At 47.8% G+C, this 71,333-nt stretch overlaps 1 protein-coding gene and 1 long non-coding RNA gene across 2 annotated transcripts; both read left to right on the top strand.

Moving 5' to 3' along the window:
* Positions 1-19,895: 19,895 nt before the first annotated feature.
* LOC116871880 lies at positions 19,896-26,444 on the top strand. The gene is made up of 3 exons (XR_004383545.1): positions 19,896-19,938; positions 21,783-21,790; positions 26,377-26,444. It is a non-coding gene; the product is annotated as an uncharacterized LOC116871880 (long non-coding RNA).
* Positions 26,445-29,554: 3,110 nt separating this feature from the next.
* Positions 29,555-70,720, top strand: ANKDD1A (ankyrin repeat and death domain containing 1A). Its single transcript, XM_032864712.1, is given in 16 exon segments — positions 29,555-29,583; positions 32,936-33,039; positions 35,084-35,182; positions 38,722-38,820; positions 44,186-44,290; positions 44,972-45,070; positions 47,875-47,973; positions 48,360-48,431; positions 50,489-50,587; positions 61,459-61,557; positions 62,616-62,669; positions 62,671-62,715; positions 63,750-63,845; positions 66,760-66,964; positions 69,467-69,598; positions 70,503-70,720. Coding segments are annotated over 15 exon segments (1,413 nt in total). The 5' UTR covers positions 29,555-29,583; positions 32,936-32,991; the 3' UTR covers positions 70,565-70,720.
* Positions 70,721-71,333: the final 613 nt, after the last annotated feature.

Raw genomic sequence — 71,333 nt, 5'->3', positions numbered from 1 at the left:
TTCAGTGATGTGGTAACAAACCACAGCCATATAGGGAGGACCTGTGATGGTGTCACTGATAGAGTTACAGATATTTTCAAATCACCGTTACAGCTTTTTCAGATATTTCAAAATATGGTTTACGTTCATCACTATTTCAAAATTACAATAGTTATTAGACCTATTGCTAGATCTTGATATTTCATGCCTCAAATAGGAAGCACCATTACTACATCAAAAAAAATTGAGGGGGGGGCGCTTGGGTGGCTCAGTCATTAGGTAGGTGTCTGCCTTTGGCTTGGGTCCTGATCCCAGGGTGCCAGGATCAAGCCCCATGTTAGGTTCCAAGACTGATCTCCCTTTTCCACTCCCCCTGCTTGTGTTCCCAGTCTCTCTCTCTCTCTCTCTGTCAAACAAATAAATAATATATTTATTTAATAAAAGAAAAAAATTATTTTTGTTAAACATATTTTAATTTCATTGGTTTCCTTTATAAGCCTATGTTATTTTATTGTGTACATTTAACATTATTCTGAAATGGGGTCTATAGGCTTCACCAGATGACAAAGCAGGCTATGGCATATACACAAAGGTGAAGAGCCCCTGACCTAGAGGAGACACCCCCATTTAAAAACTAGATCCTGGGGTGCCTGGGTGGCTCAGTCGATTAAGTGTCTGCCTTCGGCTGGGGTCATGATCCTGGTGTCCTGGGACTGAGTCCCTCATCAGGCTCCCTGCTCAGCACAGAGTCTGCTTCTCCCTCTCCCTCTTCCCCTCCCCCTTGCTTATGCTCTCTCACGCTCTCTCAAATAAGTTAAATAAATAAAATATTTTTTAAAATTTAAAAAAGTGGATCCTGATTCTTAAAAGACTATTTTCCAGTTACATTGGAAACCTGAATGCCAGTCTGGTTACTTGACTTAAGTGAAATTCAACTCCCCACCGTCACTGGACAGTGAGCAATCCACAGTTCTCCAGCTGAATGCTTCTAACTGTCCATTAGCAGAAATATCTTCTCCCGCAAACAGACACTCACACTGTTCAACTCAACTGAAACAGCCCTGAATCTTCGTTCTTCCTCTCCAGGGACACTCAACATAATTAGACAATGTCCTGAGAGGAATGGTTAAGGACCTGGAGGTCTTTTGGCTAGAGGACAGGCTGCTGGCAGGAGAGGTATAGGGGAGAGGATGCACAGCGGCTCTTGCTTTCACAAAGGGTGGCCCTTACATTTCTACAGGCGGCTCTGGAAGTCTAGCAAGGGCATGAGGCTTGCAATCAGGATGGCCCAAATGCCCAGATAGTCTGCCCTCTCCTTAAAACCCACATATTCCCTTCATCACCCTCCCTCTCTGGGCCCTGGTTCCTCTTGCTGGCTCCTCCCCTTCCTACCACAATGTGCTCTGGGAGACAGGTCCTGAGAGAGATGTGTGTGCATAGAATGGCAGACCCAACAGAGGGGAGGGTCACGATGTTGTTCAGGGGATTGTAGCCTATGGTCACCCTTCCCTGGGTCTTGGTTTCCTCAGCTATAAAATGGGCATCATATCTGACCTTGCTGGCATGAACTACATGAGGTGGTGAGTGAGAAATCATTTAATGTGCTAAGGTAGAGGACAGCAGTAAAGAAAGCTTCAAGGGTGGCTTTTCCCAGGGGGTGGGCTTTGGATTTCAATTGGAGATCAAGTCTAAGTTGAAGACCTGACTTCTTTTCCAGTGGGGAGCCCTCCCTTCATGGGGATGGGGGAAAGAACACCCGTTCAGAATCAGATTGAATCCTGGCTCTTCCTTGCCCTTTGTCTGGCATTGGGCAAGTCAGCTCCCTTCCCTGAGACTCAGCTTATATAATAACAGGATCTACTCTTATCATTCTTGTGAAGACTCAATAAAATCCTGTGTGAAGAACACTTGGCCCAGAGCTTTGCGGGGAAAACACCCTAGAAATGTTTACTGACGAATATGATCACTCAGTATTCCAATTCTGAGTGGGTGAACAGGCCACGAGCAATGAAGGCAGGCTGGGCAGATCCAAGAGCCAGGAATGGCAAGGGGCTGAAGGAAAATGGAGCTCCTCCCCAACCCCCACAACAGGGCTTCCTCCTGACCAGGAAGATGCTGTCCTGCTGCCCCGGGGGTTCTTCTGTGTTAGCTTTGGAGTGAGTTTCCTCGACCTCCTTGATGACATGCCCCTGTGGGACTGACCCCAGACTTCAGGGTCAGCCAGGCAGGCCCTCTCTGGGTTCAGCATCCTCCCTTAGTCCCCTGGGTCCCGGAGGCCAGCCAGCTGCCCGGCCTGATGTTCAGCCGTATGGAACTGGCTCCCTTGGCCAGGCCCAGGAGGGAACGCCCAGGGATGGAGTTGCCCCTTAGGGAGGCCCAGAGTTTCCCTCTTGCCTGGATGGCTCCTCAGACAGTGAGCAAGGCTGAAACTGATACAGACAGAGGAGAGTAGGAACCGGGACCCAAAATGAGGACCTAAAACTGGGGGAGGAAGGGACACCCACACATAGCAGGCCATGGGGAGAGCTTCAGCCTCTCCTCCATGCTGACTCCAGGTGCCCAGTGGCTCCATTTCATACTTCTTCCTGCCTTCCTCCCCAGAAGCTTGGACCATCCCCTCCCTCACCCACATCTCCCTAGGACTGGCCCCTGCACACACACCTGAGCCCAGGCCTGCAGGGCCCCAAGGACTGGACAGGGTCACCACACTCAGGGGTCCCTCAGGTGTTTGCCACCAGGGTGGTCAGGCAGAAACCCATATTCACTGCCTCTGACCAGGGGCTTTCGAGCACCGTATTTAAAGCTCCATCCATTCACACATCATTTTCCAGATTTTTGTTACCTGAACTACCATTTTCCATTTAATATTTTGCTTTAAATCTTTAATTCCTTTCAAAATTTAGTGCAGAGAAAGAACAAAGCTGCAGATTCACATTCCCTGATTTTAAACTCTATTACAAAGCTATAATAATTAAAACAGTATGGTATTGGGATGAAAACAGACACACAGATCAATGGAACAGAATAGAGAGCCCAGAAATAAACCTATATATGTATGGCAAAGCTGTCAAGGATATACAATGGGGAAAGGACAGTCTCTTCAGTAAATGGTGTTAGGAAAACTGGACAACAGAAACAAAAGAATGAAACTAGACCACTATCTTAACATATATACAAAAATTAACTCAAAATAGATTAGAGACGTGGAACCATAAAATTCTTATAAGAAAACATAGGCCACAAGGCCTTTGACACAGGTCTTAGTGTAGGTTTTTGAATCTGACAGCAAAAGTAACAAAAGGAAAAAATAAAGAAGTGGGACTATATCAAACTAAAAAGCTTCTGCACAGCAAAGGAAACCATCAACAAAATAAAAAGGCAATGTACCGATAGGATGAAATATTTGCCCCAGTCATTTATCTGATAAGGCATTAATGTCTAAAATACATGAAAAAAAATAAAATAAAAGGGGGCGCCTGGGTGGCTCAGTTGGTTAAACATCTACCTTTGGCTCAGGTCATGATCCCAGAGTCCTGGGATGGAGCATTGAGCTTTGGGCTCACTGCTCAGCTGGGAGCCTGCTTCTCCCTCTTCCCCACCCCTGCTCATGCTCTCTCTTACTCTCTCTCTCAAATAAAAAAATAAAAAATAAAATAAAGAACTTGTACAAAGTAGCAACACCCCCAAACAATTTGATGGAAAAATGGGCAGAAAATCTGAATATATATTTTTCCAAAGAAGACATTCAGATGGCCAACAGGTTCAAGAAGAAGCACAACATCACTAACCACCAGAGAAATGCAAATCAGAACCACAAGGAAATACCACCTCACACTTGTTAGAATGGCTAGTGTCAAAAAGGCAAGAAGTAAGTGTTGATGAGATGTGGAGAAAAGGGAACCTTTGTGTACTATTGGTGGGCATGTAAATTGGTGCAGCCACTATGGAAAATAGTAGGGCAGTTCCTCAAAAAATAGAAAACAGGGGAGCCTGGGTGGCTCAGTGGTTAAGCGTCTGCCTTCGGCTCAAGTTAGGATCCCAGGGTCCTGGGATGGAGCCCCGCATCAGGCTCCCTGCTCAGTGAGGGTCTGCTTCTCCCTCAGCCACTCCCCCTCCTTGTATTCCCTCTTTTGCTCTCTCTCTCTCTCAAATAAATAAAATCTTAAAAAATAATTGAAAACAGAATTATCATACGATCCAGCAGTTCTACTTCTGGGTATTAATCTGAAGAAAACGAAAACACTAATTTGAAAAGATATCTGCACTCCCATGTTCACTGCAGAATTATTTACAATAGCCAAGATGAAAACAATGTAAATGTCCATTGATGGGTGAATGGATAAAGAAATTGTAGGTATATAGTAGAATATTATTCAGCCACAAAAAGGACTGAAATCGCCAAAGATCTATTCATCTTGCTGCCACCTAAGACACACTTCTCTGTAAGTCTTCTTAATAAACTACTGCTTGCCAAGCTGCAAAAAGAAAAAGGAATGAAATCTTGCCATTTGCAACAACACAGATGGACCTCAAGGGCATTATGCTAAGTAAGTCAGACAGAGAAAGCTGAAACCATATGACCTCTCTTACATGTGGAATCTAAAAAACAAAAACAAAAATTTAAAAACACCCTAAGCGCATAGAAACAGAGAAGAGATTGGTGATTCCTAGTGGGGAAGGGAGGAGAAATGGGTAAAGGGCATCAAAAGATAAGCAAAAACAATTTTTTCTGCCTATTTCCAAGCAATAGTATTTATGAAATCTTGAGTTTGGTGAGCTGATGTTAATCAACGGTTTATGGTATCAGTAAGGATTCATTCAGTTCAACGGTTAATTAAGTTTGGGGGCAATCGAAAGTTACACTTAGATTTTCAACTGTGCCAGGGTTCTGCATTCCTGCATTGTTCAGTGATCAACTGTGCTTTCTAACTATATGACCTTGGGAAAGTCACTTAACTTCTCTGAGCTTCAGTTTCCTGATCTATAAAATAAGGATCCTCTCCCCTACAGCTGTCACGGGCATAGGTGGGAGCACTGAACATGGGGCCTGGCCAAGTTAATTTTCTTCCTCCTCTGCAGTCTTGCCTGCCTTCCCTGCAAAGATAACTTGAGCAGGAAACCTGGCCTCCTCGGCCATCACCCTCAACATAAGGAGCTGCTGCATTCAAGGGTAGCCTATTCTGAAGGCATGTCTGGGAGGACCTGTTACTTTGGCACCTGTTCAGGTCTACCAATTCTAGGTTGATAAGTGCCTCCTGGCCTCTACTCCAGGTCCCTAGGCTGCAGTGTAAGCTCCTGTTCTTGTGCTCTGAGAATGAATTAGGGAGCCTTCTCCATGGAGTGACAGCCTGATGGTATATGGAAAGGCCTGTGGGAAGTTGGGTTCAATCCTGGCACTGCCACCATCTCACTTGTGTGCCTTGAGCAAGTCACTGACCTTCTCCATTTATAGTTTTCTCATCTGTAATACGAGGAGACCAGCTTTGACTGTGAAACCAGACTCTTCCCCATGTATTCTCACCCATCGTAGATGGGGTCGGTAGAAAGGGCAGGGACTCCTGCCTTTTCAGATTGAGGAACTAATTTGTTTCTCTTCTGGTTGAGGATGTGGGAACTGGGAGGGAGGAGGTTAGGGTAGGGATGGGGGCGGAGAGGAAGTTACTGACGAGGGTGGGAGCCTGGCTGCTGATAAGCCCTTCCCACTGGAAACTTCCTTCCTGTCCCCTCCCTGATACAACCTCAAGGAAGAGGCTAGGTGTTTCCAAGGATGGCCGGGGAAGGGTGAGATCAACAGCGTGAGGCATATGCTCCGTGGGACATCTGGGTTGTGAGTGCTGTCTCCCTCTAAAGAGTGTGCTCTGGGTGCTAATGTGGATCTCCAAAAATTAGGGAGTAGCAGAGTTCAGAGATCACCTTGTCTACCCCCCCATCCTTTTACAGAAAGGAAAACGGGGCCCAGAGAAGTACAGTGACTTGTTTAGGGTCATGCCATGACTTGGCCGCAGAATGGGACAAGAACCTAGGAGTCCTGCCCTCTACTCCCATCCTCCCGCCTTACCTTCCCACCTCTCTTCCCCTAAGTCTGTTGACACTTCTGGGGAGATGTGGGGCTTCTATAAAAATGCTCTAATTGGGGGCACCTGGGTGGATCAGTGGGTTAAGCCTCTGCTTTTGGCTCAGGTCATGATCTCAGGGTCCTGGGATGGAGCCCCATATCCGGCTCCCTGCTCAGCGGGGAGTCTGCTTCTCCCTCTCCCTCTGCCTACTTGTGATCTCTCTCTCTCTCTGTCAAATAAATAAAGTCTTTTTAAAAAATGCTCTAATTGATTCTTAACAGGAAGTGTGGGCTTTTTTGCTCTGAATTGACAACCACAGCAGCTATACACATACACACAGACAAGCCCATGTGTCCCCACAGACACACACTCATACAACCCCAAGTTTTTACACAGTTGTACTTGTCAGCCGCTAGTCACACAGATGGGGCACAACTACGCACTTCTCCCTGGGTGCCACGAGATGACCAATTGGAGGCTCCCACTTTGTCCCCCTCTGACCTGTTTCACGCTTCCATAGTGGAAAGTGGACTTGAAAGTGGGGGAGCTGAGACACAGCGAAAAGAGGGCTTCGGTGGTAGTAAAGGGCCCCATGCCCCAGACAATCTGGGCCTGGAGGGGCTGCTCATAGTTCACAGAAGAGACTGATATGGAAACCACTAATTTGTCATGGGGCCCAATGGAGCTGAAGAAATGGGGCATTGAAGAGGTGAACGGACTTGCCCATAATGGCCCAGCATGTAAATGGCAAAGCCTAGATTGGAACCTGGGTCTGTCTGACCAAGAGCCCAAGTTCTTGGTTCCACAGGCACAGCTTTCTTCACATCAAAGTCCCCGATCTAGGCAGCAGCAACCTGTGTACCTATACATACCACAGAACTTCTCCTTGACAATATAAAGGAATCAGTACTAGCACTAGGAGTCAAGGTGGGGTTGAGGGAAGCTTCATGGATGAGCTGGCACTTGAAGTTGCCTTAAGAACAAACGAAATTTTATTAGAAGAGTAGAGGGGTTGGGGAAGGGCATTCCTAATGGAGGGAACAGCACAAGCAAAAAACAGTGCAAGAAAGTGGAAGGGGCAGGGCGGGGCACAGTGGCAATGGAGTGGGATGACCGGATAAAGAGGTGTGGGGTCAGGGCTCTGGGATGGGGCTGGAGGATTTATGTGCATAGTCAGGGTTTAAGGGGCTTGAGTGCTAGGTGTTGCATTGGTGGGTGAGGATATCCTGGCAGGTGCTTAAGGAAAGGTGTAGCTTTATTAGTCATGTGTCCCAGAGGCTCACCCTGACTCCAGGATGAAGGATGGTAGTGCATGGATGCAAGGACACAAAGCTGAAGCAGGGGGACCAAAGGGAAGCTGTTACAGGGGTTCAGGCAGAGGTCAACGGTCTAAAACCTAGCCTGGGTCAGTGAGTTGGTGAGGATGATGGGTGGGAGAAAAGATACAGCTCTCCAGGGACTCAGGTAGGGAGGATTATGCAGCCACAAGGTGGACGCTTCTGAGTCCATCCAGTGCCCACTTCTACCCCAGCCCAGATCACTGGACTCGGGCTGGAAGGCCTTTGAGTAAGTCTCACCCCTGCTCCAGACTCCCTGCCATTTCTAGGTTCTACCCCACCCACTTGCTCCTGGGGGAAAGCAGCAAGAATCCCCACGACAGGCAGTGCAGGATTTTCTCCTTTCTCCACTATTCCCCATGTTCAATCTCTCCACACAGCTGGATGGACAGCACGACCTGCTACCACTGGGTACAGGCACTGGCTCCACGAGCAGTGAATGAGGGATTCTGTCCCCATGAATGGCAGTTGGTGCCTCTGGAAACAAGATGGGGCTCCTGTCGTCCTTAACTGACTGCCAGGATGGATCCATACAGTTACTGCCTGAACATGGAGTCTGGGGTGGTTGTGCTAATTGGCCAAGGTTGGTCACTTGCCCAGCCTCAAGCTGCACGGGAGGCTGGGACAGGGAGCATCTGGCATGCTTAGTCTCAGTCGTGGAAGCTGGGCTCTTCCTCGCGAGTGAAGAATACCCCAACACTGGAAGGGATTTCAGATGCTGGGAGACCAACACAAATGACAAACGTCCAATATGCTACCTTATAGGGATGCTAGTAAGAATTAAATTCTATATTACAGGGTGCCTGGGTGGCTTAGTGGGTTAAAGCCTCTGCCTTCGGTTCAGGTCATGATCCCAGGGTCCTGGATCGAGCCCCACATCGGGCTCTCTGCTCAGCGGGGAACCTGCTTCCTCCTCTCTCCCTCTGCCTGCTTCTCTGCCTACTTGTGATCTCTGTCTGCCAAATAAATAAATAAAATCTTAAAAAAAATAAATTCTATATTACATGGAAAAGTGCTTTGTAAAGCATCTGGTATAAAGAACATGGCCAGTAAATGTTAACTTTCATTCCATTAAACTATAGAACTCCATGGTGGCAGGAAGTAGACTTTTTGCTCCTTGCTATATCACTAGGGTCTGGTGTGGTGCCTGGCACACAGCAGGAGCTTGACAAACATTTGTTGCAAGAATGTCTTGCTCCTCAAATCTGTGCTCTGTCCAACCTTTCTCTCCTCCCCTTTCTCTTTTTGCCTTGCTTGTGACCACGGCATTTTCCTAGGAGACATTTGCTGGGGCAGACAGAATACTGTAGGAGGAGTCAGGTGCCCAACCTCAGCTCCACAACCAGCTCACTGTGTGATCTTGGGCAAGTCACCTCCCCTCCCTTGGTCTGGGTTTCTGCATCAGCAAAATGGGTACAAAAACCTCTGCTGCTCTGCCCCATATCTCTGGTGTAAAGGACAAATGAGAACATGTGAGGAGCTGATTGCAAAGCAGCAAAAAGCCTTCTGCACCCAAGCAGGGGAGGAAGCAGCTGCTGAAGCCATCCATGAAGTGTTAGGACTCCACCCCAGAGGATCTGTTTTTGAAGAGGGGCTGAGGGAGAATGCACTGGGGAAACGGCCTTCCTCTTCCCTGAGTGGAAAGGCCTGGTGTTCATGCAATATCTGTGAACTGAAGCTATTTTTAGGTAGCATAACTGCGATTATGACAGGGCCTCTTCCTGAAGGGGAAGGGTGGGAAGTAGACCTGAGTCATCGGTGGGGCGGGCAGGCTGCACAGGCCAACCTAAGGGTACCCATGGAAGTAAGACCTATCACTACCACCCCCCAAATTACTCCTGGCCTCTTCCTTCCTCAGATAGTGGCTCCAAAGAGGGCAGCGGGGCGTGCCACCCGCTCCAGGAAGGACTAGGTCAATCATTGGGTTTGGAGCCTGTCAATCATTGTTGGTTTCCAATGAGAGGTGGGCTGTCAGCATCCCTGGGCGGGAACCTGAGGACCCATTGAAAAGGGACGAAATAAATGGATGGAAAGGATGCCTGACCCACCCTTCCTGCTCCCTGCAGGGTTGGCGGGCTGGAATTAAAGGGCCAGCTAGGGTTTACTGGGCATGGACTGCATGCCCACACTATGGTTAGGGGCTTCATGTGTCCCTTTTTACTTAAGTCCTCCAATACTGTCCCCCTTGGGAATAGGGGATTTGCCTCCATTTCATAGATGAGGGCACTGAGGCTGGGTAGGGACGTGACTGACTCAGCCCCACAGCACTCCTGACGGAGTGCCGAGCTGATGGAGCCAACAGGAAGGGTGATTATTTTCTTTACTGGAAAGACAGGGAAAGGCTTCCCAGAGAAGGCGACATTTGAGCTGGTCTCTAAGCAATGAGTAGGATTTAGCACTCTTGTGAGGCAGGGAGAGGGGAGAAAGCATGCATGTGACACGGAAGGGACAGAACGTGGGCAAAGGCTTGGGGGTGTGACAATGCATGGCTTGTTTGGGGGTGTCAGGTAGCTCAAGGTTGCTGGTGAGCAGCAGGAGTGGTAGGGCAGAAGGTGGGGCCGTAGGCCAGCCTACGGGATTTGGGCTTTTTGGGGGTTCCTGCAGAGCTGTGCAGTCCCGAAGCATACAGCCGGAAGTGCGGTCATGCAAAGGGGGAGGGGTGGGGTAGCCAGCCCACAGCAGAGGAAAGACAGGGGGTGGCCTATCGGACCCAAAGGAAACCAGGTAGGTTTCCTGCCCTGGAGCATGAGTTCAGGCAGTGGCTGGGCCTGGTGGTTCCACTGTCCTCTTCAGGCCTAGCCTCATTCAGGGAGGCCAGCTCCCTGAGCCCTGCAAGGCCCTCTCCTCTTCCCTCTGAGCACCTTCTCTGGGCCAGTGCCACTGCACACAGTACTCCCTTTATTCCTCACAGTACTTGCAAGGTGACTATTATCACACCCATTTCACTGGGGGAGGAAACCGAGGTTTGGAGAGGTTCCGGGACACAGCCTCTCTGGGTGACTTCAGGGGGCTCCCACCATCATTCCACAATGGAAGAATACTCCAGGTCCCAGTTGCAGTCAGGGGGACAACCACCTCCTTCCCCCAGGGTAAAGGAGACCCTGAGGCTGAATTCAGCTGTAACTTATCTGCTTCCCAGGTACAAACTCAAGATGTTAAATCTGCACCCCCTAGAGATGCACAGTAAGCAGCCCTGGGAATGGAGCAATTTCTCTGGTGATTCTCTTCTCTTCTCTAACCCCTCTCCCCCTTTACTGATCCTTTCTTTCAGAGCAGGGGACCAGAGGGCCGCGTTTTACCGGGGAGGAAAAGGAAGGAAGGGCAGAGACAGAGGAGGAAGAGAGAGTGTGTGAAGGGCAGCAGAGGGAAAGGGCAGGACTTGTTTCTTGGCTCTCAGAAACTGAAACCAAAAGTCCTGGCATGAGTCCATGTGAAAGGCAGGTCTGTAGCAAAACGCTAAGGTTGCAGAGCTGTGCTAAGGGAGCAAAGCCACCATATCTGGGCAGCAGCCTTGATCAGAGATATTCTAGCCAAAACCTTGTGTTGCCTCTACGAGGCCTTGCTCCTCCATCCGGACAAGCAGTATACAAGGCAAGGGTGTTTTCTCTGAGGATTCACACAGCTGCTCTAGACCTTACAGTACCCAGCACGAGGGCAAGGATCATTGCTGGAGCAAGCAGTGGGTGCTGCTCAAGCCAGTGAGTCACTGAATGTCCCGGGAGTGGATGACCCTTAGCTTTGGCTGGTGTTAGTGTCTCTGAGGACATACACACACGCATGAAGCTGGGGCAGGTGGCATCTGTGTACCTGGCCCTATTTCCCCAAGTCAAGCTTAGGACATATGGAGTACCATGGATTTTTGTGACCCACCTGGTTGTGAGAAATCAATTCAGTGCTACCATATTGGATTCTTTGGGACGTTCGATGCTTTATCCAACAATGGGACAGAATGTCCCAGAATTAAAACTTAGACTGTCTTTAAAAATTCAGATTGTGTGGTCACTATTTCTTGTGACCTGTATGATTCAACAAGCCAGTCGTGTCCCTGAATCTCAGGTGTTACCCCTCCCTGGAGGTTTCCTGAATCTTCTACGTAGGGAAGGATGAGGCTCCCAGAGCACTGTGGCTCCCAGCTCCAGACTGGGCAGCCCCTGTGAGCTGAGACTATTTAACTCATCTTTGTACCTCCCATGAAGACAGTGCCTCCCCCCCCCCCCCCCGGGGGATTCTTAGAGTATAAGCTCCTGGCTTCTCTATGTGTTTCCTTATGGGCTGACACCTACTCTGTGCTGGCCTCACAGTGGAAGGGAAGAAGAGGACAACAGCAGGGGTGGGAGTAGATGGATGGCTCAGGGCACAGGGGAAACTGACTCCACCATTTCCTAGCCTGTAGTCCTGGAGAAGTTCCATTTCTCTCTGAACCTCCGTTTCTTCACCTGGAGATGGGGATGATTTAAATAGCTCTCTTAGGGGCACCTGGATGGCTCAGTGGGTTAAGCCTCTGCCTTCAGTTCAGGTCATGGTCTCGGGGTTCTGGGATCAAGCCCCACATCGGGCTCTGGCAGAGACCCTGCTTCCCACTCTCTCTCTGCCTGCCTCTCTGCCTACTTGTGCACTCTGTCTCTCTCTGTCAAATAAATAAATAAGTAGCTCTTTTACTGAGTATGTACTGTGGGTCAGGCACTGTGTTAAATGTATTGCATTGAGTAACTTCTTCAGAAAGTACTCATGAGGATCTCCAATGTGGGAGGGACACCAGGAGGTCAGCTGAGGGAATGGAGACTTGGAGTGTTAGGTGACTGCCCAAGGTCAGATGCAGACAAGTGGGGGAGAGTATACCTCAGAACCCACTCTTATAACTGACCATCAGTGCTAGATGGACCCCCGCGGACTTGGGTGGATGGGCCCGAGAAGATCTCAGCATGGAGCCGGCTCAGGGGAAGTCTAGATGGTGGTGCTATTATCAGTGGAGGCCAGGCCTGGCTGGCCCAGAAGGCACTCAGCTGGTATCCAGTGGCTGGGGCAGTGACAACCTCGCCAAGTGACCCCACAGGATGTTGTGGGAGGAGGCCCTCCAAACCGGAATTCTGAAAGACCATGTCCAGCAAGAGGGGCCAAGGCTGACAAAGTCCCTGAGGAAGGGTTGGGCCACCCCTGGGCAGGCTCTTCACTTGAGGCCCAGATGGCCCCACAGAGGCCTGGAACTTGAGAGGAAGCCAGCCAAGAGAATGACGGAAGAAGAAGGAGGTCATGTTTGAGTCTGGCTGACTCACAGGGCCCAGGCTGAGGAGTGTGGATCTGGGGGTACCCCAGAAAGCTGGTCACTAGAGGAGCAATAGTCAACTCAATGGGGCTGCCTCTGGGGATCTGGCTTTGCCCCTGTTCCCAGTGCCCCAGGCCCAGAATCTACTCCTATCCTAGGGTCAAGGACCAGCAGAGAGATGGTCCCAAGTAGAGGGGGCTGAAATCTGCTCAAGAACCCCTCCTGGAAGTGGCTGGCAGACCAATCGGCACGCCGGAGAAGAGATGGGTCTACGGCCCCCAGAGGGACAGCACGTGAAGGCCAGGCTGGATGGGTGCAGGGCCGCCACATGAAATCTAGCAGACCAGACAAGTCCAATAGGCCAGAGACCCTGAAGCACCCTTGCCTCCTTGTTCTTGCACCCCCACATCTAACCTGCTAGCAAATCCTGTGGGCTCATGTCTTCCCTCCTGCCATCTCAGCCACCTGGGATACTGCAATAGCCCCTTCACTGGCCTCCCTGTTTCCATTTCTGAGCCCCCACAGCTGGCTCTCCACACAGCAGCAGAGCAATAGTGTTGAAGAACAGCCTCTTCTCAGTTGGGGCCTCCAGTGGCCTTACCTCCCAAAACCCACATCTTTGATACCAGGTGCTAATCCTCTCTCCTCCCCTCTGCTCCAGCCACTCTGGCCTCTTGCTTTTCTTCAAAATGCTCAGATATACCAGGGCACCTGGGTGGCTCAGGCGGTTGAGTGTCCAACTCTTGATTTTAGCTCAGGTCACGATCTTAGGGTCATGAGATGGAGCCCCATGCTGGGGAGTCTGCTTAAAGATTCTCCCTCTGCTCATTCTCTCTCTAATAAATAAATAAATCTCAAAAAAAAAAAAAAAAAGTTCAGATGTAACTTTCCCTCTCCGGGCCTTTGCACTGGTAATCCCCTCTGCAGAGAGCACTCCCCTTAGGTATCTACACAGCAAACCACCTTCCTGCCTTCCTGCCCACGCAGGTGCCACTGTGTTTCTCAGGGTTCCAGCAGAACTCCGCACTCCAGGGGCGCCTGGGTGGCTCAGTGGGTTAAAGCCTCTGCCTTGGGCTCAGGTCATGATCCCAGGGTCCTGGGATCGAGCCCCACATCGGGCTCTGTGCTCAGAAGGGAGCCTGCTTTCTCCTCTCTCTCTCTGCCTGCCTCTCTGCCTACTTGTGATCTCTGTCAAATAAATAAATAAAATCTTTAAAAAAAAAAAAAAGAACACTGCATTCCAGTTAGGATTATTCGAGGATTATTCGAGGACTGTTTGGAAAGGTGTGAGTGAGATGTAAGGACATCTCAAGGGAGAGTGCAATGCCCAGGTGCCGGGGGCATGGGGCAACTTTACTACTCCCAGGCTTGAGGGGGACGGAAGGAAGGGGCTGCTGGAAACAGGAATGAAAGTGCTGTGGGAGAGGGCCCCCAAACAGGAGCTGTGACCCTTCAGGGAAGGACCCAGGGGAACAAGCACCTTGCGCTCCTTCCTGGCCTTCCTGCACGGGGTCCCCATTGGTGAGCCAAGCTGGAGGGCAAATGCATGCTCCCCAGAAACAATGACTGCCTTCTCCACTGCTCCCACCCCCAGCCCCCAAGTCCTTTTACCTCGCCCTCTAGTCTTCTGGAGCACTTATCTCCTGACATTTCACATTTTTACCACAGTGATTTTATGTCTATCAGCTCCAGAAGGACAGGAATTTTGCTCTACTGCATCCCAAGGACACAGATGGGCACATAGCAGGCACTTAACAAATGATCCCAGAATACGAGTGCCACTCAGTCTCCCCAGGTGCCTGCGGGCAAGCCTCTGGGCCCCTGCCTGGGTGAGGAGGAGCTGGATGCTGCAGTCTGAGGCCCCGGGGTGGCCAGAAGCCAGTGGAGGTTGGGAAGGGTTGGGAAGGCAAGCCTGAAGGCCTGTGCCCAGAGCTGCCACGCATACCTGCGGTTCCCAGAGCAGATCCCTTCCTCTCCCCACGGCTGTGATGTTGAGACCAGTAGGATGGTCCCTGGCCAAAGCCTTACTACTTGGTTTCTTAAACAAGGTGCTGCTCTGTGAAATCTCCTACTTCCTGAACCAGCTCTCTGAGGGAACATCTGGCCCCTCTCCTGGGCCTCCAAGGAATGTTTCCTTTAGGGAGGCTGGAACTCACCCTGCATGGAGGTCTGGGGTTGTACCTTTGCGCTGTCTTCTAGGCATCCCTTGGCCAAGCCTTGGGTTCCCAGGGACAGGCCTGGGCAGGGCCTACCTGACCCCAGGGTGCCCCTTGCTGGGCTCTTGGGCTCCCTTCCCTACAGGTGCCCAGGGTACTGGGGCCTCCCTGAGATGGCACTGCCACCCCTCAATAAGCCCCAGTGTCCTACAGAATAGAAGACCCAGGGGTGCCTGTGTGGCTCAGTGGTTAAGCCTCTGCCTTCTGCTCGGGTCGTGATCTCAGGGTCCTGGAATTGAGCCCCCACATCATCGGGCTCTCTGCTCAGCAGCGAGCCTGCTTCCCCCTCTCTCTCTGGCTGCCTCTCTGCCTACTTGTGATCTCAGTCTGTCAAGTAAATAAATAAAATCTTGAAAAAAAAAAAAAAAGAATAGAAGACCCAAAACAAAGTGATGACCAGCTCTGCCCTCCAATTGTAAAGCTGTGCATTTTCTCTAAGGGGTTTATCAACTGAAAGCTATTTCAATCCAAATACCAACACAATTGGGGAGAGAGCTTCAGAAAATGATATTAATCTTCCTCTGGAAAAATAAACATTTGAAACTAGCACGAAAATTCTGAAAAAGGGAGGAACATACCACACAAAACCCAGAAGTCTTAAAGTAAAACACTGATTATTTAAACACGTTAAAAAAAAAATTTAAAAACCCAAATGGAGAAAAGTTAAAAGACCAAACACTGGGAACACTATTTGTAAGAGAATGTCAGACAAAGAGCTAACACACTTAATATACACATTTTAGAAGTCGACATGAAAAAGAGGTAACCAAATTTAAAAATGGGCAATTCATAAGGAAAGAAAAATTCCAGATGAACAGTAAATACATGAAAAGATGCTCACCTTCACTCATAATGAAAGAAACAGATAACAAAGTAGCAATGAAATGCCATTTTCAACTGCCAGATTGGCACCAATGAAAGGTTTTACAACGTATAGTGTTGGTGAGGGTATGGGGAGACAGCCCCAAACATTGCAGGAATGTAAACTGACCAACATTTTGGAGGGCAATTTGGAAATAGCTACTGTGGTGGAATAAAGGTGATCACAAATTCTCTGACAGTTCTCCCATAGAGAAAGGAGGTCGGTGATCCTTTCCTTTGAATTTGGGCTGGTGTTTACGTTCTCTGGCCAATAAAATCTAGCAAACGTGACACTGTTATAGTTCCAAGCATATCCCTTAACTTGCCCAGCAGGTTCCACATCCTGCCTCTTACCTGAACTGAAATGATCAGCTGTGAGAAGCCCAAAGCATGCAGGGGAGTCCTGGAGGGTATGGCATCACTTGCAGAGAGAGGTCAAGAAGTGGTGAGGCCTTGTCCTGTGAGTGAGGAAGCCGGCTTGGCAGAGAAGCAAAAATAAACCGTCCAGCTAAGCCCTTCCAGAATTCCTCACCTGAAAAATTGTGAATAAGATAAAGCGGTGGCTTTAGGCATTGTATTTAGGGGTGGTTTGTCCTATAGCAATAGGTATCTAGAACAGCTATCCAAATTTATTTTTATTTTTTATTTTTTAAAGATTTTATTATTTATTTGACAGACAGAGATCACAAATAGGCAGAGAGGCAGGCAGAGAGAGAGAGGAGGAAGCAGGCTCCCCGCCAAGGAGAGAACCCGATGTGGGTCTCGATCCCAGGACCCCGGGATCATGACCTGAGCTGAAGGCAGAGGCTTTAACCCTCTGAGCCACCCAGGCACCCAGCTATCCAAATTTAAATTTACACTTTGACCCAGCGATTTGACTTCCATGAATCTAACCTACCAAAATGTTTGCACAATGTACAAAAACACCTGACCAAAGAAGTTCATTGCAGCAATGTTTGTGGTAGGTAGTACAATGCTGGAAACAAACCATCTGTCCCTCACCAGGGGAAAGGCTAGTATATCTAGTTAATGATATATACTGTACCTACTGAAAACCTGAACCAAGAAAAAGTGCTCTCTGTAGTGCTATGAGCCTAGAGTGACACACAGAATGGTTAAGAGCATGGATTCTGACTCTGTAAACACTGGTTCTGCCATATGTGATCTGTGCGACTTAGGGAAAACTGTTTAACAACTCTATTCTATAATTTTCTTATCTGTAAACTGAAGATGATAATCATAGCACCTCTTTTAGAGGGACGTGGTGGGAAATAAACGTGTTAAATGCTAAGCCTTGTGTTGCTCTGTGCAATATGTACTTTGAAGATGCAAAGAGCCCGAATTTAAATTGGGTTGGAGCAGACTTTTAATATTCTTAAGGGGTTGCAAAGCAAAGGATCTGCCAGATTGCCATCCTGAGATGGGCAAGGGAGATTTGACAAAGACTGAAAAGCAGCAGTGGGAAAATGTTTTCAGAGAAATGGACTCACACTATACTCCCTGTTCTGTTTCTTGCTATCTCTTAGGCATTCTTCCTACCTCAGCACTTATAGACCCATTCATTTCTTTTTTTAACAACTGCTCAGTATTGCCTTGTATGGCCGCACCTCAATATATTTTCATCCTCTAGTTTTTTTCGGATTTACTGAAAAAAAAAAAAAACAACCAAAACTGACCTACATCACTGTATAAGTTTAGGGCATACAGCCTTAAACTTTGATTTACATATATTGTAAAATGATCACTAACCCCTACTGGTGGACTCTGGAGTGTTTCTTCTTTCCTACAGTTACAAACAACACTACACCAAATGTCCTTACACATTTATCTTTGCCCTAGCACTGCTAAGATTTCTGTAGAAGATGTAGAGTCTTCAAAATTGAGTTTTGAATGGAGTTTTGTGGATTCTTCAAAATGGAGAGTAACGTATATATACACCTAAAAAAATTCTGAGGGCTCTGATCAAATTGTTTCAATATCTGGTCCCATTCCCCATCCCCACTGCATTTGTTTTCACAACTCTGTCTCTTTGTGCTTATTATTTTTTTTTAGATGAACTTTAGTATAATTTTGCAAAGTATTATGTGGCCTTGTTTTCAAATTAATACAGCAATGAATCAAGTTCCATTGTCTGCCTTGAAAAATTCAGTCTGGTAGGGATGGGGGTGCAAAGAGGCATCCTGTGGGTGGGGGCAGTAGCTGCAAAATAAAGCAGTCACCCCATCAAGGCTATAGGGCTGGCACTGAAGGCTGGACCATGGGTTCTAGGAGCCCCCAGGAGAGAGCAGCACTGGGGTCTGAAACAATCAGGGAGGCCACCGAAGAAGAGGTTTCGCGCCCAGCCTTTGCATTGGCTCCAGAGCATTTTTTAGAACGCTGACTCATTGAATGCTCACGGTAGCCCTTAGCATTAGGTGGTATTATCTCCACCTTCCAGATGAGGAAACTGAGGCCTGGAGAATGAAAGTCTTGCCCAGCTCCAGCCTTTGAGCTCTTGGCTTCCCTTTTCCTCTCTGTTGATTATGCTTTCCCTATCCCTGCCTCAGGACACTGCCCGTGGCGGAGTGGCCTTCTTAAAAGAGGTTGGAACGCAGACCCCAAGGGTCTCGGTGGCACCGTGGCCCAGGCCACGCGCTGCCTCACCTGCGGGCCCACAACTCCCGGGCATCCCCGCCCTCCTTCAGGCAAACACCTCTGGGACATCCGTGCTGCAGTATTCAAATGCACATTACCCTGACCGGCACCCATCGTCCGTCAATCGCCAAACTCTGAACAGCGTTGTTGTATCTTGGGCGCTCAGGCTGACGAAGGCCTGGGGCTCTCCGGGAGGTCCTTAGTGAAGAGGGAAGTCAGGGGAGTGGGAATTAAACTGGCAGCTCACCGCCGATACGGGGTCCTGACATCCCAGCAACTCTGCCGCCTTTCACCCCGCCCCCCAGGGGCCAAGTCCTTGACTGGCGGCCAACCACCCGCGCTGCGATTCTGGGGAAAACCTCACAAAACAGTAGCAGGAAGCCGGCGTAAGAACCAGCTCCGAGAGACTCGGAGGCTGCGGGCGGTCCCGCTTCTCCGCGAGGCTCCTCCGTGGCAGGCGGACCCAGCCAAGCTCAAGTCAGACTGGTGTCTGTAATTCCCCGCAGCTGGCTCTCACGCTCCTCCCGCCTCGGTCATGCTCGTGCGGGAGGTGGGGGCCGACTAAGGTGCGCACACCTGGGACAATTACGGTATTTACCGCCGGCAGCTCTTGGCCGGCTCTGGCTCCCCCGTGTGTCGACCGCAGGAACTCCAGTTGGGCCGAATGGAGAAGTTGCGCAGCTGGAGAAGCGGCTTGAGGGGCCGCCGCTTCCTTTCGCTCTCGTCTGGCTCCTCCAACCCCGAGTGCCTGCTTGCTCTGGTTTCTAAGGTTTCCCCCAAAGCGCTTTTCTTCCCGGCGAGCGAGCGCGCACACCTGCAGCCGGGGTGCCCTAGGGACTCACACGGCAGCGCCACGTGGACCACCCAGTTAGCCTTTTCAGAGAGGCATGCCGGGGTTCCACTCGCCTGTTTTCAGTGTGTCCTTGGGAGAGTCATTAACCTCTGCACTTCGCTTGCCTCCTCGGTAAAGTTGAGCTTAAATTTACTAGTTCTTGACTCACCCGGTTGTCCAGACGATTCAGTGGGATAGGTGGCAGGTAATAATTACCACCATAATGAGTCACTCGCTGTGTGCCAGGGACTGCTTTAGGCATTTTGAAAAGACGCTATAAAAAAGTATCACCCATAGATGAAGAAATTGAGATTTAGTGATTTGCCCAGAGTCACATGGCTGGAGAGTAGCAGAACGGCGACCAGACTCAGGAACATGAGTACACAAGGGATGGGAAGTGTGGGTGGGGTCCAAGGTTTGTATGTTTAGGGGGGTGCCCAGATGCCTGAAAAATAAAACAACCAGCCTTCATTAATCAATGCTTTTTTCCTCTAATGAATTATTCATCCCATTTTAGTATCATGCTTGCATGGGCAGGGAACTAAAAGACCATCCAGGCTGACTTCCTTGTGAAGATGGGGAGAGACTTCTCCGGGGTCACATGGCTGGGCAGAGCAAAACAGAGCTGGACCTCAGTCCTAGCCCTATGTTGGGGCTGCTTCCCCCTTTCCTTCTCCTGTGGGTAAGCAACACTCTAACTACCCACTCCGCACTGGCACTTCTCCAGGGGCTGCCCACTGGCCACTCCTGACCTTACTTGGTCAGAACCTTCTGCCATTTCCCTCCTTCTCCCTTCTCCAGGCATTCCAGGCCTCTCTCCCCTAAAGGACTAATGCTCTAAGCAGAGAGACCTGTGCAGCCTCTGGCTTCCAAGTGCTGACACATGACCAGTAAATATTTTGCCATTGTCTATGTGTATGTATCTTTTTTCCTTTTGTTAGAATGGGGCTAGCTGGGGAACCTGGGTGGCTCAGTTGATTAAGCAAGCATCTGCCTTGGGCTCAGGTCATGATCCCAGGGTCCAGGGATCAAGCCCTGCATCAGGCTCCCTGCTCTGCCGGGAGTCCGCTTCTTTCCCTCTGCCGTTCCCTCTGCTTGTGCTCTCTCACGCTTACTCTCTCTCACATAAATAAATAAATAAATAAATAAATAAATAAAATTTAAAAACGGGGGGGCTAGCTATGGTAGCTACACTTGTGGTGAGCATAGTTTTATAAATTGTATAAACTCGTCAGATTGAAATTAATGTAACATTGTGTGTCAGCTATCCTCAACTATACTCAACTATACAAAGAAAGAAAGAGAGAGAAAGGGGCTTATATATAAATATAACGAGTGATTCCCAGTGTCAACTTTGGGCATATGAATCATGGATGTATTTTTCCTTGTTTGTATTTTAAATTTTCTTTGGTAATGAACAAACATTACTTCATGAGTAAGACAAGAAATAAAAGTTGTTTCAAAATCCTTTCAAGAAAAAGGCCAACAATAATAAAGAAAATGAGCTAGAAACAAGAATAGATTGTTCTCAGGAAAAAAAATGAAAATGGTTTTTTAAAAATAGGCAAGATCGCTGACTTTGCTCGTAATGACAGAAATGCAAATTAAAATTACATACATGGGCTGCCTGCTCAGCAGGGAGTCTGTTTCTCCCTGTCCCTCTGTCCCTCCCCCGGTCATGCTCTCTCTCTCTGTCAAATAAATAAAATCTTTTATTTTAAGAGATAAAATAAAAGATTTATTTATTTGACAGACAGCACAAGTAGGCAGAGAGGCAGGCAGGGGGTGGGGGGAAGCAGGCTCCCCGCCAAGCAGAGAGCCTGATGCAGGACTCGATCCCAGGATCCTGGGATCACGACCTGAGCAAAAGGCAGTGGCTTAACCCACTGAGCCACTCAGGCACCCAAATAAAATCTTTTTAAAAAGTTATACCGAGGAGCACCTGGGTGGCTCAGTGGGTTAAGCCTCTGCCTTTGGCTTGGGTTGTGATTCCAGAGTCTTGGGATCAAGCCCCGCATTGGGCTCTCTGCTCAGCAGGGAGCCTGCTTCCCTTCCTCTCTCCCTCTGCCTGCCTCTCTGCCTACTTGTGATCTCTGTCAAATAAGTAAATAAAATCTTTAAAAAAAATAAAAATAAAAAGTTATACCGAGTTACCATTTTTTACCTATCAGATTGGCAAAAACCCGAGTTTGACAGGATGTCCTGTTGGGAGAGTTGTGAGGAAACAGGCACTCTCATATGTTGCTGATGGAGTGCAAAATAGTACAGATTCTTTGGAGGGCATTTGGCAATTGCTAGCAAAATCACATTTGCATTTACCCTTTAACACAGCAACCCCGCTTCTAAGAATAGATCCCATAGATGCAGTGGTTAAAAAAAAAGAAAGCCAAATGATACATGCACGAGGCTATTCATTGTAACTCTACTGTAATAGCCAAAGATTGGAAATAGGGCAGGTGGCCATCAGAAGGTACTGGTTGGCTAAGCCACACAATGGAGGACTCTGAGGCGGCAAAAGGAACAAGGAAGATCACAACAGACCATTGCAGAGAGATCACCTGGGTGGGTTTTTCGGTGGGTAAAGGATGTGGGTGTCCACAGTAGGCAAATCTGTAGAGATAGAGGGTAGAGTAGTGGTTGCCTGGGGCTCTGGTGGTGACAGAGGTGGGGACAGTGAGAGCTAAAAGGTATGGGGTTTCTTTTTTTGGTGATGAAAATGTTCTAAAATTCAATGGTGATGAGAATACAACCCTGAACAATACTAAAACCCACTGAATTGTATACTTAACTGCGTGGATTGTATGGTGTGTTATATCTCAAACTTGTCCAAAAAAAGGCAAAGTGAGACAACTGTGTATAATATGCTATTGTAGGAAAGGGAAAGTATATATCTATGTCATGTCACATATACATATATATGATTTATTTTATTTTTTTTAAAGATTTTATTTATTTATTTGACAGAGAAAGATCACAAGTAGACAGAGAGGCAGGCAGAGAAAGAGAGGGAAACAGCCTCCCTGCTGAGCAGAGAGCCCGATGCGGGACTCGATCCCAGGACCCTGAGATCATGACCTGAGCCGAAGGCAGAGGCTTAACCCACTGAGCCACCCAGGCACCCCATATATATGATTTAAATTAAACAATATAAGGGTAAGCAACAACAACAGAAAAGGTTATTGTGTTGGTCAGGATTCAATTAGAGAGCAGAATCACTCTGAGATTACAGGATGGGGGCTTTATCATAGCAATGGGCTTTGCACGATTGTGGAAGGAGCTGGTGAAGACAGTGACTGCAAGGGGAGTTGGGGAATCAGAGGAGTCAGTAGCCCGTCTGTCTGAGAAACCCAGTATGTCTAGCTGCCCAAATGGATCCACAGCGGAAGCTGCAGGGGCCTCTGTTGGAAGCTGTGTCCTCTACATAGAGGATGCCCCTGGGTCTGCCTCTGAGCATCAGTGGTAGCCAGGGGCTGCTTTGGTCAGTAGGATCATCAGAGGGGAAGAAAAGCTAGATGTGAATGAAGGAGAGCAAGAACCAGCTGGAAACTGCTGGGCTATGACAACTGATCGTGACAACCTTCAGAGACTTGACTTTGAGACTATAAATATTTTACATAATCATTAAACAAAATTAACATTTAAAAAAGCAAAAGTGAAACAAACTTATGATTTTTTTTCCCCCAAACCTATGCTATGTTGAGTTGAGGGCATAACCACACAGATAGGAACTATCCCAAGTGACCTCAAAACAGTAATGTGATTATAAGCCCCTAGTGGGATATATCCAAATGACAAGAAAATCCTTTTTATTTTTAAGTAGGCTTCACGCCTATCATGGAGCCCAACATGAGGCTTGAACTCAAGACCCTGAGATCAAGACCTGACCTGGGATCAAGAGTCAGACCGACTGAGCCACCCAGGCACGCTCCCTCTGCCCCCTTTTCAAGTAAACCCTTCACTCAACATGGGGCTGAAACTCACAACCCTGAGATCATGAGCTGCACGCTCTATGGACTGAGCCAGCGAGGGGCCCCAACAAGACAAACTTTTAAAAATACTTCAACAGTGTTCAGGAATCATATTGTTGGTTTTTATGTTGGAATTGTTATTCTGAAACTTTTGTGAGTATATTGTGGTTAAAGTGAATGACGAATTATGTTGCCATCACTGAGAAGTGGGACTTCCAACATAGGAGAAAGAAAACACAGATGTAATTTTGATAACGTTAGGTAAAAACCCTGTTGTCTTGAATTTGAGCTTATATTCATTCAGTCATGAGTATGAACTAGTGATGCATTTTATCAGGAAACAAACAAATGAGACATTTCCTAGCTCTATCCACTGGAAGTTCCTAGAAATAAGACCAACCCAGTAGCAATGATCATGCCTAGTGCCCAGACTGTGGCCTCTCAATATCTTTCCCACTAAAAGGACCCAAGACTTCTTGGGTCTAGAAATGGCTGATTCTATGTCTGGGGCTGGGAATGGGCTGGATCAATCTGGAGTATCTTGTCACACCAGAAGCAGGGAAGCTGTTAAAGACTACTGTGGTTGAGACAAAAAGGTTTAGGCTCCGGTTTGGCCAAAGAGGACATAATTTGAGCATCAATAAGGAAAATAACTTCAGAGGATTAAACACAGTGAATATGGGCAAATATGAATTTACTTCAATATAATGCAGGGGAGAGAAGGATGTTAACTAGGACAGTTAACAGCTGAACCTGGATGATAGGTATACGGGGTTCATCATATTATTTGCTCTACTTTTATGTATATTTGAAATTTCTATAGTATTCTTCTTTTTTTTTTTTTACAAAATTCCTGTCTCTTAGATAAGGCAAATATGGCAAAATTATATGTGATGCTATTCTTTCAACTTTTCTGTAGATTTTTTTTTTAAAGATTTTATTTATTTATTTGACAGAGATCACAGGTAGGCAGTGAGGCAGGCAGAGAGAGAGGAGGAAGCAGGTTCCCTGCTGAGCAGAGAGCCCGATGTGGGGCTCGATCCCAGGACCCTGGGATCATGACCTGAGCCGAAGGCAGAGGCTTTAACCCACTGAGCCACCCAGGCGCCCCAACTTTTCTGTAGATTTGAAATTTTTCTAAGTAAAATATTAAGAGAAAAAAAAAATCTGTCTTGATACTTTTGCCTCAGCAAGAAGCCTCAAATCTCAGACCCAGGGTCCAACGCCTTGGAAAATAATGCAAGTCTTTTTTTTTTTTTTTTTTTTAAAGTAAAAGGGATTCAGGAAAGTTCAGATTGTTAAAAAAAAAAACACAACAACAAAAAAACGGGGCGCCTGGGTGGCTCTGCGGGTTAAGCCTCTGCCTTCGGCTCAGGTCATGATCCCAGGGTCCTGGGATTGAGACGGGCATCGGGCTCTCTGCTCAGCAAGGAGCCTGCTTCCCTTCCTCTCTCTGCCTGTCTCTCTCCCTACTTGTGATCTCTGTCTGTCAAATAAATAAATAAATAAATAAATCTTTAAAAAACAAAAAACAAAAAACATAGGCCCAAGATGGTGTCACTTATGCTCAGCCAAGTAACCAAACAGCAGCTGAATACCTAACCTAAGTGCAGTTTCAACCTCCCCCAGAAACATAGTCTCTGTTAAGTCAGTCAGGGATTTTCTGGTCAGCAACAATGAGGTAATCTGTCACGTGAGCCCTCTCCTTGCCTCCAACAACCCTTTCTTTTTTTTTTTTTTTTTTAAGATTTTATTTATTTATTTATTTGACAGAGAGATCACAAGCAGGCAGAGAGGCAGGCAGAGAGAGGAGGAAGCAGGCTCCCCGCTGAGCAGAGAGCCCAATGCGGGGCTCGATCCCAGGACTCGGAGATCATGACCTGAAGGCAGCGGCTTAACCCACTGAGCCACCCAGGCGCCCCCCAACAACCCTTTCTTTTACGAGTAACTTCCTTGTCCCACCCTCCTTCCTGTAAAAATGACAGACAAAGCACATGTCTCCCTTCATTGATGGAAGCCCTGAACATGTAGGTTTGAAGTTCCAAGTGGTCCTTGCAAGGAGTCCAGATACCGTTAGATTTTCCTCCTAGCTCTGACCTTGCTGGTTTTGGGGACTGCTCCATTTGGTGCTCTGGGACCATAACATTTCTCTCAGTTCCAAAAAGCTACTCAAAATGGAGCCCAAGGTCTGAGTTGTGAGGCAGCTCCCTGAGGCAAAAGAATCAAGACAAAGACATGATTTTCTCTCTCTCTCTTCTTTTTCTTTTTTTAAACAATTTTATGTATCTATTAGAGAGAGAGAGAGAGATCACGAGCAGGGGGGAAGGGAAGAGGGAGAAGCAGACTCCCCGCCCAGCATGGAGTCCAATGTGGGATTCCATCCCAAGACCCTGGGATCATGACCTGAGGCCGAAAGCAGAAGAGGCTTAACCTCCTGAGCCACCCAGATGCCCCGATTTTTTTTTCTCTTAATTTTTACTTAGAAAAATTTCAAATCTACAGAAAAGTTGAAAGAATAGTACCATATATTAATATTTTACCATAGCTGCCTTATCTAAGAGATAAGAATTTTGTAAAAAAAAATTACTGTAGGGGCGCCTGGGTGGCTCAGTGGGTTAAGCCTCTGCCTTCAGCTCAGGTCATGATCCCAGGGTCCTGGGCTCGAGCCCCGAATCAGGCTCTCTACTCGGCAGGGAGCCTGCTTCCTCCTCTCTCTCTCTCTCTGCCTGCCTCTCTGCCTACTTGTGATCTCTGCCAAATAAAATAAATAATTTTTTTTAATTACTGTAGAAAATTTCAAATATACATAAATGTAGAGCAAATAATATGATGAACTCCATGCTAGTCTGGTGTTCCGTTTGAGTATGAAATGATGAGCAATGAACTCTGAATAGGAATAGGGAGACCCAGTGTTACTTGTGTGTCCCAGAGTTACAGATTGTGACTGCTCAGGAGGCAAAGGCTGCTCAGAACTAACACTGGAAGATGCACACTTAAGCCAGTCCAAAAATGACAAAGAACTAATTGTGGAAAAGGAAATGGCAAGTGCAAAGATCCTGAGGCAGGTCAGGGAAAATTTCATTCTGCTGAAAGGAATTTAGCATGTTTAATTTTATTGTTTTTTCCTCCCCTAGGGAAAGAGGGCTTCAGCTACCTTCATTTGACTCAATCTGTTCTTGATTGATTGATTTGTTGATTAGGTTCTTCTTATCTCTTAACTCAGGCAAAAGACCCTGCGGGCAAAGCATCCTGTGACAGGAACCAAAACTACCACCCCCTCAAGCAATAAGGACTGCCCCTATGCCTGCAAGACTCCATGACCCCACAACAGTGACTGACCTGACCTTTACCGCCCACCTGCATGTACCCACTGACTTTTGCCCCACATTTTCCTTATTTAAACTTACAAGTATTCTCAGCACTTAGAGATGGTCTGTGGGATGCTGGCCTGTGGTCTTCTGGGTGTTGGCCTCACGGAAATTAATTCCTTTCTGGTTTCATCCTCAGTCATTTCTCTGCCTCTGGATTTTGTCAGTGGCCAGGGGATGAATCTGGTCTGCTTGGGACCCCTGGAGTCAGGTGCCCTCCGACCCTTGGGCCCCAGCTACATGAGGACTGAAAAAAAAAAAAAAGACATTTGAAATGATGTGCATCATTACTAAGCTAAATAGAGATCATAAATGAGTGTAATTGACATTATTTTTCCACAGTCAAACCAAGTTTTCTATCACTTTGATATTTCTTCATTGTTTCTAGTAGATGTTAAGGTCAATCACGTCCCTCTGTCACACACACTCATACAGGTCCTGTAACCACCTCACATGCCCTACGCCAAGCCCCAGCACTAGGCTCTCAGGCTCTCTCTCCATCTCTGTCGACTGTGATGGTCTCTGATTTACCTCTTCTGTCCCCCAACCCCACAGTCCCTAATGCTAAAGGGATGGAAGCAGCATGTGTGTGTGGAACTGTCTTCTTTGAGAATGACCTGGGGAACATCAGAGTGAGCCAGCGAGTGAGTAAGGGTGTGTGTGTCGGGGGCGGGGTGAGATTGAGGGCTGGAGAAGCAGGGTGAAAGTGGGCTCTGCATACCATCAGGGACAGGAAAAAGGCAGAGCCAGGGTTTGGTTCCCCCAGCTACCTCCCTCCAAATATCCCCCCAAGATAGAGTGGTATGAACACCTAAGGCTCTGGGGCCTTGTCCAAAGCAGCCCATCAGATTTTGCATCTTACTCCCTTGTTCATTGAACCATGGTAGTTTTAATAAAAATGCAACTTTTCTACCCTTTCCCAGTCATCATGTGAAATTTAAATCCCGACTATGGCTTCCTGTGCCCTTCATTCTCACTGTGTATCCCAAGATATGAGTATCCTAGTTGAGATGCAAAAAGCAGCAGCCACTTCATTCTGCCAGCCCAGAGCTATGGCTATCGCTGACGGCAAGTGGGCAGGTGTGCCAACCACCCGCTCCCTGGCACCTCTGCATCCATCCGGGAGGCCAGGGCTTAGAGAGAGAAACTGCCTGATGCCTGTGGCTTTGACTCCATCAGAGTCCTTTCCGCCTGCCGGATGCTCAAGTTCTGGCTCTTGAATCAGATCACCTTGAATGAGAAGCCTGGCTCTGCCCCTTACCCATGTGAGTAGGGAGAATTATTTACTCTCTTGTGCTTCAGTTCAGTCTCCATAATATGGTGATGCCCATTTCACATAGGGTGGTTTGAGGCACAAAATGAGATAATTCACACAAAGTGCTTAGCTTGAAGCTCACTAAGTGTTGGCTATTATCATTGTGTTATTTTTTTCAAAGGCCATCCCAAATACTTCCTCCTCCAGGAAGACTCTTTGAACTTACAATAATGACTGAAAATTATTACCAGAGAACTAGTAATAGTTCCTTGTCTTGGGGTAGAGATGTCTGGGACTCCAGGATCCCTAAATCTAAAGGGCCATAAATGCCTTCAAGCCAAAAAGGCAAAGCAGAGAAGACATGGACAGCCCCCAGGGGTCTGAAGTGCAACCCATTCTGATATGTTTAATGTGTATCTTTTTGTTTGTGTCTTTGCAATCCCTATTGTCTTATGTGTATGCATTTATTGATATTGTGTTATAGGTCTCACTGGGTTGTACTTTTTCAGCTCAGCATTGGGTGTTTAAATCTGTGTTGTGAACACACCTGGTTGTAGAAGGTGCTTTTAGGTAACAGGCTTGAGCAAGGCCAAAGGGCCCGCAAAGACCACAAGGCTGAATATAGACAGGCTCATTAAGTGACCCACCTCCAAATAGCCCTAAGGCATCAATGTGCTACTTAAAACCAGGCGCAATTACCAAAAAAGGGAAAACTTCTGTATGTCCCCATACTTCCTCACTCCGCCCTATAACTATAGTCCCTTGCCACCACATGTGGCCCTCTCCCCTTTATTGTCCTTGCAATGTATCCAATAAAGTTCTCTCTATTTTGTTCTGCCTTGGTGAATTCTTTCAGGGCCTGCGTCCCCAGCCCCCACCCAGTCCCCAAGCTGCATCCGGGTTCCTCATTTCTCTAGCTGCATAGTCCCACACTTTACCCACTCACTCCCTCAGCGCAGAAGCTCAAGTCACCTCCAACTTCCAGCCACCACGAAACAATGCAGCAAGGAATGTCCTTTTACATGTCCTTTTCCGAGACTGGAAGGGAAAAGCTGCATTCTAGGGTCAAAGTTCGCCGTGTTTAGTTTCCCTCACGACTACAGGACTGTTTTCCAGAATGGCTGCCCCAGGCCACTCCCACCATCAGTCCACCTGGCTGTGACAGCTTCTCGCTGCTGCCAAGGTTTGGAATTATCTAGCTTTCTGATTTTGCCAGTCTAATTGGGGTGATACCTCATTGTCATTTTAACTTGTATTTTTCTGATCGTGAATAAATCTGCCCATCTCTTCATATGCTTACAGACTTGCTGGGGTGTCTGTGGAGTCTGACTTTCAGTGTCTGGTGGCAGCTGAGCAGGCGCCTGAGTGCCGAGGATGGGGCCTGCAGGAGGCCTTACACGAAAGTCCAGGGCCGAGGAGGCAGGGACAGCTCCTGGCGCAGACACGCCCACGGGGACCTGCGGAGCCCGGAGTGGCCCCGCTCCGCTGGCCTCCCGTGTGAAAGGCGCGGAGCCGTGGGCAGGTCGAGGGAGCCAGAGGAGGCACCTGCATTCTGGTTCGGGATGTGGGGAGAGGCCGCAGCAGCTGCGCCCACGTCGTGCTCCAGGGCCCAGGCAGGACCGAAAGCTCTGGAGAGGCGGCTGCCGCGCGCACCCCCGCACTCCCGGTAGCCCCCGCGCCGGGACCCCTGCTCAGCGCCCCCACCCCTCGGCTCGCGGCGCCGCGCCCACGCGGACACGCGGCGGGGCAGAAGCGCGCGCCCGGGCTGCGGAACGGCTGCAGGGAGGAGCCCCCGGCGTGGGAGACCGACGGCCGTGAGCCGGCCGCGCCGTGGGGTCTGGGGGCGGGCGCGGGCAGAGCCCAGAGGAATCCCGCACGCCCGCGGGGGTGCGGGAACCCGCGATTGGCACTGTCCGCGCGGCCACCTCGGTCGTGGGCTTCTTTGTGGCGTCCAGAGGAACGCGCACGGGGCCAGGGGGACACTGGCCGCGCGTCCGGGACTCGGCGGCGCCACGGGTCTGAGGAGCAGGGAGCTGCCGCCGCCACGGAGACATTAGCTAGAGGTTTATGCGAATGAGAAGGTCATGCGATCCTGTATTGAGTACTTAGTTTGTGTGCTAGGCCGAGCCAGGACAGGGATGCTATTTGATCTTCACAGACGCCCTGCGGGTTGGATCTATTGTTATGGCCATTTTGCAGAAAAGAAAGCCGAGGCACAGGATGGTTAAATAAGTTACCCAAGGTCACACAGCCTTTAAGTGGTAGAAACGCTGAAGGCCCCTGCCCTCCCAGAATGCTGGGGTTGGGTAGGGGAATGAAGACTCTACCGCATGGGGAAACTGAAAACCAGAGGAGCTGTGACGTGCAGCAGGTGGGATGAGCTCACTGCACAGCATTCCTCACGGAGTGTGCTCAGTGCCAGGGCCTCTAGGCCGGGTAGCGGCATCCCTGTGGGCATCAGCCGACCTGAGAGGCTTTGGCTGCACTCCCTGGGAGACAGGGAGGAGGACTGGGCTAGTGTCCTCCCTGGGATGGGTGGGGGTCGGTGAGGGGCTCTATAGAGGTGCTGTTTCAAAGGGTGCAGGGTTCTTCCTGGGTCAGAGGATGACTTGAGTGACCCTTAAAGAATGTGCAGCCATGGAGTATTGGGATGTGTGGGAGGGAATTCTGGGCAGAGGAGGCAGCATGGGAAAGGTCTCCAAGGCCAGAGCACAGTGTGTATTTGATGTGGACAGAAAGAGGATGCATGGGTTGAGGTGGATGGAAGGGATGAGATTATGCCTGTTTCACTGGTGCCTTGCAGGGTCTGCTTGCTCTCACTCACACTCAGTGCCTGTTTGCCAACACAAACCAGGCCACTTCCAGGTTTCAGCTAAGAGAAAGGGAATCAGAGCTGGAAGGGATCTCTACAGATGATTTTCTTCACCTTCCTGCAGTTTTACAGCTGAAGAAACCGAGGCCTCCAAGGGGTACATGGCTAGCCTGGGATCCTACTGCTAGAAAGTGGCACAGTGGGTACCAGAATCCCCGCTTCTCTAAGCTCACACCTGAAGTGGAGCTCTTTTCCCGAACCTGGATCATGGTGTTGTTCAACCAAGAAGTTCAGGAAGGAACCTGAAGGTATTTGAGATCCGAGAGGGGTTCTTCCAGTAGAGCCCTCTCCTCCCCTATAGGAAAGGCACCCTCTTTAGAGGTGAGAAAGGGCGGAGCTTGCAATGGAGACCGCATTTGGAAGGTAGTGTTTTCTCCCTCCCCTGAAATATTGACCTGAAGCTGCCTCCCCCTCAGTGCCTCCTTCCCACCATTTACCTGAGCTTGTGGTTTGATTTTCCAGGGGAACTAATGAGTCTTAACTGGGACAGCATCTTACAGTTGAAAGGCCCCTGAAGAGATTTAATGATTTGTATGTCATTCATTCATTCATTCATTCAACAGATGTGTGCCAAGGCCCGAATTTGGGGATACAGCAGTTAACAAATCAGACAAAAATCTCCCCTGTCATGGCTTATATGGGGTGGGGGGAAGACAGTGAACCTAGTAAGTATGTAGGTATAGCATATGTCTGTGGTAAGGGGTGCTATGGAGAAAAAGAATGCAGGGAGGTGGCTTGGGAGGGTGCTTTCCTTGGTTGGGATTTCTTGGACCCTGAATTGAAGGAAGCCCCAGCTGGAGGGACACCAGAATGTATTCTCTGACCCTTTACCTTACAGGATTCATAGTGATGATGATGTTGGCACTATTTGCTAGATATCATGGTAGGGGCTTTTCATATCTTATATCTAATCATTACTATAACCCTACAGGGCAGCTCACATTCCCCATTTTGCAGATGAGGGAACTGAGCCACAGGATAATTAAATCACAAGGCCTGGAGACCTGGAAGTGACTCGCCAGAGTTGAACCTAGGGCCATGTGATTGCTCTGGGCCAGCAGCTCCCGAAGACCCGAGGTTGTATCTGTAAGGCCCCGAAAAACCCAAGACCCTCTCCCATATCTGGAAAGCATATCTGGAAAATGGATGGCAGGCCTGTCTGTCACCTGAGCTCATTCTAGCCTTCCCTGCCCAAACACTGGACACGTCTCCTTAGATATACAAAGGGGCTGGATCTGGACATTCACATTGGACCAGACACACAGGATGTGGGTTTGGCAGCAATCAGACCATAGATTATCTGTCCTGTAATGACCATGCAAAGGTCCAGCAAATATTTGTGCCTTGTGCTAGTGTGTCTAAACCTTTCTGGAGGAGGGACGGGTATCTATTAGTCTGCTATGTGTCACTCATGGAAAGAGAGTTTTATGGATCCCTCCCTGCTGTGAGCTGTAGGTGGGTCAGCAAAGGTCAGATGTGGCCAAGGTCACCAAGGAGTTTGCGGTCCAGCCAAGGACACCAGACATGCTCACAAGCCAAGAGCAGTCAGGATGATGGCAGTGTGGGGGTCTGGTAAGATGAGCCCAGGATTCACCAGGCCTGAGTCCTCCTGGCCTGGCCACCACCCTCTGAACCCACCACTGCCCCTGGCAGACCTCAGAGCTCTCTATAGTCTGAGGTAATGATGCAGTGTTGAGGCAAGGGGAACCCTGAGAGAGGCAAATCAGGGTGGGCCACAGAGCTGTGTGTGGGAGGTGATGGCTGGTCAGGATTGGGGATGAAGGGAGAGGAGATGGAGGGACAAGGACAAAGAAGCCAGGTGAGCGTGCCTCTGGCCTTGCCCGAGCCTGATGAAGTAGGTGGCTCAGTACCTCCTGGCTGCCTTCTTCACTGGACACAGCCAGAGGAAAAGTAGTTATCAACTCCAGTGGGAATGAATTCCATCCCTTCCTTAAGAGCTGCTCTTGGGGTCATGAAAACTGGATGATTGGGGACCTCTGAGGGCCGTGACAGGCACACACCTGGCTCCCGTGGACAGTCTTGCTGTCTCATCTTTAGGGTTTTGCTAAGTCCTGGTTGTGTGGACTTGGGGTGAATTAGTGAAGAAAAGCAGCTTGTCTGGGGAAGTCCCTAACATCCAAAGAGAGGAGCAGCATCTCCACCTGGAGTCCGAGTCCGAGCTGGAAGAACCCCTGCCTGGGAAACATTCCCGGCAGGGAGGAGCTGTTCACCCCTCCTTCTCACGCCGTGTGAGGACCCTGCCCCTCATCCCTCGTCCCCTTTTCTGCCCTTAGTGCTTCCTGTGGAGAGGCAGCTCCATGAGGCCGCCCGGCGGAACAACATCAGGAGGATGAAGGAACTGATGGAGAGGAGAGTCCACGTCAAGGCCAGAAACCACGTTCGTAAAGGGGCTCTTCCCAATCGGGAGGCTTGGATAGGGATAGTGCCTGCCACAGTGATCGCAGTGACAATTCCACACGGGAGAAACAGTTCATGGAGCCCAAGGCAGAAGTGTTTGCATGTTTTAACTTGGGGGAGGCTCAGATTGTCCACATTGTCTCAAGGCCTTAGCGGTCTTACCTGAGGTCAGGGTTAGGCTTCCCAGCTGGGCTTGGGCAATTTGAGATCTCATACTCTTAACTCCTGTCACCCATCTGAAAGGCACACCCAAGGAACAAAGATTAGAGTCAGGAGGGCAGGGGGTTGAAGGCCAGGACAGACAAATGGACAGAGAGGGGCAGAAGCCTGGAGGAACAAAGATGGAGTGGTGCCCGTGGTTAGAAGTCCAGGAGTCCAAGACTATGAGAGACAAGACCAAGAGAGGCTGAGCATGTGTAAGGAAGCAATTTAGTTCAGTTTTCTGAGCACCCACTGAGTGTGTAAAACTGTTGTGGGCCTAGGAAATCCCCAGGGGCTCAAAGACCAGGTAGGGAGACCTAGCCCATGGATCAGGCCGCAGGGCAGGAGGGCAAGGGGTGGTCCTCATGCTGGAGGAGGAGGCAGGGAGAAAAGCCATTCCTTCTGATGGGGGCGGGGGGGCGCGGGTTGGGGGGAGACATTGGTGAGAGGCCCAGATGCCCTGCAGGGTAGCTTCTCTCTTCCTTGGGCTTCTGGGTGCCAGGCTTGTCTTAGAGGAGATGCTGGCCTGGGTGGGAGGTCAGTGGAGGCTGAAGGGGTTGGATGGAGGATTCCTGACTGTAGCAGAGGCTGCTCTGTATGGGGTGACATGACAGGTGTGTGACCTGGGTCTTCGGAGCCTGTCCAGGGCTCAGTAATAGTAACGGGAATTCTCAGGTGCATCTGGTGCGGTTTGGTTTTCAGAGCACTCCGCCACCTGTTTCCTGGTGGTCCTCCCTCAGCCCTGGAGAGGTGGGGGAGGCAGGAAGTGTCGGTCCTATTTGTAGATCAAGACAGGCACAGATGAGTATAGCAAGTCACTATACAAAACCGCGTTTTATTCATAACTGGAGCCCCAGTCTCCACTGGACAAACACTTGCACGGAAACAGGGACTTGTAGGATGACAGGATACTAAGGCCAGATCCATTCATTCATCCGTTCATTCATTCATTCATTCATTCGGTCAGTCAGTTATGCTAAAGGGCTTCCCCTGGGTCGACACTGTGCTAGGTGCTGGGGCCAAGCAGAGCCCACAGCAGATGTGGTTCCTGCGCTCTTGGAGCTGACTGTCTGGTTGGGGAGAAGACACAGTGAACAGAGTCTCACAAGCAGTTCATTCCCACTGTGATAAGCTGAGAGCATGTGGAGGTCAGAGGGAGCCCGTCCTCCCTGCAGCAGTCAGGCAAGGTTTCTCGAGGAAGTGGTATTTTTGCCAGGTGAAGACAGGCAGAGGGGACAGTAGGGGCAGAAACTCTGAGGAAGAAAGACTACACAGAAAATTAGTGTTTCCTTTTGTTGTCCCCTGATAAGCTAAAAACTATGGTTCGTGGGCTGGCGGAGGCAGGATTCTCCCAGTCTTGCTCAGATGTGCTGAGGCCAAAAACCAGGGTGGTCTCACCACGGGGTGCAGGATCAGGCCCCTTCGGCCCATTCTGAAGGAAGGAGGGGACAGAACCCAGGCAGTCGGGGGCCCTCAAGGACTAGGACGGTAATCCTCTGACAGGTGGCTGTCCAGCAGAAGCAAAGACAGGGCAATGGGGAGTAGTCTGGCATTTCTGAGTCGTGGTGGGCAGGGACCAGGGTTAGGAGTTTGTCCCAAGAGCTGTGGGAAGCTCTGAAGTTTTGGTGGGGGATGGATGGGTGCAGTCATGGTGTCTGACTACGTTCGTTTCAGCTGCTGCCATGTGGAGGAGGAGGAGGGGGCCTGAGTGTCACCACCAGACCAGCTGTCCTGCAGCTGGAGAGATGGGGGGTGGAGGGGTGGGGTGGGGGATTGGCCAGGCAGGCAGCTGGTGCCTCAAGCTCTCCTGTCCCTCCCAGCAGGTAGGCAGGGTGGCCCTGCACTGGGCTGCGGGCGCCGGGCACGAGCCAGCTGTGCGGCTGCTCCTGGAGCACAAGGCTGCTGTGGACAATGAGGATGCGGTATGGGACCCTCATGTAGGCGCCCCTGTGCCTGTGTGCGTGTCTGTCTGTCTGTCTGTGTGTCCCAGGGTTGGGGAGGAGCACCAGCGCTCCCTCTGGGTCTAAGTCCACAGTCATGGTGGAGGGTGCGCTGATCCGCAAACACAGGGTGCAGGGTGGACAGGGAATCTTCAGGGGCCAGTGACACAGCACCAGTTTCCCCCTGTACAGCCATAAAGATCTCTCCATTTTTTAGAGTTTTGTAGTTCTCAGAGAGCCTTTTCAGTCCCTCATGATACCATGTGAACAGGGAGAGAGGCGGGCTGTAGAACAGATAATTGGATGGATTGATAAAGGACTTTTTTTTTTTTAAGATTTTATTTATTTATTTATTTGAAAGACTGAGATCACAAGTAGGCAGAGAGGCAGGCAAAGAGAGAGAGAGGAGGAAGCAGGCTCCCCGCTGAGCAGAGAGCCCGATGCGGGGCTCGATCCCAGGACCCTGGGATCATGACCTGAGCCGAAGGCAGCGGCTTTAACCCACTGAGCCACCCAGGTGCCCCGATAAAGGACTTATTAATAAAGCCATCCGGAGAGGGGACTCTCACGATATGCCACAAGGCTGTGCCCTGGCTAAGGCTTTAACCAGCGACCTGGATGAGGACGAACAGTGTGGGGCTCCAAAGTGGCACAGTGGGTTAAGCGACCAGCTCTTGTTTTGGGCTCAGGTCTGATCTCAGGCTGGTGAGTCGGCCCTGAGCTGGGCCCTGTGGCAGGCTGTGCTCCGCACGGGAGTCTGCTTAAGCTTCTTTGTCCCCCTGCCCTTTCTGCCTGTGAGCTCTCGCTCTCAAATAAATAAATAAATCTTAAAAAAAAAAAAAAGAAGAAGACTAACAGTCTTACTTAACAAATTGGCAGGCAACACTGTGCTGCGAGGGAGCACTGACAGGGTCTACAAAATCATCTCTATAGGTTTAGGGAAAGGACTGGGTCTGACAATGACATTTTTTTAAATTTTATTTTTTTAAAGATTTTATTTATCCATTTGACAGACAGAGATCACAAGCAGGCAGAGAGGAAGGCAGAGGGAGAGGAAGGGAAGCAGGCTCCCTGCTCAGCAGAGAGCCGGATATGGGGCTCGATTCCATGACCCTGGGACCACAACCGGAGCCGAAGGCAGAGGCTTTAACCCACTGAATCACTCAGGCGCCCCTGACAATGACATTTGACAGGGTTATATTTAAGAGTCTGAATCAAAAAAATTTTAAGGAATTACAAACTTCCCTGCAGAGATATACCTTTCCCAGAAATACTGTTCTTTGCCTTGGCCTCTCACTGCTCCTAGGCCCCAGCAAGAGGGAGGGCTTGATGACCAGCTGGGGCTCTGGGTGAGGCAGCAACATTTACCCTCCCACTTCTGCCCCATCTCTCTGCATTTGCTTAGACCTCATTTAGAAGTGACTCTAGAATAAAAATGTCTGGGATCCTTAGCCTGAGCTTCCTGATAAAATACTTGAATCTCATGCAATAGGGCTTTGCCCACAAAGTCCCTCCATGATCACTGCTGTGCTCTGTTATTTCTTCCTTGAGAGAATCAGTGAGGAAAAAAGGTATGCGGGAGACAGAAAGAGACAGCCACCTGGTTGGCTCAGTTGGCTGAGTGACTGCCTTTGGCTCAGGTCATGTTCCCGGCGTCCCGGGATCGAGTCCTGCATTAGGCTGCCAGGTCCACAGGGAGTCTGCTTCTCCCTCTGACCTTCTCCCCTCTCATGCTCTCTCACACTGTCTCTTTCTCAAATAAGTAAATAAAATCCTAAAAAAAAAAAAAAAAGAAAAGAAACAGTGCTTTTATAAATCTTCTGTTTCCTTTGCAAATAGTAATATATATATTACATATAAATAAGAAAGATTTTACTTATTTATTTGTCAGAGAGAGAGTGAAAGGGAGAAGCAGACTCCCTGCATAGCAAGGAGCCTGATGAGGGACTTTATCCCAGGGCCCTCGGATCAAGACCTGAGCTGAAGGCAGACGCTTAACCCACTGAGCCGCTCAGGCTCAGTAATAAGTATATTTTGAAAACTAAGAAAGCTGATGGGCATGCCTACTTTAGATAACAGAAGGGTGGGGGGTGACAAGAGAGGGAGATCCTGCTGTCGGGGGGAAGGTCTCAAGGGATATGCCACAGGGCTCTGTCCTGGACAGTTCTTGGAACTAGGACACGGAAATATCCCTGGGGTTCCCACTGGCAGGAGGCTCTGGCTCCCATGACTCTCCTCCCCCAGCCAGCCCTGAGCATTGATCCTTTTCATTCCCAGGCTCCTATGGGCTTCTCCCCGTGGACTCTGCCCTGTGAGTACTCATGCTCTCCCTCAGCCAGCCAGGCCATAGTCGCTGTAATTCTCCCCCGTTCGGGGTCACAGGCAGAACCCATGAGGGCAGAGGTCAGTGCGGGGCTCTCAAGATCCCGGAGCACTTCACAGGTGTTGAGGAAGGGCATCCTGCAAACAGGCGCCAGGCCACCCTCGGAAAAGGGCCCAGACATGCTCTCCGTGGCCGCAAAGGGCCTGTGGGCTGGAAGGCACAAGGATGCAGATTTCAGTGCAGAGTAAGGAGGGACTTTCTTACCATGAGCAGTGGTTGTCAGGGCAGTGCCTGTCTGCAGGCACAAGCCATCCACCTGGAGGCCGTCCTGTAGGAGAGTCAAACAGTGGTTCCCAAACACCAGTCTTTACCAGCCACAGCAAACCAGAAAATAAGAACAATGTAGTATGTTTTTCGTGAAGCTGTATTTGCAAAGAGCATACTCTGAGATTAGTTTCTCCCCAATTTTTTATGTTAAAATGTTCCTTCTTAATTAAATGATGGGGAGAATAGATGGTACCTGTTATTTATTTATCCATCCATCCATCCATCCAGAGATAGCATGAGTGGCGGAGGGGCTAAGGAAGAGGGAGCAAGAGAAGCCCAAGCAGGATCCACACCCAGTGCAGAGCCTGATGTGGGGCCAGTCTCATGACCCAGGAGATCATGACCTGAGCAGATATCAAGAGTTGGATGCTTAACCGGCTGAGCCACCCAGGCACCCCTATTTTAAAATTTTATTTAGCAAAAACAAAAGTTTGCCATGGTGTCTCAGCCTCTATTAAAAAAAAAAAAAAAAAAGCCACTCAGGGACACCTGGGTGGCTCAGTTGGTTACGTGTCTGCCTTCTGCTCCGGTCAAGATCCCAGGGTCCTGGGCACAAAACTTGTGTCCAGCTCCCTGCTCCGTGGGGAATCTTCTCTTCCCTCTCCCTCTGCCTCCACCCCCCCCCCACCACTCCTGAGCTCTCTCTCGCGTGCGCTCTCTCTCTCTCTCAAATAAATAAATACAATCTTTTCAAATATTTAAAAAAAAAATGCCATGATTTTTACGTTCATTAAGCTTAGCGGCTCTCTGGGTTGGGTGGCACTTATGGTCCCCTATGGTTGTATGATTTTCAGTGCAGACGTGGGCCCAGGTGGCACAGCCACACCTGCTCACATTCACCTCGACTCCTCCCCCATGTCCTCTCCCCCAGTTTGGGATGAATGCGCTTCTCCTGTCTGCCTGGTTCGGCCACTTACAGATCCTCCAGATCCTGGTCAACTCTGGGGCCAAGATCCACTGTGAGAACAAGGTAAGGCCTCAGTGGGGAGCCCCCTTGCTCTCCGAGTCCCTGCCCCCTCTGTTCCCCTGCCCTGCTGCACTGGTCTGCCCCCACCTCTGCCATCTACCCCCATCTCTTCCCCCTTCTTCTCCCCACATGGCTCTGCCTTCTGAGGACCCTCCAGAAGCCCCAGCTGAACTCAGCCTGTGAAGTTGGGGTGCTTGCTGTTTCCACTGGGGCTGGGAGAAGTGCTCGGGTGCCTTTCCTGTCAGCATTAAAAGCCTCTTTCTTCTAGTGCCCCTGACCCACAACCACTCTATTATGTTGGGACAGTTCCTGTCCCTCTGGGCAGCCTCCTTATTCACACAGGAGAAATCAAAGTAACACCCTCAGAGGGTGGTTAGAAGATTTCATGAGAGAGGCTGGGGCCTCCTCCCACCTCCCGCTCGGCCCTGGCTCCCTTGTGGTGCGGTGGGGTGGAAGGACTAAAGTTCTGGTTGCCAAACTCTGGGACCTTGGGCAAATTACTTAAGCATCCCGAGCCTCAGTTTCCCCTTGGAAGATGGGGGTGCTAGTCCTCACCTCTGAGCTGGGGGAGCAACTCAGTGTTGTGTGTAAAGTGTTTGGCTCAGTGCCTGGTGTGTTAGGGAGCCTGGAGCTCCTGCGCTGCTCACCCGGGTGCTCTGGGAGGAAGGAAGCCCCAGGGAGTCAGAGTGCCAGGGATCCCAGCACTGGTGTCTTACCTTTTCGGGGGGTCAGTGGTCCTTATGAAAACGCAACATTTCTGGACCAGAGCTGTCAGCCAGGAGTTCTCAATCTGGGTCCTTAGAGAAAATTCAAAGTGGAGGGAAAAAAGGACATTCCTGTTTTCATTAACTTCTACTTAAAAATTGAGCATTTTTTTTTCAATGATGAAAGAATGCAAGAGTGGAAGGGGCATGGTCTCTTGAGGCCACAGCTGGGAAGTCACGATACCATTTCCACCATATTCTATTGCTCGAAGCCCATTGCCTTGACAGCCTGGCTTCAGGGGATGGAGAATATTGGATCCCCACCACCCCCCTTGTCGGGAAGAGTAGCACAATCCTGTTGCTTTGGGTTTTTCCATGGGTGGGAGAAATAGTTGTGGCCATCTTTTTTTTTTTTTTTCAAAACTTTATTTATTTATTTGACAGAGAGAGAAAGATCATAAGTAGGCAAAGAGGCAGGCAGAGAGAGAGGGGAAAGCAGGCTCCCTGCTGAGCAGAGAGCCTGATGCAGGGCTTGATCCCAGGACCCTGAGACCATGACCTGAGCTGAAGGCAGAGGTTTAACCCACTGAGCCACCCAGGCGCCCCAGTTGTGGCCATCTTTGCAAGCAGTCCCTCCGACTACCTTTCTATCCCTTGTTCAAGGTCCTCCCTGGAGGTATTCAGCCCACTTGCAAAGGAGCTTTGAGCCAGGCCATGGCTGGGCCACAGTCCTTTTGGCCCTGGAGATTTCTTTTTCCCTGCTATTTACCTGACTCTGCTTTGCCAGGGACTGGTGATATCTAGAGTTTCACTAAACTGTAGGCTGCATGAAAATTTCAGCAAATTTCCCATTAATATCCTATGAAGTATTTAGTCATCTTGTCTCCTTACTCTCCTCCGATCTTGCGATAGTTTCTGTCTATCCTTGTTTTTCACGACCCTGATGCTTTTGAAGAGTCCTGGTCGGGCATTTTGTACGTTGTCCTTTAATTCTGGTTTGTCTGATGTTTTTCTCATGATTAGATTGGGGTTATGGAATTTGGGAAAGAAAACCAGGGGTTAGGTGTCCTTCACTGCCTCCTATCAGGGTGCATAGGACACTGCCCAATGACAAAGCAAACACTAATTAATTAAGTAAACTCTGTGCCCAACATGGGGCTCGAACTCATGACCCCAAGATCAAGAGTCACATGCTTTTCTGACTGAGCCAGCCAGGCGCCCCCAAAACGCAAACAGTTTGGTAGTGAGTTTGATGTCCTTTATTCAGAAGAAAAAATTTCCTGGATGGAGGGACTACAGCCCTTCAAAGCAGTTGAATACTCTTCTGGAGGGATTTGGGGCAAGAACGAATTTCGTAGAGACCCAAAAGCAACAACCCAGAAATGGCAGGACTGGCTGCTAGGGGGATTTCCTTGTAAGGCAGGCAGGTTTTGTTTTCTAGGGTAGGGGGAGTTAGTACCGCTGAATGTGTGTTAGGTTGTCATTGGTGTATGTTAAGTTTCCTATAAGTGCCGGCTGAGGTAGATTTATATAGATAGATAGATAGATTTGAGAGAAAGAGAGAACACAAGCAGCGGTGAGGAGCAGAGGGAGAGAGAGAAGCAGACACCATGCTTGCTGAGCAGGGAACCCGAAGCAGGGCTAGAGCCCCGGACCCTGGGATCATGACCTGAGCTGAAGGAAGGTATTTAACTGACTGAGCCCTTGAGGTAGGTTCAGATTTGTGACCTGGGCCAGGTCAGTGGGCAGCCTCTATTTTGTAGGTCTCGATAGAAGAAATATCAGTACCAATATGGCCTGTCACTGGTGATGTTACCTTGATCCAATTCTGACCCCAATTCCAATGTGTGTGTTTTTCCATATCACAAGTAATTAGTTCAATTTTCCATGGACACTGACCGGGTATCCCACAAATTTAGCCCAATTCCAACACTACCTGCCTGGAGATAGCATCAGATTCCCCTGGTTAAGGGCTCAGTCCCACAAGACCACCTCCATTTCAGAAGCCAGTCCCTCACCTGGGGTTCTGACCGACTGGCTATAAATCAGAGGTTCCCACGACCTTCTCTTTAGGGTTGGTTAATTTGCTAGAGGGGCTCACAGAACTCATGAAACCAGTTTACTCACTGGATCACAAATTTATTCCAAAGGATATTAAAGGACACAAATCAATAGCCAGATGTAGAGACACATGGGTGAGGTCGCGAACAAAGGAACTTCTGTCCTTGAAGTGTGGGATCCAGCCCGCGGATGCATTGTTGTTCACCAACCTGGAAGTTCTCCCAACCCTGTCCTTTTGCATTTTTATGGAGGCTTCATTTCATAGACTTGATAGATTAAGTCCTTGGTCATTGGTGATTGACTCAACCTCTAGCCTCTCTCCCCTCCCTGGAGGTCAGGGAGTGGGACTGAAAGTTCTAACCTTCTAATTGAATTGGTTTCCCAGGCAACCAGCCCCCATCTTCAGGTTACCTTGGGCTTTCCCTGCCAGCAAATTAACATAACAATAGACACTTTAATCACTCTGTACACTTAGAAAATTCCAAGGGTTTTAGGAGCTCTGTGCCAGAAACAGGACGAAATACGTATTTCTTATTATAAACCATAATTTCACACTTGATCATGTGGTTATGTGGTCTTAGCCAGGTTTCTCCACTGGAATGTTAGCATTTTACCCCCTTACTTACTCTATTGTTAGAAATTCTATGGTTTTAGGGGGGCCTGGGTGGCTCAGTGGGTTAAGCCTCTGCCTTCTGCTCAGGTCATGATCCCAGGGCCCAGGGATGGAGTATCAACCTGATATGGGGAGGGGGGGTGTCTCTGCTCAGCAGGGAGCTTGCTCCACCTCCCCCTCCCCCGGCTGCCTCTCTGCCTACTTGTGATGTCTCTCTCTTTGTCGAATATATAAATAAAAATCTTTAAAAAAAAATTCTATGGTTTTAATTTGCATTTCAATAATAACTAATGATGTTAGGTATTTTTTTATGTGCTTATTTGCCATCCATATACCTTCTTTGTGTCCAAATGATTTTTTAATTGGGTTGTTTAATATCTCATTGATGAGCTTTTAGAGTTCTTTATAAATTTTGGAATCATTTCAAAATAAATTACAGACATCACTATACTTACCTCTAAATACTTCAGCATGCATAACATTAATTAGAATTCAATTTCTTTACCTAAAATGAAATATACAAATCTTAAGTTCATAGTCACTGAGATTTGACAGATTTTACTCCAGTGTAATCCAAAGCACTGTCAAGATGTACAACATCATTCAGTATGTTGATTTTTATGACCCATTGATGGTTGTAATCTATTTGAAAAACAGGGCTCCAAACACTCCAGCTATAATGCAAGGCCTTGGTAGAAGCTCTGGGCTATAAACGTAGGATTTGCAAATGTCCCTCACTTAAATATTGCTTCTGGGTCCAAGAGACCTTCTTCTAGCCTACACCTCTTTCCTGGCCACTTCTCCTCTGTTAAAGAACAAAATTCAAGTGAGTAAATTCAAAGATCTAATTGGCTTTATTCAATGATTCATGAATTGGGCAGCTTCCCATCTAGCAAACAGAAGGGAGCTCTGGGGAGCTGTGCAAAATGAAAGACTTTTATAGGCAAAAGGCAGTGGGGCGAGGAAGTTATTCTAGCAAAGACTGGATTGTTTTAGGCAAGATCACCTTCCTTTGGGGGCCAGTGGTGGGGGTGGGGTGGGGGCAGGCTGGGGAGGGGGAGGGGGAGCAGGCTCCCTGCTGAGCAGAGACCCCCGATATCAGCTTGATACTCGATCCCTGGACCCTGGGATCATGACCTGAGCCAAAGGCAGAGGCTTAACCCGCTGAGCCACCCAGGTGCCCCTAAAACCATAGGATTTCTAACAATAGAGTAAGTAAGGGGGTAAAATGGTGGATTTCCTCCCCAGTGTTGACCAGGAAATTCCAGACTGACTGGTTAAGATTACTTATCTGGGAGAGGCTGAGGCTGTAATTAGGTTAGGAATGGTGATGTGGGTGGGCCTTAGCACAAGTGACTCTATCATGAGTCTACTTTCTCCTTTTTCAACACCTCCTAGTCCCTGCAGACCCCATCAGCTCTCAGCCCTCCCCAGAGGTGAGGAGGTGACCTCCTAGAGACAGATCCTGGGGACTTTAGTCACCTCATTTCTCATTTGGGGCCCTATCAAGACAAGCAGATGTTGTAAACGTGGAAGAATGTTCTGGGGGGGTATTCTAGGGACTGTCAATGCTGTACGACCTCACCTTACACCCTGAGTTATTTATCAGGGCATAAAAAACTTTCTGTAGGTGACGCTGTCCAACCCGCTCAGCGACCCACTGAGGTAGTCCGGGGTTATCCTGATTTGACCTAGGAGAAAATGGAGGCTCGTGGAGGTACAGATGACTTGTTCAAGACTGCACTGCACTGCTGACCAGTGCTGGAGCTGGGATTGGGACTCTGGCATCCTGACTCCCATCAGCCCTGGTGAGGCTGAATGGGTACCTGTGGTGGCCCAGGGGTCCATCCCCATTTACATACTGTGTTTTTTCCATGGGAAAGCTGTGCTCTGGGTTGCAAACACTCACCATCTACAAGAGAGCCAGGGTGTGAGAAGGGCCCTCTTCATAGACTGTAGGGACCACCCTGGTCTACCACCTTGTTTCCAGGACGGCCTGACCTTACTACACTGTGCAGCCCAAAAAGGCCACGTGCCGGTGCTGGCGTTCATAATGGAGGACCTGGAGGACGTGCCCATGGACCATGCTGACAAAGTGAGAGTGGCATCGAGGCTGCTTGTCCTTCCCATTGGGTTTGGGGCTCCTGGGGCCACTCTTGCCCATTCCTTGAGTGCATCCTTTTGAGCTATGGGTACTGCAGATTGGACTCCACTTCAGGGAACTGCTGGTCTAGAAGGGGTGTTAGGGCACAAATGAGTGGGACACAGGAGGAAAATGGTCAGTTCCTCAGAGAGGACAGGTTAGAGAGATGGGAGCCACTGCTTCCTGCTTCCCAAAGAAGGCGGCATTTAGTGAGTGAACTGGATTTTGTTGATAAGATTGGAAAGCAGGGAGATTTTGTAAATAGAACATTGTTAGGGCTTTAGAACTGGAAAAGGGCCCTTTGAATGTGAGTTCAGATGGACTGGAATTTTGGGAGTGGGAGCCAGGACCATGTTGGGAGCCCCTTGTGGAAATTTCCACCACCTCATGCCTTAGAAATTGGTCCTGTATTCAGCAGGCAGCAGGAGCCACAGAAGGATTTCACTGAGGGGACCACCCAGTAGGTCTTGCTGGAAAGTTTGGTCTGGGCTTTCCAGGTCAGGTGTGAAGGTCGAGGGGAGGGGAGAGTTCCTGAGGCAAGAGAGGCCCCTGCAAGCCCTGAGTGGCTGGCTAGGTAGGCAGTGTGCCTCCTACAGGGTACAGAAGGGTCACTTTCTTCCCCTACCTGGTCAGCTGGGAAGGACGGCGTTCCACCGGGCGGCAGAGCATGGGCAGCTGGATGCTCTGGACTTCCTTGTGGGCTCTGGTTGTGACCACAGTGTGAAAGACAAGGTACTGTAACTGGGTGCCAGGGTCAGTCCAAACTCTGGGCTCCTGACCAGGGTGGGCGCTGGTGGCTGACCTGCACCAACTTCTGTCGCCAGCATGCTGGAGGAGCAGACGGCTTAAGGACCAGAGAGGGTCTGATGTTCGTCTGGCAGGCATATTTTGAGCGAGTGCTATGGGCCTGTCCTGTGCTGGGCGTGAGAAGCCCAAAGATCTCTGAGACACAGGTTTTCACTCAGGGATCCTGGGCGGCCACATTGGTAGAAAGTTGTGGCCAGCTGTGGGGAGCTGGGATGGCAAGTCTGTTGGCCAGTGGTACTGCCAGGGTGGGTTTGACAGGATTTTGATGCCCTTGGGGCTGTCTGTTGCTGGGAGTGAGGAGAAGAGTTAGGGGATGGTGGTAGCCATGCACCTCCTGGTTATTTAGTCATCTGTGTCATTTAGTCATCTAAGTGGTCATGACAGAAATAGGATGAAAACCTGGAGGAGGCAGCAGTTGGCGGAGGGTGGAGAGCTTCAAGCAGGATTTCACCAGTCTGAGGAGAGCTGAGGGCTGGGCCTGCCGGGACTACCCTGAAAATGACTCTTATCAGTGGGCCATTGTGAATCATTACGCAAGTATGTTGCAGCAAATTCTAAACAATGCTCCAATAAAGGGACAAACTCCATTATTAATCTTCTGATTAATGTGCTTGGCCGGGATAGAGGAGTTCTGTTTATAAACTAATGATAGGCAAATGCACACAGGGGCTTAGAACGGCAAGTGTCCTTCACTGGGGACCAGTTCGACCTTCTCATTTTATAGATGGGAGGTCCAGAGAAGGGGATGCTTTAGCCAAGGTCACAAAGCAACACAAAGGTTGGGCTGGGTTTGGAACCAGCAACCTGATGCCCCGCCCAGGGCTGCTGCCTCCTGAGGCACTGAGCCTTTGGGGTTTGCATGGAATCCAGCTGTCCACACTCGTCCTCTTAGTCCTGAGAATCAAATTAGGCTGATTTCCTTCATTCTGGAAACCGGCTAAGCAGGTCATGCTCTGGGCTATGTTGTGAGGGTTATTGGCCAGGAACAGGGAGCACAGAAAGGAGTGAAGGACAGCCCCTGCCAGGATGCATCTAGCTCAGAGGAAGTAACAGGATTGTACTCAGGGTGCCAGGAGGGTGGGAGCACCCAAATTGGAAAACAAGAAAAGCCCAGCTCTGATCCTTACCCAGAATCTTGTAATTGGAAATTCTAGAAAGAAGCTTTCAAAATTGCATGCCCATATTGGCGTGCCTGGGTGGCTCAGTCAGTTAAGCATCTGCCTTCAGATCAGTCGTGATCCTGGGGTGCTGGGATCGAGCCCTGTCTTGGGCTTCCAGCTCACTGGGGAATCTGCTTCTCTGGCTAGCCCCTTCCAGCTTTCTTCCTGTTTGCTGGGACCCCTTCACCACTACTTGTCCTCTGCAGAAAGATCCCATTTAAAAAAAAAAAAAAAAGATTTATTTATTTTTAGAGGGGAAGGTGGGGCGGAGGGAGAGGGAGAAGCAGACTCCCCGCCAAGCACAGAGCCTGATATGGGTCTCAATCTCAGGACCCTGAGATCATGACCTGAGCTGAAATCAAGAGTCGGACTCTTAACTGACTGAGACTCCCAGCTGCCCTGCAGAAAGATCCCTTTAAGGACAACCCCAATCTGCGCTTGGCAAGAGCCACTTCTGATACAAAGAGCAGTGTGCCCTTTGCCACACCCAGGGGAGCCACCTCCCTTGGCTGTGACTCTGTCACCTTTAGACTTCTCAAGTGTGAGACAACTACCAGCCCTGGGGCTCTTAAGTGCCAGGAGTCACATGTCAGTCTCTCCATCACAGTATTTACTCATTGGACAAATATTTTACTGAATGTCTGCCACATGCCCCAGACCCTATTCTAGGCACTCGGGGAAACGCTGGAGAACAAAAATAACAATCCCTGCCCTTGAGGTGTTTATGTTCTAGCAGGAAGAGTCAGACAATAAACAATAAGCATAGTATACAAGCAAATTATAGTGTGTTAGTTTATCAGTGCTATGGGGGAAAAGGGAAGGAAAAGTCCAGCAAGATCAGGGGATCAGGAGGACAGGAGGGTGAGAGTTGCAGTTTTAAGATTTTATTATTTGAGAGGGAGAGAGCACACACATGAGTGACAGCACAAGCGGTAAGGGGATGGGCAGAGGGAGAAGCAGCAGACTCCCCACTGAGCCCCAATGCAGGGCTCCATCCCAGGACTCCGACATTGTGACCTGAGCCAAAGGCAGATGCTTAACTGCCTGAGCCCCCCAGGCGCCCCTGGAGCTGCAGTTTTAAATAGTGTGGTCAGCAGGGCCCCACTCTTCAATGAGAAGCTACCATTTTGAACTGGGCCATGCAGCTGGCTGCCTGGGCACAACCTGAGCGCCAAGGACAGTCCTTGGAGCTGTGGCCTTGAGCAGAGGGAGGGGATGGATCTAGGATGGCTCAAGGAGGGACTGGCTTTAGACAGGGGCATGCAAAGTAGGGATTTTTTTACCCCCAAGTATTGTGTCTGCCTTCAAGTGTAAGGAAGGATCAGGACTTGGACCTTGGAAGTGCCCCTTGCTGCAGTTCGAGGCATACTTCTCAGGGGCAGGGAGACATTGGCCCAGCATTCGGGGCTGCAGTTTTTCATCGACTTGCTCTGTGACCCTAGATGTGTCACTTCCCCTCTCTGGACCTCAGCTTCTATGTCTATACAATGAGGGGCATTTCCAGCAGGTCCCCAGGGCCTTCAAGGGTCTGTGATTCTACCAGTCCCTCGGGAGCCCTTCTGCCTGCAGGAGGGGAACACGGCCCTTCACCTGGCTGCTGGCCGGGGCCACCTCGCTGTGCTGCAGCGGCTTGTGGACATCAGGCTGGACCTGGAGGAGCAGAACGCGGTGAGTCACCGCCCAAAGGAGGCAGAGACGCTTGCTTGCTCCCTGCTTTCGAGGAACGGATGGCCCAAGGTGCAGCCTGATTTTCCCCTGCTAGAGGCTTCCTGGAGTGAAAATGCACAGACCAAGGACAGGGGGCGGGGCAGCTTGGAGGGTGAGACCCTGAGCAGGGATGTGGAGGCGGAAGGCAATGTACCACATGCTCCTCAACGTGAGAAAATCGGGTACGGGGCTCAGGGAACCACGGATAATGACCCAGATTGTCGTCCTCAGTAGCGTGGCCATGGAGAGCTCCTAGAGCTCTGGAGCCATAGCGCAAGGGGTCCCTCTCATCTCAGAGTCTGGCCTCAGCCTCCCTGCCGTCCTCACACTCTCCCCGTGTGTTTCAGGAAGGTCTGACCGCCCTGCACGCGGCGGCTGAAGGCGTCCACCCCGACTGTGTACAGCTGCTCCTCACCCAGGTAGTCAGTCCTCCCCCAGGGGACGGATGTCTGCCCTTGGCTTCTGAACTCTAACCTTGTCAATGATTCCTGAACGTGTGTAAATAGGGGCCCTCAGGCTGCAGGCCCCAGGGTCTGCTCTTGGCTTCTCCGCTGCTGAGCCCTGTGACCGAGGGCAAGTCACTTCAATTCGATGAGCCTCATTTCCCAACTATAAAATGGGGACGCTATGTAGTCACGTTCTTCCATTGCTGGGAGGAGTAAATACACCTCCCAGCATCGGGGGTGCTAGGAGCTTGACACCTGTTCGTGTCTTCTTATTGCTGGGTACTTGGTTGTTCGTGGGCCCCCTTTACAACAGTTACTTCAGAAAAGTTCCCCCTGTTCCTACTGATGAAGAAACAGAAGCTTAGAGAGATCCAGTGACTTCCATGGGTCACAAGCCAGCAAAAAGCCAAGCTGAGGCTGAAAAGCCTGTTCCCTAGACTGCAGAGCTCATGGCTGGAAGGTTTGCCTTGCCTGTGCACGAGCCACCCCAGCGCCCAGAGCTGGAGCCCAGGACAGGCCTCCTTTCTCTCTCACTACTGACTCCTTAAGCAGCAACTGGAAATTCTCTCTGTGTCCTGGAAACGGGGTATCATGGCCTTAGGTAGGGAGTTGCCATTTTTGTTTTGTTTTGCTTTTTACTTTTAGATCAATGACAAATAATCTCTCTTCACTGATTGAATGGCTTCAGGGTTTGGAATTCTCTATATGTTCTAAATTTCAATAATAAAGCAATAATAATAAATAAAATATAATAGCAAAAATAGTTTAAAAGCCCGGGAATTAAGATAGTATGCGAATAATGTTTAACACAAAAGAAGGCAATCAAGGAGAAACAGAAGAACAAAAAGGACAGGAAACATGTAGAAAATAAGTAGCAAAATGGCAAATGTAAATTCAATAATAACATCAGTGTTAACCTCCCCCAAACGCGAATACTACTTCATAAGTCACAAAAACTTAATTTGCAGAATTTCCCTAGCTGCCCCAGGGTGTTGGGAAGACACCAAGAGCCACCTTGAGGGGGAAAGTATCTGCCCTAGGGAAACCACCTGCGTCCTTGCATCTGCGTGGTGCTGCTCTTTGAGCAGCAGCCCTTTCTCTATGCCCAGAGCAGTGCTCGGGACTGGGAGGGGACGTAGAAGTGAAGTGTCAAGGCCATCTCCCCAGCAGTAGCAGCATAGGAGTTTAGGGACCGGGGAGGTCATGTCCATCTGGTGGACATGGGCAGGGCTGGAGCTGCCCACTGCCCTGGGCCCTGTGCTCTCGCCTTGGTTTGCGGTTTCCGGCAGAGGACACATTCTATCTGGACACCCCACCCCTCGCAGGGCCTCTGAAGTAGGGGCTGACTCAAAGTGATTACATTTCCTGCTGGGAGGCGGACTGGTTCCCACTCACCCTGTGCACTCAGTTCAGACAGGACTTTGGGAGAGTGAGCAGCTTGTCCCAGTTTGCCCCACACTGCCCTGGTTTTCAAACTGAAAATCCTGGGGAACAGTCTGGGCAGTCTGGGACAGCTGGTCGCCTAGAGGGGTCCTCCTGGTGGAGCGGAGGGGAGTAGCTCATGTGAGGTTGCTGTTTGGCTGGGGGTGGGCTTGGATTGAAGGGGGGCACTCAGAGGGCCCATCAGGATGAAGCCTTGCCCCTGGGCTGCCTGGCTCCCGCCCGGACGGCTGAAAACAGCTCTGGCAGGGCTGTGTGTGCCAGGTGCGGTTTGCTCTGGGCTGGCAAATCTTACTTGCTCCCCTCTTTGAAAACCTCAGAGTATACCCCGCATGTCTTTACCAGCCTAGGAATTGTGCGGGCTTTGATGTATGTTCTGCAGTTTGTGATAGGAAGCAGGGAGAAGCCAGGACCATGGTGAGCTCCTTCTACTAGTCACCAGGCCTGGGCAAGGCATTGATTTCTCCAGCCTCAGAGTTCAAGAGGGTAATTATCCCGGAGGGTGTGTGTGTGACAAATGGAATAATGGATACCAAAGGCCCACTGTGAGGGACTTTCAGGACAGGGCACTGATGCCTGTTTCCCTCTAGAAAAAACAGAGCTGTCTCCACTACGCAGTCCTCGGTGGCTCTGAGGACATGACCCGGACCCTCATCCACGCAGGAGGCCACACCAACATGGCTGATCATGTAAGTGTGGGGGCTTGGGTTGAAGGGGTCCCCACTGCAAAGTCTCCATGACTTCCCTGATATAGCATAGCACAGACAGGTGCTTTGGGCCCCTGGGGTTGGGATGAGGGCCAGGATTGGAGGGCCTGGTAGCTAGCATGAGAGAGGGTCAGATAAGCTTCTTTCTAGGACAGGATTAGCAAACAAGCTACATTTCCTCCCAAGTGAGTTATTCGCATGTGTTCTCCACTCATTTAGCCATTGGGACTTAGTGATGGTCTTTTATTTTACAAATCTAGCCTCTTAGTTGTTCATTTTTTGCTTATGTGGTACACTCGCAGGGGACAGTATATTCTTGTGGTTTAGACATGGACTGGCTTTGAGGCCTGGCAGGGCCTGTCACAAACTGAATGACCTTGGGCAAGTTGCTTTGACCTCCCTGGACCTTTGTTTCTTTATCTTTAGGTACTATTATTAGTCCTATTATGTAAATGAGGAACTATCTATTGTTTAAATTAGAAAGAAGTCATTTGGGCACCTGGGTGGCTCAGTGGGTTAAGCCGCTGCCTTCGGCTCAGGTCATGATCTCGTGATCCTGGGATCGAGTCCCGCGTCGGGCTCTCTGCTTGGCAGGGAGCCTGCTTCCCTCTCTCTCTCTCTCTCTCTCTGCCTGCCTCTCCGTCTACTTGTGATCTCTCTCTGTCAAATAAATAAATAAAATCTTTAAAAAAAAAAAGTCATTTCTTTTTCTCTTGTTTTTGTTTGTTTTTTAGAGGTCATTTCTTTTTTTTTTTAAGATTTTATTTATTCACTTGACAGAGAGAGATCACAAGTAGACGGAGAAGCAGGCAGAGAGAGAGAGAGAGAGAGAGAGAAGCAGGCTCCCTGCTGAACAGAGAGCCCGATGTGGGACTCAATCCCAGGACCCTGAGATCATGACCTGAGCCAAAGGCAGAGGCTTAACCCACTGAGTCACCCAGGCGCCCTAGAGGTCATTTCTTAAATAAGCACTATATTTAAAATTAGTAAGAACAATATAGCACAGTTCATTGGAATATAGAGAAAGAAGGCATCCCTAATCCCAGCAACCCAGTAAAGCAATGACTTTTCTTTATTCCCTTCCAGTTTCTTCATATGTGTAGTAGTATCTCTAGCTATAAAGAATCCAGACTAAGGCAGAATTCTGGAAAGGGGGATGCTTAAGACACCAGAATTTTTATTCGAGTCCAGTGGGAACTATCCAAAACTATGTTGCTAGTTTTTCTAGCAACCATTTTTTTAAATTAACATATAATGTATTATTTGCCCCAGGGGTACAGGTCTGTGAATCATTAGGGTAACACACTTCACAGCACTCACCATAGCTCATACCCTCCCCAATGTCCATCACCCAGCTACCCCATTCCTCCCCCCGACCCCCCAGCAACCCTCAGTTTGTTTTGTAAGATTAAGAGTCTCTTATGGTTTGTCTCCCTCCTGATCCCATCTTGTTTCATTTTTTCCTTCCTTACCCCCAAATCCCCCACGTTGCCTCTCAAATTCCTATCAGGGAGATCGTATGAAAATTGTCTTTCTCTGATTGACTTATTTTGCTCAGCATACTACCCTCTAATTCCATCCACATTGTTGCAAATGGCAAGATTTCATTTCTTTTGATGACTGCGTAGTATTCCATTGTATATATATACCACATCTTCTTTATCCATTCATCTGTTGATAGACATCTAGGTTCTTTCTATAGTTTGGCTATTGTGGACATTCTAGCAACCATTTTTTAAAAATTTTTATTTATTTAATTTTTTTCTAGCAACCATTTTTAATGCCAGATGTGGTTCAATGACTACATCACACTTAACAGTTCCTCAGCTGTTGAGTATTTGTTTTTGACTTTGTCAGGATAAATAATGATTTATGAACATCTTTATGGCTTGTAACTTTGTATTTTCTTTTGCATCATATATGAATTCTCCAAATAGGATTTCTGGGTCAGGTGGTAAAAACATTTTTGTGATTCTTCATGTAACTTGTTAAATCCTTTCTAGAAAGGTCAGATCACATAGCCCCCAATAATTTATAAGTGACCTTTCACCAATATTAGATATTAATATTTCTATAAATTTCATAGTTAACTGATCTTTGTTATTGCTTGATTTAGAATCTCTTTGATTACTGTTGACCCTGAATTTTCCCAGGAATTTGTTTTTCTAGTTGAAGTTTTCTATTGTGAGTTATTTCTTCTAATCCTTTGTCTATACTTGTGTGGATTTTCTTTAACCAACTTCTTTGAGGTTATTACTCTTGGATCATAATATATGTTGCTGTTGCTTGCTCTAACAACTTTTTGACATGCTGAAGATGTAAATGTTTGTGTAATCACAGGTATTCTTGATGCAAGTTTTGAATTTTAGTTTAGGAATCTTCTAGCCATGATTTGATTTTTGATGTTTGGCTCTTTAATACTCCTACACTGTATTTTTTTAAAAGATTTTATTTATTTGACAGAGAGAGACACAGAGAGAGAGGGAACACAAGGAGGGGGAGTGGGAGAGAGAGAAGCAGGCTTCCCGCAGAGCAGGGAGCCCAATGTGGGCCTCGATCCCGGGACCCTGGGATCATGATTTGAGCCAAAGGCAGACACTTAATGACTGAGCCACCCTGGTGCTCTACACTGTATTTTTTTGTATATAGTATGATATATTACCCAGTAGATTCTCCCCCCAATTTTTTAAAATATTTCTATGTCAGGCACATTTATTAAATAATTATAACATTTCTTAGCACTTTTTCATTCTTTCCTTTATCACATATTCGCATTTTGATATATGATAGGCTCTATGTCTGGGCAAGTGATTCTCTTTCAATACGTTATATGTGTAATCTTTAGCTGGTACCATAGTATTTTAATTATTGTTGCCTCGTAATTTGTTCTAAAGTCATATAAAGCTCGTCTTCTTAAATATCCTAACCTTTTATCCTTTTATATTCTCACATGTTTATTTTTCCAGCTGAGAGTTGTGTTTTTTTCGATTAAAAAAATCAACTTAAGGTGGGGCGCCTGGGCAGCTCAGTGGGTTAGGGTCTCTGCCTTCAGCTCAGGTCATGATCCCAGAGTCCTGGGATCGGGCTCTCTGCTCGGCGGGGAGCCTGCTTCCCCCTCTCTCTCTGCCTGCCTCTCTGCCTACTTGTGATCTTTGTCTTTCAAATAAATAAATAAAATCTTTAAAAAAAATAAGAGAAAGGATAAAAACCATATTATTTCAATAGATGTGGAAAATGCATACAACAAAGTACAATATCCACTTGTGATAAAAGGGCCTCTGCAAAGTAGGTCTAGAAGGAACATATCTCAACATAATAAAGGTGTTATATGAAAAATCTACAGCCAACATCATACTTAATGGAGAAAAAGTGAGAGCTTTTCCACTAAGTTCAGTAACAAGGAAAGGATGTCCACTATCACCACTTTTATTCAACACTGGAAGCTGTAGCCACAGCAATTAGACAACACAGACAAATAAAAGGCATCCAGATTGGTGAGGAAGAAGTAAAACTCTCATTATTTGCAGATGACATGATACTATGTACAGAAAATCCTAAAGACTCCACCAAGAAACTACTAGGGCTGATAATTGAATTCAGTAAAGTTGTAGGATATGAAATCGATGTACAGAACTCTGTTGCATTCCTATATACTAATAATGAAATAGCAGAAAGTGAAATTAAGAAAATAATCACATCTACAATTGCACCAGAAACAATAAAATATCTAGGAATAAACTTAACCAAAGAGGTGAAAGACCTGTACCCTGAAAACTATAAAAACACTGAAGAAAGAAATTCAAGTTGATGCAATGAAACGGAAAGACATTCCATGCTCAGGGTTGGAAGAATAAATATTAAAATGTCTATAACACCCAAAGCAGTCTACAGATTTAATGCAAACCCTCTCAAAATACCAACAGCATGTTTCACAGAGCTAGAACAAACAATCCTAAAACTTGTATGGAACCACAAAGACCCTGAATAACCAAAACAATCTTGAAAAAGGAGAACAAAATTGGAGGTATCATAATTCCAGACTTCAAGTTATATTTCAAAGCTATAGCAATTAAAACAGTATAGTACTGACATAAAAACAGACCCACAGATCAATGGAATAGAACAGAAAATGAACCCACAATTATATGGTGAATTAATCTTTGATAAAGGAGGAATGTACATATGATGGGAAGAAGAGTCTGTTCAGCAAATAGTGCTGGGGAAACTGGGCAGCCACATGCAGAAGAATGAAACTGGACCACTTCCACCACACACAAAAATAAGCTCAAAATGGATGAAAGACCTAAATGTGAGACCTGAAACCATGGAAATCCTTGAAGAGAACACAGGCAGTAATTTCTCTGACATTGGCCATAGCAACTTTTTTTTTTTTTTAAGAATTTGCATTTATTAAGGGGTGCCTGGGTAGCTAAGTTGGTTAAGAGTTTTCATTTATGGGGCGCCTGGGTGGCTCAGTGGGTTAAAGCCTCTGCCTTCGGCTCAGGTCATGATCCCAGGGTCCTGGAATCGAGCCCCACATCGGGCTCTCTGCTCAGCAGGAAGCCTGCTTCTCCCTCTCTCTGTCTGCCTCTCTGTCTACTTGTGATCTCTCTCTCTGTCAAATAAATAAATAAAGAATCTTTAAAAAAAAAAGAATTTTCATTTATTTATTTTTGAGAGGGAGAGAGAGAGCGAGAGCACAGGCAGGGGGAGTGGCAGGCAGAGGGAGAAGCAGACTCCCCACTGATCAGGGAGCTGGATGTGGGACTTGATCCCAGGATCCTAGGCCAAAGGTGGATGTTTAACACACTGAGCCCCACAAGCACCCAGCCATAGCTACTTTTTTCTAGAAAGGTCTCTGGAGGCAAGGGAAACAAAAGCAAAAATAAACAATTGGGACTACATCAAAATTAAAAGCTTCTGCATAGCAAAGAAAACACTGAACAAAACTAAAAGGCAATCTATGGGATGGGAGAAGATATTTGCAAATGACATATCTGATAAAGGGTTAGTGATCCAAAATATATAAAGACACAACACCCAAAAAACAAATAATCCAATTTAAAAATGGACAGAAGACACAAACAGACATTTCTCCAAAGAAGACATCCAGATGGCCAATACACACAAGAAAAGATGCTCAATGTGTCATCATGAGGGAAATGCAAATCAAAACTACAATGACAGATCACCTCATACGGGTCAGAATGGCTGAAATAAAAAACATAAGTAACAAGTGTTGGTGAGGATGTGGAAAAAAGGAAGCCTCTTGCACTGTTGGTGGGAATGCAAACTGGTGCAGCCACTCTGGAAAACAGTGTGGAGATTCCTCAAAAAATTAAAAATAGAGCTACCCTATGATCCAGTAATTGCACTACTGGATATTTACTTGAAAAATACAAGACCACTAATTCAAAGGGATACATGCACCCCTATGTTTATTGAAGCGTTATTTACAATAGCCAGACTATGGAAGCAGCTCAAGTGTCCATTGATAGGTAAATGGATAAAGAAAGTGTGGTATATATAGTTAATGGAATATTATTCAGCCAAATCTTGCCATTTGCAACAACATGGATGGAGCTAGAACGTATAACGCTAAGGAAGTCAGTTAGAGAAAGACAAATACCACATGATTTTGGTGATATGTGGAATTTATGAATCAAAACAAACAAGCAAAGGAAAAAAAAGAGAGAGAGAGGCGCAAACCAAGAAACAGACTCTTAACTTTAGAGAACAAACTAATGGTTGCCAGAGGGAGGTGGGTGGAAGGATGGATAAAACAAGTGATGGGAATTAAAGAGTACACATTATCACGATGAAAAACAAACAAACAAACACAGAACTATACCCCTGAAACAAATAATACATTATATGTTAAGAAAAAGATTAATAAAAAAATAAATAAAATTTAAAAACCAATATAAGATTTAGAATAATCATTGTAGGACTATAAATTAATTGGAGATAATTAAAATGATTTTAATATTTACTCTTCTGTAGGAACATATCTCTCTACATATTTGAATAAAACTTTAAACCCATCCACAAATTTGAACTTAAAAAAATTTTTTTTTTTTTAAAGATTTTATTTATTTATTTGACAGACAGAGATCACAAGCAGGCAGAGAGGCAGGCAGAGAGAGAGGAGGAAGCAGGCTCCCTGCTGAGCAGAGAGCCCGATGCGGGGCTCGATCCCAGGACCCTGAGATCATGACCTGAGCCAAAGGCAGCGGCTTAACCCACTGAGCCACCCAGGCGCCCCGAACTTAAAAATTTTTTTAAAGAAATTAAACATAAAAGGAAGTTTGGAAAACAGAATCATTCAGATTTTTACTACCCTCGCACAAATATTCTTCTTTATTTACTCTCTTTTTTTCAATTGCCTACTTTGGTATAGATTATACTACATATACTACATATACATATATACTACTTTGGTTAGAATTATACTACGTATATAATTTTGGGTCCAGATAATCACGAGCATTTCCATGTGGCTGCATAGGTACTGATGGTGACATCTGGTCTGATGAATGGAGGCACCATGATTTATCAACCTCCTCCACTGGGATAGAGCATCTGGCTTACTTGCCAGTACAGATAGCACAGCTGTATGCATATGATTTCTTTTCTTTTTTTGGAAAGATTCTTAGACATAGGGAATTTGAGGTCAACTATTGTGAGCATCTTTCTAGCTCTTGATATGTAAGCTGGACAACTTCCTGAAAGTCTCATGCGCATCTGCAGAACCACGAGCAGTGTCCAGGCTGCGAGTGTCCTGATCCTCTTACCCCAAGAGCTTTACATTTTCTCCCAATTAAAAAAAACCCCAGCAGCACCTGGCAGGCTCAGTCAGAAGAGCCTGGGACTCTGGATCTCAGGGTCGTGAGTCCGAAGCGCATGATGGGTGTAATGAATATACAAGAAGATAAACTTTAAAAAACAAATATCAAGTATCCCTCACCATTGTCTTAATTTACACCCCTTTGATTATTATCAAAAGTGAACATTTTTCCATTTGTGGTAAATCGTCTCTTCAAATTGTTTGCACATTTACATGTAGGGATCTAATTTGATTTTTTGATTAGTTTGCATCTTTACTGCTCTTTACTTTACTACTACTAGTACTTTACTACTACTGTATACTACTCTGTATGTAGTATATATCAGCCTTCTGCCTCCAATGTTGACAACAAACATTTCTTCCTGGTTAAGTTGTTTACCTTTTCATTTGGGCTAGGTTTGCCCTTATTTACTTACTTATATTATTTTTGTTACATTTACATTTTTTAAAAAAATGAAAATAATCTGCTGGTAGTAACAGTGTCAAAGACATGGTCCTAAAGAGTGAAGATCCTAACAAGTCAAATCTGATGTTTTTCCTTTACTTTTTTTATATTGTTTCTACACCTGGTAAATGAATCTCTTTGTTCCTAACTTCAAAATAATTTGTTCTCTTCTAATTTTTTCATAAGTTGATTAAATTTTTTTTTTATTTTTTAACTTTTATTTATTTGACAGAGAGAGAGATCATAGGTAGGCAGAGAGGCAGGCAGAGACGAGGAAGCAAGCTCCCTGCTGAGCAGAGAGCCCAATGCGGGGCTTGATCCCAGGACCCTGAGATCATGACCTGAGCTGATGGCAGAGGCCTAACCCACTGAGCCACCCAGGTGCCCCCATAAGTTGATTTTTAAAGATTTATCTTATTTATCATTTATTTAAGTAATCTCTACACCCAACATGGGGCTTGAACTCACAACCCCGAGATCAAGAGTTGCATGCTCTTCTGAGCCAGCCAAACACCCCTCCATAAATTTTTAAAAGCCAACTTTTAAAAATCAGATTTAAAAAAAAATAAAATTTTAAATATCTATGGTATCAAACAGGGATCGATGTGTATTTTTCCTTCCAAAATGACTGACTACTTATCTCAACACCTCTTACTTAATAAGCCTCCCTTCTGTGACACATCTTATTAAACACTTAAATTTCATGGACTATTACAATGAATTGTTTCCTGTAGGGGTTTCGTGCTCTTTCCGCCCGTGTTGGGGGCTGATTCGGTCTACACAGCGGCCACCCCTAGTGTCTGTTCATCAGAGGCAACCTGAACCTCTGTTCACTCTTCTAAAAGAGCAGACACTCCCATTTGTTCCCCTATCTCTGATGACTTTCTGCCTCCGATGGGATCTGCTTTCTTCTTAGCATTTGGCACAACTGATAGGACAAGTTGTTTCTTGTGTTTATTGTCAGTTTTCCCCAACAGAATGCAAACTCTTTGCTGATGCTGTTGCTGATGATGCTTTGTCTGTTCTGTCCACTGCTGGATCCTCAGTGCCTAGAACGTACTTTGCACACAGTGGACAATCTATACATACTCATGAATGAATGAATACCTGCTAAACATTCACCAACTTCAGCTTCCTCTATCTGCTGATCCAGGAGGACCAGTGTTCTGCTAGCTGGGGATCTTTGGCTGCCTCTAGTATGGATGTCCCCTCCCTCTGATGCAAGGCAATAGAGCCAATACTATGAGCCAATACTGTAGCGTGGGGCACATCCTGGTCTTTTTTAGGGATGCCCTGCCCTCCTTTGTCCTTTCAGACTGCTGCAAGATGTGGCTCATATGTGTAATAAAAAGTTATTGGGGGCACCGGGGTTAACCAGTTGGTTAAGTAACTGCCTTCGGCTCAGGTCATGATCCTGGAGTCCTAGGATGGAGGCCTGCATCAGGCTCCTTGCTCAGCGGGGAGCCTGCTTCTCCCTCTGCCTGTTGCTCCCCCTGCTTATTCTTTCTCTCTGACCAAAAAAAAAAAGATTATCAGTGGGGTTTAGGAGTGCAGAGTATAAGCAGATGGATGGTAGGGGTGGAAAAAGGCCTTCACTAGGTATCTTGTGTACTTTTTGGTTCTTTTGTTTTTTATAAATAAAATGTAAAACAACTAAAATCTAAAACAACTAAAAACAACTTTCTCTCTTTCCACTCCCCTTTCAGACCACATTCCCCCAGATGTGTTTCCAGGACAACTGAGGCTAGATCGGGTGTGTTCGCTTATCTCCATAGTTTGCAGCTTCCTGGAAAGCCAGGCCTTGTAGTTCTGACAAGTTTCCAGAACTTGTTTCTCACCTGAGATGTGCATTTGCGCCAGTTTTAGTCTCTGCCCATTCAATGGCACAGCACACCTTTTCAAGGCCGGATTTTGATTTCACAGCCATCCAGCAATGATCTGAGGACACTGTTGAAATTCTTAGAGAGTTTTACTTGGGTTTAAAAAAATTTTTTTTCTAGGGATGCCTGGGTGGCTCAGTTGGTTGAGCCGCTGCCTTCAGCTCGGGTCTGATCCCAGGGTCCTGGGATTGAGTCCCACATCGGGCTCCTTGCTCAGCGGGGAGCCTGCTTCTCTCTCTGCCTCTGTCTGCCACTTTGCCTGCTTGTACTCTCTCTCTGACAAATAAAATCTTAAAAAAAAAATTTTTTTTCTAGATGTGTTTCAGAATCCTTTTTGGCATTTATTGAAATTTGGGTATGGGATTACATTAAACTTGTAAATATAAGAGAAAATGGTCATCTTTATAATATATTTTCACTAGGAGCATGAAGTCTTGCTATTTCTTTGTCTTCTTTTCTATCCCTCAGTGATGTTATATGGCTTTATTTTGCCTTTGATATGTCCAATAACAATTATACTCTTCATAGATACTTTGTATTTTGGGCTGTCATGGAGAAGATATCTTTTAAAAGATTTGTCATTTCTTGTAGGGATTCAAAATAGGAATGCTATTGACTTGGGTTTTATCTTCTATATGACTTTGAATTAATTTTACTACAGTTTTTTTGGGGGGGGTGGAATAACTTTTTTAACCTGCCTAGATATACAATCACATTGCCTACAAAATCATCGTATAGTTTAAATCTTCTTTTCCAATATCAATAAACCTTTTTCATTTTTTTTATTTTAAAAAAATTTCTGGCCTAAACTAATAGACATTGGTAGAAGACATTTTTATCATTTTGTGTGTCTGTGTGTGCGTTCTGTTCTATAATCTTTTTATACTCAATATATGAGGGTGTTTTTCCACTATCAATCTTACTGGCTTTGTACTATTCCTCTATGTCTGTGTCACTATATCACCAAGTGACAAGGATGGCAGTATCTCCACTTTGTCGTATGGTCAGGAGGGAGTCATAAGGGACCATAGATGAAGGAGTTTTCCAGCCTTGAGAGAGGCCTTGGATGTGTGTTGGACTTGTGAGGTCTCTGTTCTGGTTCCAGCTGACACTCTCATTCATTCCTTTCATGCATAAACAGTAATCAGGCACCTACCTTGGTGCTCGGGGGAGAAATTCCCAATGACAAAAGGTTCTTGTTAGCTATGGGCAAGTCATTTATGTCTCCTGAACCTCAGCGTTCCTGTTCATAAGAAGAAAATACTAGTAACACCATTTCTATATACGCTGCCTAGGTTCATGTGTGGATTCAATGAGATATTAGAGAATTTTTAAATGTTGCTAGAAGGGAACCTCAGGAAATATCACTTGTCAGATGAAGAGTCCAGAGAAGGGAAATGACTTGCCCACAGTCACATAGTGAGTTCCTGGGATAGCGAGGTCTCAAACTTGGATCTTCAGGCTCCCACCCAACTTACAATGCAGAAACTCCAGGGTTTCAGCCTTTGGGGCTATGGATTCCTTGAGCCAGTGATGTCCTCCGAGGAGCAAGAAGGGCCAAACCAAAAAGCACTTTTTGTATACAGCCTTCCCTCTGTCCACCCCCAGCACTAACCTACCAACCTGTGCAGGGCCGTCCTGGGAGGGACCCATCGGATGACCCATGTGTCTCCTCCCCCAGCAGGGTGTCTCTCCTCTGCACCTAGCTGTAAAACACAACTTCCCTGCCTTGGTCCAGCTCCTCCTCGATGCCGGTAGCGACCTGGATGCCACAGACAATGTAAGTGGTTGCAGAAACCATTTGGGCCCCAGAGGGCTTCTAGGCACCCTCCCAGACTGGCAGGGCTTGGCTGCCATCTCCTAGCCTGGCTCAGAGCTGAGAAATTACTTCCTTGGTTTGTAAAAGAGCTGTGTGAATATTTGTTGAAGGGAATGGCATTTTATCAACCATTCCTATATTTGGAACATTTTGGTGGTTTCCATGTTGCTGCCATGGTCCATCAAACACTCCAGTAAACATCTTCCTACGTTCTACTGTCTCCTTTCACTGATTTTTTTATCCCCACTTTGGGAAAATTTCCAGGACAGGGGTGAGTGGGGCAGTCTTGTGTCACAAGAGGCCTCTGAGTCCTGAAGTTATGCTGAGTCAGGAGCCCTTTCAATGCCCGTTCCCCACATGCCTCCCCTCAACCATGTAGTCCTCAGTGCCTGTACTTACAACGACGAGCAGTGGAAAGCAACTTGGCAGGATACCGCTCATACCTTCAAAACGATCAGGCTTTGCGCTTCAGTGAATTGGGCCTCAAGAAATACATTAGAAGCTCATGCACAAAGATACCTATTGCAACATTGCTTATCAATCTTCAATTTGCAGATGGCCCAAATATTTAATAATAGAGAAATGATCAGGTAGATTATGGGTTAGACATAGATTACTGTGGAGCTGTTAAAAATGGGCTTTGTCGGAGTTTATAATATGTGGACAAGTTAGGTAGAAAAATGGATGCAAAATATATAGATGGGATGATCTCATGTAAAATCAACAAACCAAAAGCATTCTACATTAAAGACTAGAAGAATTATATTGGGCTCTTTACAGAGATTGACTTAGCTAGCAAGTGGTATTTTTTTCCTTTATTCTTTCTGCTTTTTTGTTTTTATCAAGTTTTCTCTGATACTGAGTTTATGACTAAACCCATCTTACTCCCTCCCATAACTTCTTAGAGAACTTGTTAAGATGCAGTTAGAAGTGTACCCACCTTGGACCTGTCCTGGTTTGAGTTTTGGGCCACTTGTACATGCTTTTCTACTCTCCTATCCCCTTGGCTTTTTCCCCAGAGACAGCAGACACCCCTCCACCTTGCGGCTGAGCACGCCAGGCAGGACATAGCATGAGATGCTCCTCATCGCGGGGGTTAACTTGAACCTGAGAGATAAGGTACATCTGCTCCCAACCAGCCTCCCTTTCAAGCTTTCGTGGCTTCCTCTTTGCCAGAGACCCTACTACAAAAACCTCCCGCTCTCAGACTGTTGAAAGCTTCCCATCCTTTATATACTAGCTCAGATGCTGCTTCCACCAGGAAGCCTTCCTAGCCCTCCATCCCCTTCCGCCTCTGAGGTCCCTCAGGACTTGGCCTGCCCTTCTGCCGGTCTAGAACTATGAGGTGGTTGTCTTCTGTTTCATGGTCCCTCGGATTTTGAGCTCCTTGAGTTGCCCATTGGTGAGGGGGAGGAGTAGAGGAGCATCACATCACTGTCTCACAGTCCCCTACATGTGGGTCAGGGGTAGGGAAGCTTCCTGGCTCTTTGTGCCTGGGGGGGGGGGCTACTCCCTCAGGTGGCCAGAGGTTCCAGATGAGCTGAGGACTTGTTATAAGGCTAAGGAGGTCACAAGCTTGTGAGGGAAAGGGGCTTGCACAATCCTTGACATGGTGTGTGGAAGAGCTGTGGGGGGTTGGGGGGGGCGCCAGAAATAGGCCCTGAGGCTAGACCTGGAGGGGGGCTCCCTGGCTTGAGCTGGGCCCCAGGGCAGCCGGCCAGGTGCGAGGAGGAGCTTCCCAACTCCCTGCACCTGCCTGGAGATTGAGGCCAGCCCTGTGCGGGATGCCTGGAGCAAAAGGCCTGAGGGGGGCGGGCCTATGTGACTTGACGATCCCAGTCCCCCTCTCTGGGCTCTGGTTTCAGCTGAGAAGCAGGCCAAGTAACCCCTATTTCACAGGTGATGTTGAAGAGTTATGCAGGCTGAGTTTCATATGCTCTAAGACTTCCTAAATCTAAACAAGAGGCAGTTGCTGGAATTACTGCCTCATTCTTCCCATGCCTTCCATGTCCCTCGTCATGCCCAGAAAACATTTCTGCTCTCCTTTCTACTGGAAGCCACTTTCTTAGGGGCAGAACGTTTGCAGCAGATGCTAGAGGCCACCCTACAGCCCTCCTGTAGCAACTCTGGCTTCCCTTACTTCTTCCTCGCAGCAAGGGAAAACCGCCTTGGCAGTGGCCGCTCACAGTAACCACGTCAGCCTGGTGGGCATGATCATAAAGGCTGATCGCCTCTACACGTGGGAGAAGGTACGGACACCCTGCGCTAGGTTTGTCCATGTTGCAGAGGGAGCGGCCAAGGCGCGAGGTGGGGCTGGCTTTGAACCCCAGCCCTCACCCAATTCAGGTCCCCGCACCGCCCACCCTTGTTTCCAAGGAGGGGATAATCCTGCCTTACCCACCACCAGGGCTGATTGAGCATCTGGAGCTGAGTGAGCCAAGGTAGTCCGGGGGCCGTGCCAGGTTGGAGGTAGTATGGATGCTATTAGAGCGCCCGGCGGATGGATGCGTGTGCGCATGTCTGTGTGCGAGAGGAACGAGATGGCGAATTGGTTTCCGCTCACTGCCATCTCCAGGTGACTGGGATTGCTGCTGGGGGTATTGTCTCCAGGCAACTTTCTGAGCCCAGAAGGAAAGAGTGCCGGGATGGATTAGCGATGCCTGCTGAGGAACTGGGGAAGAAGAGTAGCAGATGTAAGATTATGCTGTTCAGTCGCCAGTAAATGGGGTCAGGTAGGGAGGGGCTTTTTTTTGTTTTTGGTTTTTTTGTTGGTTTTTTTTTTTTTTTTTTGGTCTTTGAGGTTGTTTTTATAGTTGGAAAATAATTTTTGCATTTACTTCACGTTTAAAAATTAATAATTTATCAACAAATTTTAAAACCTGGTTTTCCTTGGGGTGCCTGGGTGGCTCAGTTGGTTAAGTGTCTGCCTTCTGCTGACAAGATCCCAAGGTCCTGGGATGGAGTCCCTTCTAGGGAATCCCTGCTCAGCCAGAAGTCTGCTTCTTCCTCTCCCTCTATCCCTGCTCATGCATGTGCTCTCTCCCTTTCTTGCTTACTCTTTTAAATAAATAAAATAAAATAAAATAAAAATCTAGTTTTCCTTAAACTTTTAAATTCATTTTGTAAATCTTACTCCATTTATAAAACTGGCATTTTTTAGGAATCTTGGGAATTTCCATTTTCTAGGAAGGCTTTTGATTAATGTTTGGACCCATGTTTAAACTTAAACTATCTTAAACAATTTAAGCGACTGATTAAATCTGATAGATTTTTTTTTAAAGCACTTTGCTTCCTTAGTCTGTCTGTCTTTCTTTCTTTCTTTCTTTTTTTTTAGAGAGGGAGGTGGGGGAAGAGGAAGAGAGAGAATCCCAAGCAGACCACGAGGTTCGATCCCACACCCTAAGATTATGACCTGAGCTCAAATCAAGAGTGGACACTTAACTGACTGAGCCACCCAGACGCCCCCTAAATTCTTTTTTTAAGATTTTATTTATTTATTTGACAGACTGAGATCACAAGTAGGCAGAGAGGCAGGTGGTGAGGGGTCGGTGGGGAAGCAGGCTCCCTGCTGAGCAGAGAGCCCGATATGGGGCTCCATCCCAGGACCCTGGGATCATGACCTGAGCCAAAGGTAGAGGCTTTAACCCACTGAGCCACCCAGGTGCCCCAGGTGCCCCCTAAATTCTTAAATTATCCCAGTAAATCCAGTAAATTAAACCTATAAAGTGAATCTCAAATATCTTAAACATTCCAATATTGTCTGCAAACTTAGCTTCTCCTGTACTGCTCATAAAAATCACTATTTCAAAATCAGTAACAAATTTCAATAGGAATCATAAGATATTCTCTTTCATGGACATGCTAGATTCTTAGACACATTACAGCCCCTTTTCATACAACAGGTTACTCCTCACTGTGACCCCAAAATATTAATACCAAGGGTTTGATGAACTGATTCCTCTTTATGCTTGATTCTAACACCTCAGACTTGAAAAGTTCTCAATGCTAAGGCATCTGGGCAGTTAGAATCACAAACCTCCCTCCTACCCAGGCTAATTCAATCAGAATCACTGGTGTGGGGACCAAGTATCCGTAGTTTTGTTTTGTGTATTAGATTTTATTTTTTATTTTTATTTTAAGATTTTATTTATTAACAGAGAGAGAGAGAGAGAGAGAAAGATCATAAGTAGGCAGAGAGGCAGGCAGAGAGAGAGGGGGAAGCAGGCTCCCTGGTGAGCAGAGAGCCCAGTGCAGGGCTCCATCCCAGGACCCCGGGACCACGACCTGAGCTGAAGGCAGAAGTCTTAACCCACTGAGCCACCCAGACACCCCTAGATTTTGTTTTTAAAATTAATCTCGACACCCAACGTGAGGCTCAAGCTTATACCCCCACGATCAAGAGTCGCATGCTCCACAGAATGAGCCAGCCAGGTGTCCCAGGGAGTCAGTGGTTCTTAAAGCTCCCAGATGATCCCATGCACAGATGCAGCCGGGAACCCTGCTGAGGAACTTCCCCAGGTGACAGCCAGTCTCCCGGGTCATCGAGTCACTGGCCACTGTTGACCAGGATATAAGATTTGCAGCTGCAGACGCCAGAACCCATCTGAGCTTTTTTTTAAGAACCATAACTCTGTACCCACGTCCTTTAGAGGGGCTTACTTAGGCTTTTGTGGGGTTAACTTAGGTCACATAATTCTTTTGTAACTTCTCATTTCATCACCTGCTTTGCATAGAAAGAATTCTGTAAGCCCATCTTTACTACTTATTGGGATTCAGGAAATCTAGTTAGTGCCTGATCCTTGGTTTGGCTTGACTGGTGTTAGCCACAGCCGCCGAGTCTTTCTGCTCACGCTTGTGTAACAAAAACACAGAGAAAAGAGAGGAATTGGGAAGGCTTCCCGGAAGAGGTGGCATGTGGGTGATCTTTGGACTGTGGCAGTGGGGTTGAGGGACAGGCAGGTGAGAAAAGGAATTCTGAACAGAGGAACAGTGTGAGCTGCTGGGGTTCCCAAAGTCAAAGCAAGGCACAGAGCAAGAAACCCGAGTAGCACACACGATGCCCCAGCCCTGGGATGCTGCTAGGGCCCCTCCAAACTCCCACAGGTGAGCCTGGCAGGGATTTCCCCCCAAATGGCAGCTGAACTTTTGGGATCTGCTCCACAGGATCACCCCTTGCGCAAGGACCCCAAGGATCCCTATGGGAAGAACTTGACCTTTAAGCAGGACCATCGGCAGGAAAGGCAGCAATTCTACTCTGTGCTGTGGCGACTGGCCTCCAGGGACCTGCGGCCTCACCAGTGGAAGAAGCTGGCGTATTGCTGGGAGTTCACTGAGGCCCACGTCCATGCCATCGAGCAGCAGTTGACAGGTACCGCCCTGCCTCTCCCCACCCCAGAGTGACCAGTGGGTGGTGGTGGGGGAGCATTGGATATTCGGTTTTCGGTGTTTCTGGGGGGAAAGCCGGGCAACCCGCAGCCTGACTACAGTAAGCCGCATGCCATCACCAACATCCCACATGGCTCTCCATCCTTCCAGGCCTTTGCTCAGGCCGTACCCTCTGCCTCTCCCTCCCCACTGACCTGTGAACTTCACATTCTTCATGAGTTAGGCCAAGCTGATACCCATCATTCACACACCAAACGAAAGTCACTCCCTATAAAAAGGAGAGGACCAGATCTTGCCATCATTATTTAGTATCTGTTTGGAAATGTTGGCCCAGAGCTCCTGGGTGGCTCAGTTGGTTAAGTGTCTGCCTTCAGCTCAGGTCCTGGGCCCAGGGTCCCGGGATCTGGGATTGAGCCCTGAGTTGGGCTCCCCACTCAGCTGGGAGTCTGCTTCTCTGTCTCCCTTTGGCCCTCCCCCCGTCATGCTCACTTGGTCTCTCAAGTTAAAAAAAAAAAAAATTGCCCCTGGTACTAGGACAGAAAACAGAAACAGAAATAAGGACTGTAAATATTGAAAGGAAGAGAGAGGTTTAACTTCAGATGCTATAATCATGCACAGAAGTCCAGTCAACTGAAAAACTCAATAAAATAATGCAGTGAAATGGCTAAATATGATAAATATGATATAATAAATATAATAAATATGATAAAATACAGACACCATAGTATTCCTGTCTACCATCAATAGGTGGGGATGATATATAGAGGTATTTTGGAAAAGCTATTCCATTTGCAATAGTTTCTAAAAAGAAATATGAATGGCATATGAGTAAAACAATAAACATTAGTTCAACTATAAACAAAAGACTTGGGTAGGTGGAATGACAGTCTGTATTCCTGGTTAGAAGTGTCAGGTAGACATTGATTTCTCCCAAACTAGTTTAAATTTTTGATTTTTTTTTTTTTTAAGATTTATCTATTTTACAGAGAGAGAACAAGTGGCAGGGGCAGAGGGATAGAGAGAGATAACCCAAGCAGATTCCTCACTGAGCTCGGAGCCCAACATTGGGCTTAATCCCACAACCCAAAGATCCTGGCTCCAAGATCATGACCCCGAGATCATGACCAAGAGCTGGATGCTTAACTGACTGAGCCACCCAGGCTCCCCTGATTCAGGTTTAATTACATCAAAATAGCAGGTTTTTGGAACTTGACTAAAAGATTCTAGAGTTCTCTTGAAAGAATCAAGAGGGAATGATTAAAGATTTTATTTACTTGAGAGAGAGAGAGAGCATGTATGAGAGAGCACAGGAGAGAGAGCATGAGCTGAGGTTGGGGGGCAGAGGGGAAGGGAGAAACAGACTCCCTGCTGAGGAGGGAGCCTGACTCAGGACTCGATTCCAGGACCCCGGACCATGACCTGAGGTGAAGGCAGACGACGGTTAACTGACTGAGCCACCAGGAACCCCGAAGAGGGAATAGTGAAGGGAAGGGAAAAGTGAAGAGGATCTAATCCAAACAGACTCAACCTGTTATAAAGCTCAAATAGTTAGCATAGAGAGATACTGGACAGAAAAATATGCATACCAGTTAGTGGAACAGAGCAGGGATAAGAACTTTCAGAGAGGATAAAGGAGCACGCCTAAATAATGGGGCTGGGGGCAAGGGATAGTGAATAAATGGGCCAAATGAAGCCGCTATGCCAAAGGCAGCACATGAGGAAGTGCCTGCTGATGGCCCAGAGGGAGCCAGAAAGTCCGAGCACGTGGTGGACTGACCTGGCCCCAGTGGCTGGGAGAGGAGACCTACCTAGTCACAGAGTGGAGTAAAAAGCTCACCCCCTCCTCCCACATCGCAGAGTGTGGACAGTTATTTTCAAACATGGCCGTACACTGGAATCACCTGGGAAGGCTTAACACCGCTCACTGCTCAGGCTGCACCCAGACCCAAGTAGGGTGGAATCTCTCCGGGTGGGTGGATGGGGAATGGCACCCAGGTGTCAGTATTTTTTGGAAGGCTTCCAGGGGGTTTCCAGTGAGCACCTACAGCTGAGAACCACTGGTGTAGGGGAAAGAACATGGCCACCTCTGTCTTGCACTAAGCCGGTTTTCTCATCTGTAAAATAGGACCACTGGCGGGCAAGGCACAGGTTACTGTGAGTAGCCAGAGAAGCAGGGAATAGTCCCGTGCATCATGGGATCACAAGGAGTACCAAACCTGTCTTCAGAGTGACACCAACATGATGCATGGTGGACGCTCAGGAGAAAGCCTGCAGCTGGGGAACTTCTAGAGTCCTCAACACAAAACCTCCGCCCCCACTGCCTCTGAGCCTGTCCTGTCCCTCCTCTCCCCATCTCTGGGCTGAGCTCCACTGGAGCTTAGAGAAGGGCCTGGCTCTCTCCTACCTGGCATGTGCAGGAGGTGGTGCAGGGCAGCCAAGGGGGGGCTCGGTTGGCTCCTTCTCTTTCTCCCCTCATGGTCGTCAGGCACCAAGAGCTACCAGGAGCATGGCCACCGGATGCTACTCATCTGGCTGCATGGTGTGGCCACCGCCGGTGAGAACCCTGGCAAAGCACTGTTTGAAGGCCTCGTGGCCATTGGCAGGAGGAACCTGGCTGGTAAGTGTCCCTAGCTCTGGGCAGCACTACCCCCCAGAATGTGACAGAGCCCTCGGAGGTCTGCTCAGACCACAGTGCAGTGGTGCTGGCTCTGAACCTTCTGGATTCCTGGTCCTAGCCTTGTCTACTGGAATTCAGGCAGAGCCCCGGGCAAACCAGTGCCTCCCAGGCCCGCGTCTCCCCATCCGCGCTGTCAGCGTGCTGGCTCAAATCATGCCTGGAACCTTCACAGCCACAAAGCCACCGATGCTATCATCTCTTCCTCTCTGGCCCTCTGTACTTTGATTTTTTTTTTTCTAATTTGGAATAAGGCTGGAACAGCCTGCAGACCTCTTTCACAAACAGTAAGATATATGGGCCAGAACTGGCTTAATATGAGTTCCAACAGTTCGATCTGGTCAAATAAAATTTCTGAGACCATCACAACCTTTGGAGCCTGTTCATTCTACATGCCTGGTTTGAGATTCTCAGCACCCTGTGGAACTATCAGGCAAGCAAGATAGAACATTCAGTACTAAAAATCAGCTCACAATGAAAGAGCTGTAAATACCGTAATGGCCACTGGTGTGGTGGTGCACTGTGGGGAGACTCCAGGACGGGGTATCAGGCAGTCAGCAGTAGTAATGAAGGCAGTAACAGTGAAAACAGGGCTGGCATGTCCTAGAGAGGAGAAAGGAGAGCCCCCTGTGTGGTGGGTAACTCACAGCAGCTGTGGGCAAGGTGGAAAAACAATCATGGCCTGGGGTGTCGGGGGGAGAGGTGTTAGGGATGACTTTTTTTCCAAAATGTTCTTAAATATCTATCTTCTTTTAGCACAAACACTGGCAGGCAATTAAAGCATGAAACTAGCCCTGTGAGGCAGAGCGTAGGCAACATGAAGCAATAGGATTCCTCTCTCTTGCAGAAAGCATCAGGAAGAAAGCAAATGCTGACCTGGGGGCCCCCAGCAGGTGCACGGCCATGTAACCAGAGGGGCCAGACTTTCAGGGGCATGGGGCCTCAGAATGGGAGCCACTGAACAGAAGAGGACCACCACGAGGGCTTTAAAAAAAAAAAAAAAATCACAGTTAACAGACCTCCAGCTGCTCGTACTGAACCGCACAGCCGAGCAGGAGCAGAGGGCACGGCTTGTAATCTTTCACGAGGGCTGGTCCGGGGCCGGCTTGGGTTCTGCAGGCTCTTCCTACAGGTATGGTTCTTTACAGTTCTTGGAGCCTCACAGCAGTCTCCTGAGATGCAAGGGGCATCTTTTCAGAGAGGACACTGATGCCCCAGATGGATAAAGCAGCTAGTCCAGCTGTTGAGGTCGGGGGCCAAACCCCGCATTCCTGTCTCTCCAACCATCGCTTACAAAATGGACCACCCTTCGCTCATTCACTGGCTTTTCATGAACACCACGCTTACTCCACAGCTCTGTTTCTGTCCCCAATCGTGTTCCAGGAGGCACACGCTCTTTTTTTCTGTTTTAGAGTTTTTTTTTAATTTAAAATTTTTATTTTGAAATCCTTTCAGACCTAACGAAAAACACTGCAGAACCAGTACAAAGAATTTCTGAAAACACTTCACAATGCAGCTTCCCCAAATATTAACATCTTAATCACAGCATAATTTTCAAAACCAAGAAAGTGAACACTGATACCACACTCTTAATTCCTCCTCAGACCTGATTCCCATTTTGTCAGTTGAGCCGTTCATGTCTTTTTCTGGATCAGGATCCAGTCCAGGAATACACCTT

This window comes from Lontra canadensis, unplaced genomic scaffold (assembly GCF_010015895.1).
Source record: "Lontra canadensis isolate GAN:19392208 unplaced genomic scaffold, GSC_riverotter_1.0 scaffold28, whole genome shotgun sequence".
NCBI classification, from domain to species: Eukaryota; Metazoa; Chordata; class Mammalia; order Carnivora; family Mustelidae; genus Lontra; species Lontra canadensis.
The sequence above is the reverse complement of the archived record's forward strand: the minus strand, read 5'-3'. Positions and strand labels throughout refer to the sequence as shown.